This window comes from Phoenix dactylifera, chromosome 8 (genome assembly GCF_009389715.1).
Source record: "Phoenix dactylifera cultivar Barhee BC4 chromosome 8, palm_55x_up_171113_PBpolish2nd_filt_p, whole genome shotgun sequence".
Taxonomy (NCBI): domain Eukaryota; kingdom Viridiplantae; phylum Streptophyta; class Magnoliopsida; order Arecales; family Arecaceae; genus Phoenix; species Phoenix dactylifera.
Genome location: NC_052399.1, coordinates 10,273,828 through 10,345,601, shown reverse-complemented (window position 1 = coordinate 10,345,601; position 71,774 = coordinate 10,273,828). Strand labels below are relative to the sequence as shown.

At 42.9% G+C, this 71,774-nt stretch overlaps 4 protein-coding genes and 1 pseudogene across 5 annotated transcripts; all 5 read right to left on the bottom strand.

Annotated features, from left to right (window-relative positions):
- Positions 1-19,480: 19,480 nt before the first annotated feature.
- On the bottom strand, positions 19,481-19,578 carry LOC120111807 (annotated as a pseudogene).
- A 3,899-nt stretch (positions 19,579-23,477) lies between these two features.
- On the bottom strand, positions 23,478-26,758 carry LOC120111566 (translocon-associated protein subunit alpha-like). Of its 2 annotated transcripts, XM_039128912.1 has the most exons (5): positions 26,266-26,758; positions 25,208-25,285; positions 24,816-25,019; positions 24,069-24,140; positions 23,478-23,817 (listed from the first exon to the last, which is right to left on the bottom strand). In XM_039128912.1, exons 1-5 carry the CDS (start codon positions 26,392-26,394, stop codon positions 23,767-23,769), a joined length of 534 nt encoding a protein of 177 aa, XP_038984840.1. In that variant the 5' UTR covers positions 26,395-26,758; the 3' UTR covers positions 23,478-23,766. The 2 variants fall into 2 exon arrangements, with proteins under 2 accessions (XP_038984840.1, XP_038984841.1); XM_039128913.1 differs by lacking the exon at positions 25,208-25,285.
- A 6,607-nt stretch (positions 26,759-33,365) lies between these two features.
- On the bottom strand, positions 33,366-35,192 carry LOC103699677 (7-deoxyloganetin glucosyltransferase-like). Its single transcript, XM_008781683.4, has 2 exons — positions 34,565-35,192; positions 33,366-34,474 (listed from the first exon to the last, which is right to left on the bottom strand). Exons 1-2 carry the CDS (start codon positions 35,073-35,075, stop codon positions 33,552-33,554), a joined length of 1,434 nt encoding a protein of 477 aa, XP_008779905.2. The 5' UTR covers positions 35,076-35,192; the 3' UTR covers positions 33,366-33,551.
- A 3,032-nt stretch (positions 35,193-38,224) lies between these two features.
- On the bottom strand, positions 38,225-38,674 carry LOC120111707 (4-hydroxy-2-oxovalerate aldolase-like). Its single transcript, XM_039129566.1, has one exon. The coding sequence runs from the start codon at positions 38,672-38,674 to the stop codon at positions 38,225-38,227; it is 450 nt and encodes a 149-aa protein (XP_038985494.1).
- Positions 38,675-52,838: 14,164 nt separating this feature from the next.
- LOC103706868 (7-deoxyloganetin glucosyltransferase-like) lies at positions 52,839-54,611 on the bottom strand. The gene is made up of 2 exons (XM_008791126.4): positions 54,002-54,611; positions 52,839-53,903 (listed from the first exon to the last, which is right to left on the bottom strand). The coding sequence occupies exons 1-2, from the start codon at positions 54,510-54,512 to the stop codon at positions 52,981-52,983; spliced, it is 1,434 nt and encodes a 477-aa protein (XP_008789348.2). The 5' UTR covers positions 54,513-54,611; the 3' UTR covers positions 52,839-52,980.
- Positions 54,612-71,774: the final 17,163 nt, after the last annotated feature.

The window sequence follows — 71,774 nt, the reverse complement described above, 5'->3', positions numbered from 1 at the left end:
CTATTGTTATGGACAGAAGTTCACCTCAATCAATTGTGATCAGGCACATTTCAACCATGCATCCCTTCTTTTTGCACCACTCTCACTTCATCACAAAAGAAAAGACCTTTTTAGCATCCAATCCCATGAACAATGGCTGAAATTACTATTCATTGCTGAAATTATGGTTCATTGCTGAAATTACTGTTCATTGCTGAAATTACTGTTCATATGAACAGTGTTCGTGATGAAACTGTTCATATGAACAGTGTTCGTGATGAAACTGTTTAAATGAACAGTGTTACGATACAAATTTTTTTTCCCACTGTTCTTCTTCCTCCCGCGCTCCCAGGTTTTCCAACTTCAGCAGCAGCCCTGCATCACCCTCCCGCGGATCAGCATCCAACGTTCCAGCTTCCTCCGCATCTCTTCCGCACATCCCACGCGCGTCCCGGGCCCCGCGATCCATCCATCTGTCCGACCTCATCCTCGTGATCCAACCATCCTCTTCTTCAACCTTCCACGAAGCACCCAGCGTCCGCCTCTTCTTCCGTCCGCGTTCACAACGCATCCACGTGCACCCTCCATCCCGGCGTTCTTAGCGTAATCCCCACATCCCGAGATGCATCCAAAGATTGCACCCCAGCCTCCCACGTCCGCTCCGTGTCCCAGCGATCAGATCCTCTAGGCACCGCGCATGATCATTCGTGACGGATCTTCTTCCGTGATCAACTCCCTCCCAGCGATCCCACGGCCAGCCGGGATGGGCATTCCGGATTAGCCTCCTCCCCTAGTCTTCCTGCATCCCGCGTCCGCCCTCTTCTTCCGCCCATCTCACGCACGGCCAGCTCGTCCGTGAGCGATCCCGCGGCCAGCTTTCGGAGATCGAATCCCATCAATCCAGTCGTTCGCGTGCATTCCTCCCAGCGATCACGCGTCCGTTCCCCTTCCTCTCCATGTGAAATCATAGGATCTATCGCCGGCTTCCAGGGGTGGGGGCGATCTATATAAAGGGAAGGTGCTCGGCTGGGCAGGGAGAGCTCTGATTCAAAAAAAAAAAAAGAGAGAGGAAACAGAGGAGCTCTATTTTCCAAAAAAGAGAGAGGAAGAAAGTCATTTCTCTTGGGAGTCCCACCGAGGGAGAGAAACAACGCGATTGCTATTTTTTTTACATTTTATTTTGCAGAACGGAAGAAACATTAGGCTTCTAATCTTCATTTTACTTTTGTAATTGTCCTTTTATGCAATCTATTATTTTTTTATGCAATCCGTGTTTTAAGTTTCAGTTTAATTTCTGCAATTTATTTTATGCGTTCTGGAAATCTTATTTTAAAATAACTCTAAAATGTTTTTCTTTGCTGTTCGATTTGTGGTTTTCATTTACTTTCTGTCTTCAGGAGTCGACTCACACGTTGAGGAATCGACCCCTACTCTGCATTAGAATTCAATTGCAAAGCTTTCTTTCTTTTCTTGTTTTATTTTTGAATAAAAAACTAGCTCTGGTTAGTTAGAGATTAATCGAATATCCTCAAGAAGTTATTTTTTTTAAATAAAAAAATATATATCGCCATGAATCTTAATGGAGTTTCTATAAGGTCCATAAAGGCTGTAGATGCATTTGTCAATTCAAAGAGCATGACCAAGAACTCATAGTGTCCATATCTAGTTTTGAAAGCTGCTTTCGATATGTCTTTAGCCTTTATTTATAAATGATGATAACTGGAGCGAAGATCAATTTTTGAAAGGATTTGTGCCCCTTGGAACTGATCAATCCTCAGTAAAGGTATTTGTTCTGCACTATTACTTTATTTATTTCTCGGACATCTATATAAAGCTGGAAATTGCCATCTTTCTTTTTCACGAACAATACAGGAGAAACCGAAGGAGATACACTAGGCCTGACGAAACCTTTGTCCAATAGCTCCTGCAGTTGTTCCTTTAGCTCCCTTAACACAACTAGAGCCATATGGTATAGGGCCTTAGAAATTGGTCCGATGCTAGAGGTCAAGTCAATGGAGAACCTAATCTCTTTATTAGAAGGTAGTCCCGACAAATCTTTTGGAAAGATATTAGAAAATTTCTTCATAATAGGAATATGCTCTAGCTTGAGAACTTTCCACTGGGTGCCCATTACTACGACTAATACTCTTTCGCTACCTTTTTGAAGGAGTCACTTGGCTTGTATGGCTGAGACCATTTTTGGTGGAGAAAACATCCTATTATCACTAAAACTAAACTCTGGTTGGCCAAAAATTTGAAACTTCACTATTTTTTTTTTTGCTGAAAACGGGTTCTCATACAGTACGTGTACGAATACACCCAATAAAATCAAAAAACACTAGCTCACGGAGAGCCAGTGGCAACTCTCCCTCCCCAAACCAAAAGGTGTACCCTGAATGATGAGCCGCGAAGGCAGCCACCCAGTCAGCTGCCCCATTGGCTTTTCTGAATACATGCTTGGCCTGGATGGCCACCCCAACCCCACACATCATCCCAATATCCCGAACCAAGGGGTGGTCTAAGCCCTCACCCCTCAGCCCCGCCCGGATCCAGCTGATGACTGTAGCCGAGTCGCCCTCCAAGACAATCGATCCAGCCTGCAGTACCTGCCTCGCACATCGAATACCTGCCCAGGCAGCTCGTAGCTCTGCCCCGGGAACTGATGTGCCGAACAACTGACAGCCACCTGCTGCCACCACTCTGGAGTGCGGGTCCCGTATCACAAAACCCGCACCACCTCGCGAACCTCCATCCAGGACCGATCCGTCGAAGTTGACCTTGAGGAAACTCGGGGGTGGGGGCTCCCAGGTGAAGAACACCAGCTGAGGAGCTGCCGAAGCAGGAAAGGAACCCCAGGTGTCCCGAGCTGTCAGAGGTCTATCTGAAGAGGGGCTGAACTCCAATGCCTGTACTCGCGCGAGCTCTGCAACGAACCTCGGTGACACCCTGCGCTCACCAAGGGTGCAGGCGTTCCTCGCCAGCCAGATCTGATGTGCTGTGCAGGTCGCTCGAATATCCTCCTGACATATCTGCGGCCGGGCCAGCCACTGCTGCATCATCCGTAAAAACTGAAGCCTCCCACACCAAACCCCCTGCGGGAACCCTGCCCACAACCACGCCGACCTCGCCCACGTACACTGGAAGAGCACGTGGTCGACCGACTCCTCCACGCTGCATGTCCCGCACTCCGCAGGGATCCCCCAACCGTGCCTACTCAGCACTGCCCTCGTCGGAAGGCGATCCCATGCCACCTTCCAAAGGAAGAGTGCCGCCCTCAGGTGAAGCCCGGACCTCCAGATCCAAGTGTAATCCTGGCCCGACTCATGCTCCTGCTGGATAACCCTGGCAAGGTCTCCCAGTCTGACACTGGACCGGCAAGAGGTACCCCAAACCCTGACATCAGCCCCCCCACAACCTGGCACTGGAAGGGACCGGATCCTCTCAGCTAGGTGTCCTCCGAACAACTGTCGCAGCCTATCATCATCCCATGCTGAGTCTCCTGGGGCAAGAAGATCGAAGACCCGCAATCCCTCCACTGCCTCAACATCGATCATGGTCGGCCAACACCTCAGTGGGATGGTGTCCACCCATGGGTCCGCAGTCACATCAATACTCCGCCCATCGCCAATCAGCCACCTGGTGTTCGCCGACACCAACGGCAAGTACCTCCCAATCTCACGCCACATGAAGGAGACTCGCCGCCTTCTCCATGCCGCCTCTGAGACCTCACGGCCATATCTGGCCGCCATCACCTAACTCCACAGCCCGTGTGGCTCTAGCAGGAAACGAGCTGCATGCCGAGCAATGAGAACCTCGCGCCGCTCCAGTAGGGACTGCACTCCGAGACCGCCCATGCTAGTGGGCCGGCAGACATGCTCCCAAGCCACCAAGTGCACTCCGCGGCCTCCACCGTAAGACCCCCACAGGAAACATCGCAGCAGTCGCTCGACCCTTAGCAGGGTCGTCTTCGGAACCACGGTGTTGGCCATGAGGTATACTGGCATGGACCCCAACACCGATCTGATCAAGGTCAGTCTCCCCATCATGGACAGGGAAGCCGCTCTCCATCCCTCCAACCTGCTCTCCACCCGCTGCACCAGGTGGGAGCACTCTGCCACTCGCAGTCTGCGGCCTGTGATCGGAACACCCAGGTAGGTCAGTGGCTCCTCCTGCTCCGATATCTGCAGAATCCCTCTGATCTCCTGTCTAACCCTGCTCTCCATGCTCGGGCTGAAGTGGACCGCTGACTTCTGGAAGTTAACTCTCTGACCCGACGCCACGCAGTAGTCCGCCACCACCCGCCGGAGGACTCGTGCATCAGAAACCCGCGCCCTGGCCAAAAGAAGACAATCGTCAGCGAAAAGTAAATGGGACAAAGGACTAGCCCCTGGGGCAGGGACGTAGGCCTCCAACTCCCTGCGGGCACACACCCTATGCAAATCACGAGACAAAATGTCAGCACACAGGATAAACAAATAAGAAGAAAGAGGACATCCCTGGCGCAGCCCCATGGTGGACTCAAAGAAAGGTGAAGGTGTGCCGTTGACCAAGATAGAAAACTTTGGCCCCCTGACACACCCCATGACCTAGCCAACCCACTGCCTGTGGAAACCGTACGCCTCGAGTGCCTGCTGAAGAAAACTCCATCTGATCCTGTCATAAGCTCTCTCCATATCCAGCTTGATAGCCATCAAGCAACGTCGCTTCGATGCTCGCTGCAGGTCCCACATCATCTCCTGAGCCAGCAAAACATTATGGGAGATGTTTCTGCCAGCTATAAACGCCCCCTGTTCCTGACTGATGATGCCAGGCAATAGAGGCTTCATCCTTCGGACCATTATTCTGGCCACAACCTTATACAAGGTAGTGCACAGACTAATGGGTCTGAAATGGCCTGGCTCCACCGCCTCCTGACGCTTCGGAATGAGCGTGATGAAGGTGGCTTTCCAATCTTCAGGCATCCGCGCCTGAGAGAAAAAGCACTGAATAGCCTCTACCACTGCTACCCGAATGATACCCCAGTACTGTCGGAAGAAGAACGGGGGGAATCCATCCGATCCCGGGGCCTTGTCTGGAGCCAAAGCCCAGACTGCCTCCTGAACCTCCTGTGCCGACACTGGTCGGACCAGGGCTGCATTCTCCGAATCCTCGACTCTCGCGTCCATCCGCATGGGATGGTCTCGGTCGCCGGAGACCTCATCCTCCGTCCATCTGTCACGGAAGAAGTCCAGCAGGGCCTGACTAATGGCAGGCTCCCCTTCCACCTGAAGTCCAGACCCATCTCGTAGCGAGTGTATCGTACTCCGCTGTCTCCGGATGATCGTGGTCCGGTGGAAGAAGCTAGTATTACGGTCCCCCTCACGTACCCACTGAACTCGAGATTTCTGTCGCCAGAAGATCTCGTGCTGCCGTAGTAGTGAGTGGTGGGTCGCTAGGAGCCCCCGAAGGTCGCCCATGTCATCCGCCGAGAGCGCACCTTTTAGGTCTTCTTTCCGCTGCAACTCAGAGATCGCAGACTCTACCCCCTCTACTCTCCGGAAGATATCGCCCACAACCTCACGGTTCCACCGCCGAAGACGCCTCTTGGCCAATTCTAGTTTGCGCGACACCCGGTGCATTGCATCTCCACGCACCGGGATGCACCATGCCTCACGAACAATGTCCCAGGACTGTGGGTACGATAGCCAAACCTTCTCAAAGCGGAAGGGGCTGTGGTGACTAGGTCCCGAGGATGTGGAGATCAGCAGGGGCAGTGGTCTGAAGCGATCCGAGGTAAGTGACTAACTCTGCATGTAGGAAAACGGAGGATCCAGTCCGGGGACACAAATGCCCTATCTAGACGCTCCCATACCCTAGCACTGCCGAGCTGATTATTGCACCATGTAAACTTCGGTCCAGAGAACCCTAAGTCCACCAGGCCAGTGCGCGACACAAAATCGTGAAACTCCCTCCTATCCGCTCTGTCCATAAAGGCTGCCCCACCCCTCTTGTCACCCAAACTCAATATGCAGTTAAAGTCACCAACAACAATAGTCGGGAGACCCTGGGCGGTAAGGCTGGTAATCTCCTGCCAGAGGACTCTCCTGGTCCTATAATCCGTGCTCGCATACACCCCACACAAAACCCATGGAGCAGCATCCGGTGCCGAGACAACCATAACTACCTGCTGGGGGCAGTTGTGGAAGACATCAAAGGTCGCCACCCCTCGCCTCCATAGTAGCAGGATACCTCCCGACAGCCCCCGAGAATCGACTGCGTATGACTCCCAGTCCCTCCCCAAGCGCCGTCTCAAACGTACAAGCCCCTCGCCAGATAGCCGGGTCTCACTAATGAAGCAGATCTCCGGATCATGGACTTGCACTAACCGTTTGAAGGAAGACATGAAGGACGGCTTGGCCGCCCCCTACAATTCCAGGCTAGGACCCTCATGGATCACAGTCCACGTAGTCGGCCTCCGACCCATCTTCCCCCTGGAGCACGGAATCAACTTCAAACGCGCTACCTGGGCCCTCCCGCTGCTCGGTGGATACGGCCTGCATGACTGCCGCCCTGATGCGCTGCACAGCAGTCGAGTGATCCGTACCCCCCCTGTCATCAGCGATACCGCCTGAGACCCCCCCAGAAGCGGCACGAGGTGGTCCCCGGCCCCACTCCCGCTAGGCGCAGCCACCCCCAGCTCATCCCCAGCCGGAGGCCGAGAGCCAAGCTCGGCCGTGCTCCTCACCAAGTGCGAGACAGGGTGATCCCCGTCCTCGCACCCTCCTGGGGCAGTCATCTCCGGCATATCTAAGATCGGTGGCGGAGGGCCGAACCGAAAGACCCCATCTGGGCTACTCCCAAGGCCCTCATGAATATTCCATAACCCCGGCTCGCTCGGCCCGCCCCTGGGCCTAGCCTGGCCAGTAACCATAGAGGTCCCCAACCCAGACTCCTGCACCTGGCAGGGTGGGCAGTACTGGAAAGGCCCTGCAGGTGCCCCATGGGGTCCGGCCAGGGTCCGTTCTTCCTGGGCCAGGAGATCCGGCTCCGTCAGAGCCCCCTGTCCCTGTGACTGTGTGCCCCCCAGAACCAGGGCCTGTGGGCCCGTAGCTGCCCGCGAGCCAGCCCCAGGCTCGGCCTGGGTCGTCCCGTCCACGGGCCGCGCGTCAGTGGCAGGGGCAGCCCGCTGCTCCCCTTGCGGACGCGCGCCCTGATCGCGAGGCGCGTTCGCTACGCAGGACTTCCCCTCGGTGTGGGGCGCGCCCCCGGTGCGGGGCACGCCCTGGTCCACTGTAGCCTGCCCACGAGCCCGGCGCCCGGCTTGCTGGGCCCGGGCGCGCTGGGCCGGCACCCGGGCAGGCCTCGCCGCCTGCTGGGCCGCCGGCCCAAGGCCCCCGAGCAGGCCAAGGCCCGCTTGTGGCCGGGGCCTCTTCTGATTGTGGACCCGGGCCGCCGTCGACCCACTAGGCCCCGGGTCGGCCCGTCGAGTGACTGGGTCGACCCGCTTGGCTGGCCCCGAGTTCCCCAACCCGGCCGGGTTGACTCCTGGCTCACCGACCGGGTCGACTCCTGGCTCACAGGCCAGGTCGACTCGAAGGGGCTTGAAGGAAGGAACCGGGCATAGCCCGTCACCCCCTCCGGCCAGCGGCGACCGCCGGCGCGCCACCTTTGTTGGCTTTTGCCAGCCGTCGGTGTCCGCCGGCGAGTTCGGGTTGGGCGATTGAGGCGGCTGGCGGGCCAGCGCCTGCCCCGAACCCGGGTCGGGCGCGCTCGTCTCTCCCGACTGCGGCGGGCGGTTCTCCCGCTGGAGTCTCCGCCGCGTCGCCACCATCCAAGGGCCGTAGACCGGCCCTTGGTTCTCCTCACCAGCAGCCGGAGGCGGCTGATCCGAGCCACCACCCGGGTCCGCCACCCCCGAGTTCGACCCCCCCTTTTCATGGTCTGTCGCCGGGAAGCGGCAAGCCGCCACCCCATGTCCCATACGACCACACCGGGGGCAGATCGCCGGAGCATTTTCGAAGACGAAGGGCTGCCATCGCACCTTCGTCTTCCCTTGGATCAAAACCCCCGGTAACAGAGGTTTGGAGGCGTCGACCACCACCTTCACGCGGGCGAAGCCCATCGCTGCCTGCTGCTCGGTAACCTCGTCCACCGCAATCGGCCGGCCCGCCCGAGCGGCGATGTGGAGAATGGTCGATGTCGACCAGTACTCCGGCGGAAGGCGGGGGAGGCGGAGCCAAATCAGAGCCGTTTTCACGGCGTCTTCCTCGGGCTCGAAGTCCGGTACCCAAGGGGACATGGCGAGGAGCTGCCCCGCCACCACCCACGGGCCCTTACCGAGGGCCCGATCCCGGTCCTCCGTCGACCGGAACTTCAAGGCAAGGTAGTCGTCCGCGAGTGGGACGGCCACCACCTCCTGAAGCTTCGCTCGGGCGGCCACGTCCTTGGCCACCCAATCCACCGGAACGCGGCGGCCGAAGGTGCGTGCCACCGCCGCCCGCCCTTCCCATGCTAGCCGAGCCGCCGCGATCGGTTCCTCCGGGAGTACCAGGACCTCCGGGAAGCGGCGGCTCAGCCGCTCCACCTCAGCAGCCGTGGGCCACTGAGTCACCCACGGCCCCGGCTTAGACCAGGCACCGGAGTACGTACCTTTGCCTTTCGCCGGTCCCTCCGCTGGCTGGGCCCCTTTTCCTCTCGCCGGTCCCTCCGCAGGCTGCTTCCCCTTCCGCTCCTCCGCTGGCCGCTTCCCCTGCCGCTCCATGGAAATGGCCACCTGCAAGGAAGACAACCAGAAAGCACACCCAATGCAGAAGCGATCGTGCGGGAACAGCCCGGCGCCCTTGTCACCACCACGGCAGCCGTTGAGCCCCTGCGCGGCCGCCGGAAACTAGCCGTTAGGCTACGGATCAGCCAGAGAAAGTAGCCGTTGGCTTCTCTCTCTAGAACCAGTGTTTCTCACTCTAAAACCTGTCACAGCCGTTTCTTTACTTCACTATTTTTTAAAAATAGTAAATTGTGGTATAATACACTGCCAACCAGTCCAACCTAAGGATGAAATCAAAATCCTTCATCTCTAGGATCGGTAAATTTGTTTTCATTCTTCTGCATCCAATCTCAAGATACAATCTTTTCTGATAGAGCTAACCAAATAACATCTCCACTGGGATGGAGACACAAAGTTCAACCTCTAATGGCATAGGAATCATTGCATTATTTTTTCTAACAAAACTGACAGATATGAAAGAATGAGTAGCTCCAGGATCAAACAAAATATAGGCATGGATGGATGAGACTCTAATTGTACCTGTCACATATCACAACTCTTAGCTATAAATCTATCTCAAACTTAGTTTGGCAAACCAATCTCTTACTATCATTAGGCATATATCAAAAATAATATCATAAGGGTTTGACCCGTAAGGGGGTAGACACCCCTTTGAGTTCTAGAATTTTGTTGCCCTCCTTGTTATTGTTGTCCATCCTGAGATGCTCAGTTTGCTGGAGCTCCTTGGATAGGTTGAGTTGCCTGTTGTGTTTGTTGCTAACTACTATTAGGACAGATGGCTGCCTTGTGGCCCTATTGACCACACAAAAAGCAGTTCCCATTCAACCATTTGCACTCTCTGTAATAGTGGGGTTCAAGCGGGAGAAATTGGAACAGAAATATCATTTGATTCGTACTATAGCATTCTACAACATCCTTGCATTGAGTTTTATCACTTGTGGTAGTTTGTTCCTTGGGCCTTAATTCTGTATTCTTGCTATATTGATTTGGAGAACCATTTTGTCTATTACTCTTTTTAATAATTATTTTCTTGTCTTCTTGAGTATCATTTACGCCCCTTTCGACTACTAAAGCTTTATTAACCACATCCTTGTAAGTAGACAACTCAAAAGTGGATAGTAGTTTTCTAATTCGGGCTCTAAGTCCACTTTAAAACTTGTCAGCTCATTCACTGCCATGTTCCATCTATCCTGGAGCATACTTAGCTAGCTCCTCAAAATTTGTAGCATATTCAGCAATTGTCATGTTTTCTTACTCTAATCGGGTAAATTCTCAAAACTTCTATGGCCTCAAGCTTTGGGAACATACTTGTCACGAAAAACCTCCTTAAATCCTTTCCAAGTTAAAGGTAAAGCATATTGTCCAATCTTCCCTCTTTCCACATTCCATCAAGTATCCGCTTCTCCTAGCAGCTTACATGTAGCAAATGTGACCTTGTCCTCATCAAGGCATCTCATGGCATCAAAAACATTTTCCATCTTGTTCAGCTTGGTCTCAGCCTCTAAAGGGTCATAAGTTTCTTAAAAGCTGATGGTGCAAACATCTTAAATTTTGTGAAACAAAAACGATGCTTCTGCTGACCTCCAGGCCCATGCTGCTACTGAGGAAACACCCACCGCTTATGCTGCAACTGCTGCTGGTGCATCAACTGTTGTTGTTGCAATTGTTGCTGCATAAATTGTTCCTGTTGCAGTTGCTGCTGCTCCATGAATGCTGTTGTTGCATCTCTGTCATTCTTATCATGTCTGATCTGGAAGTAGTTTGTTGTTGCATCATTGCTTGCATCAGTTGAAAAGTGTAGAGTAGTTCCCCAGGCTAAATTCAAGGTTCACCCAAGATTCCCATCCCCAGGGATTATGTCCCCAGAGTTTCCATCTCCAGAGTACTACCAGTAGGGTCTTTAGGGTGTTCCTGCTGATGTGTACCCCTAGTCGGGAGGGTGGAGCATCTTCTTGTTGTTCAGAGGGCACTCAACAAATGGAACCATCAGCAAAGTGGGTCGGCCTCCTATTATGCCCACGTCCACTCCCTCGCACCATATCAATCTATACGAATTATTTTCAGCATCTTAAAATTGCTTCAATATCTAGAGTGTATTTAACAAGTCATAGCCTTTGTTTTTATTTTTTTTAATTTTTTATGCGCAATTTAGAGATTTTTCTACTCACGTTCCCTTTGAACCTAAACTCTAGAATTCCTAAATCTTAAGCTTCGATGCCACTTCTGTTTCCTCCCAAACTCGTCATTTAAGTTGACCCCATGAACCCTAGAGCGATGTCCTAAAGTTCATGCAAGGCCTAGATGAACAATTTTTTAATGGATTCCATAAATTTAAATCAGCAGATTATTGCCCAAAGGATCGAACTACTAATTCCATCATAATGAAATAATTCAATTTATTCAAATACAAAATTTTAACTATCTATTGGCATCATAATATAAACTAGCTAACTAGCAAGGGTTGTTCAAGGGGGAATGCCAGATACTCTGGTTCATCTGATCAAGACAAATTTTATTTGATCATGGTTGAACTAGAGTGCAGATAATTCGACAGAAATCGAGGATGACCAAATCCAACATTATACGACAAGGGCCAAGGTGGAGGCTGTAACACCAGTCGACGACCATGGATCGAAATCCTTCGCCAGGGTAGATTCAAAGTCACTGAGAGGAGTCCTTATCGGATCCAAAAATCCTAGAGAAAAAGTAAAGAGATAATGTCAAGATAGAGAGAGAGAGAAATAAGAGAGAGAAAGAATGGGAAAGAGAGAGAAAGGTAAGAGAAGGAGAGAACAAGATTTTCTCTCTATCTAACCAAGGAAGAGGAGGAGAGGGTGGCTGCTGGTGGGGTACTGGAGGTTTGGGGATTCAATGCCAACTAACTGGAGGTTGGCGGCTGGTGCAACAAGCGATCAGTGATGCAAAACCCACCTATAAAAAGGGGTTTCAATTCCTTAAACCATGGAACCAAAGAATCTTGATGGTGATTAGCTGCAGTCTAAGCATTGATGGCAACTAGTGTTCATTAGGGAAGATTGAAGGAATCTGGCGACGAGCTTCGATCGGGTCTTGGGTTCTCCGATGGGTGCAAAAGAGGGGACGGGGGGGGGGGGGGGGGGGAGAGGCTGTAAATAGGGCGGAAGTGGAGGCCAGCGGACTTCTCGTTGTTAGAGTTTGAGGAGGACATAGAGTGTGCTTCCGTCTTCTCTTCGAACTTCTTTTTATTTTTGTTGTTAGGGCTACTCTTGCATCCAGGTCGGTTACATGGACCAGTTTCTATTCCTTATGAGGCTCAATATTACTTGTTTTGAATAATAAAGCTCGACGACATGGTCGAAGAGGTGGACATGGAATTACATGGTGGTATGGCGGAGGAGCCAGTTGTTCTGGTTATATCTGATAGAAGGATCACGGTTCTATCCTTGCACGACAGAAGGATCCACCTTCCTTGGCAGCCATCCACCATTGGATCACGCATGGCTCTAAAAGTGCTATGAAGTCTCTAATTCGTCTGCCTGCATAGATCTCAAAGCAAGCAATGGATGATCCAAAGGTCAATGGTGCGAAGGAAGGTTTATTGATGAGAGCACAAAAGTGCGATCTACACATCACTTAAATTAGCATTATTGCTAACAAATAATGATAACAGTGCTGCATTAATATTTTATTTTTTTTGGGGTGCAGGTGATCGTAAATCAAGTTGAAATGCCCATCGGGTCCAAAAATATGCATCACCGCAGGTGACCAGCCAACCGCATGGGTCGACCCCAGTTGCACACTAGGAGGAGGTCAAGTTCAGCCGTCCACTTCGTTGCAGCTTCAGTCTTTTGCAAGCCGGCATCTATTCAACGTCTCCGCCTGTGTGGAAGAAATGAGCATTCTCTTCTTTCCCCCATTTCAAAGGCTTTTGGAGTTCATTCATCCCAGCCGTCACCCCCGCATCAGCTGCCACGTCCGAAGACCCTTTCTCCCAGCTCTTGGAACCCGCAATCAGGTCTTTCTCCTGTGCGTCCACGAAGCATCCAGCAACCCGAGTCCAAAGCCATGCATCCCAGCTCCCGTCCGAGTTCATCTCCTGGCCTCCCAAGCTTCAAGCTCCAGCTCCCATCCCATGTTCGTGTGATCAGTCCAAGCTTCCTTCAGCATCTTCCTCGCAGTCCACGCGCCCCAGCTCTTCTCGGATCTCCTTTCTCTCCAGGTCATCCCAGTTCACAGCGCCAGCGTGGAAGAGCGCGATCCATCCGGGCGTCTTCCGAATTTGCGACCCCAAGGAACTGTTTTCCGTCTTCTCTGCGCCAGCAACCCACAGCACATCATCCGAATCCATGCATTCATCCCCGCGAAGCTTCCCAGCGTCCGCATGCAGCTCATCAACTCGCGATCAGTCCACGCGTCCCAGCATCCCTGCTGTCCATTGCGCTTCTCCCATCTGAGTCCGAAGATTCCAGCATCCCATGATCTTCAGCTTCTCCCTGATCCCGCATGCGTCCGCATCTCAAGCAACGCGTCCCAGCATGCAACTCCTCACCTTACGCGTCCGATCCTTCCGGAGGGAGCATCCCGTGGGATCAGGGATTCATCTCAGCTGGTCGTCATCGCGTGCGAGAAAGTGGGGAAATGAGCTGGTTATTTTGGTAGGCCATTCGGAAGAAAGAGGGTCTGTCATCCCTCATTTGGAAGGAAGTCCCCATTCAAAGAAAAAAACAGAGAGAGGAAACAGGGGAGGCCCTGTTTCCGAAAAGAAAAGAGAAAAAAAAAATAAAGAAAATGAAAGGGGGATTAATGTGTGAAATGGAAGGCTAATTTCTTAGGGAGGGAGATGGATGAACCTTTGATGTATTGCTCTTTGAAGTAAACTCTAAACTTTTGCCTTGAATGAATTATATTTACTGATATGTTTTTGATCCATGCATAGTTATTTCGTAGATAGTTCTTAAATGGATTATGATTATTGATATATGGATTGTTTTAGTATTTGATTCGTCGTAGTTAGAAAGCACGACGAATGCTTAGAAATTGAGTTCATATGTTCATGAAACATATACCATGATTAGATCTATCCTACCACTCATTTTTAATCAAGAACCATAGAGTTTATTTCTTGGATGCAATATCGTCAAGGGGGATTCCAGATCCCTACCATCTTTATTTTATTGAACTTTGTTTATTGCTATATTGTTCTCCGATTTTAATTTCTGAAAATCAAAACATAATTTTAATCCACAAATTTATTGAATTAATTAATCTAAAATTATATTAAATAATCTCATATATATTTCGTTTCCTGAGGATTCGACCTCGGACTTCCGAGAATTTACTACTTGTGCGATTCTCCTGCACTTGGGAGACCAATTTTATTTTTGCATCAAGTTTTTGGCGCCGTTGCCGGGGATTGGTAGCATAGTTGTTTTTCTTTTTATTAAAAAAAATTTTCAAAAAAAAAAAATTCGAAAAGTAAAAAAAATAAAATAAAAATAGTTTCTATTTTTACTTTCCTTATCTCCTTCTCCTCTCTTACTAATTTTTGATTTTTCTTGGTATCATTTGATCAGGAACCAAAGAGGAAGTTTGGGACATTCAGAAAGGGAATTATTGGCAAAGGAATGCTGTAAAGGTTTGCTTTAAAAATTGCTGGAAAAATTCCTCTTGGTAACATCTGAACATTTCTTATTTAAATTTCCTTGTGTGGTGATTGTTTGATTTTAAATTCAGCAAAAGTGTGAATGCATGCTTGATACACATACACCAATTAATCCGCACATAGTAAGGGCAATCACCCCAACAAGATAAGAACTGGATTTCATCACCAGATTCTTGCCCAAATTAGGTGAATCAATTCTCACATAGCTATCACATTAATTAAAATCAATTAGACATTGGCCCCTAGGGACATTCGAGCTCAATAGGACGAAGATCACCGAAAGTTGCACCAATTTCGCTCTGTGGCTCAGTTGATGTCTAGGCAAGCTTTGTCCCTTTAAGGAAGACAGTTCATCTGTTCGAGGCAAATGGTTTTTAAGTGGGACCTTTGCAACGCATCGTGACCCCCCCACTTACCTGGGAGCTTACCTGGTCAACTAAGTTCATTAGACCAGATTGGAGGCTTAGGTGCCCTCTTCAAATCAGTTAGGAGCTGTCTAGTGATTTTAGGGCAAATACAAGGATTTGACGTGTTTTCTTTTAGTGCATGCTTGACTTGACTGATCAGAAGAGTATAACTCTGTGCCCGACAATCAGTCTTCCACAAATTTTCTTCCTTGGAGAACCCCGCATAAACTCGGTATGATTTGATAAGGATGCACTGCGTCTGGCTGAAGACGTTAAACTTAGCGCTTATTGGGAGGCAACCCAATTCTCGTAGGTTATTTTTGCATATTTTCTTGTCGTATTTTTTTTATTTTCTTAACAGAATCCCTCATATTACTGATGCAACTACGGTAAAATGCTTATATCCTCCATATGCATCATATTTTCGTCCAAAATAAAAAAAATATATTAAACAATAAAAATAATAATATAATATTCAAAAAAAAAACATTGAGGACAATGTCTGATCTAGGTTGGGGGGTAATAGGATTTGAATTTTTGAAGGAATTTTTCGCATTTTCACATTTTTAAGTGAATTTCAAAAAAAAAATGAATTTCAAAAAAAAAAACCTAATTTCTATGCCTTAGTGCTGAAATGATAATCACACAAAGTATATAAAATCTAAAAAGCCCAATAACTAGTCAGGAGTAAGTCAATTTGAATTCTTTTTATTAAATATTCTTTTAGCGAGTTGTAAGATAATTTTTACTTTAGAATTTCACAACACACATAGCCTGCACTTCTAAGGATTAGGTTCAACATTATGTTGCTAAGTCTAGTAGCAACCTTGAGTCCTGATGAATCATTCCTATCTAATTCACTATTATCCCATATTTATTGTTTAAAAAAAAAAAAAGTGAATTTAGTCAGGTACATCGAAAAGGGCTACCTATCGTCAAAGGTCAGCGGGCTTGTAATGAGGAACCCGAGCATAGGTCCGTAGGGGAGTCTTGATGCCTAACACCTTATGCCATCTGGTGTGGGAGTGTTGACTGAATGCTCGTTACATGGAGGAATCATTACAAGAGTAAAAGTGCGTAATAAATATAAAATAAAAAAAATATAATAATAAAAAAAAGAGAAAAAGAGAAATAATATTGACCTTGAAAAAGACGATAGTGTGAAAGCCGTCGTTGTAAAAATTCGAGTAAACTGGAATATTACAGATAAAGCCCATGAGGTATTAAAGTAAACATCCACAACTCTCGAAATCCTGCAAGGTAGGATGATTTTGAATCAGTGATTAGGTCTTATCTGACCAATTTTTGGAAACTACTAGTTTTAGCAGTATTTTGGAAAATCTAAAGCCTTAGCTTGTGTATGGTCCAGACATCACCGAGCACCCAAGTATAAATTAGCCTTACAACTCTCTAACAGAAACTTAATAACTTCAACTTAAGTTGCATACTGACCTAAGATTTGGGCTGACTTAGTAATTAAAACTTTGTGTACTTTTGAAATTATTGGCACTTATGCATTTGAAATTAGATTTTATGTAACGATAAAATAAATTGGAAAGAGATCACAGTTTGTGGGTATCTGAGCCGGAAACCCTCACGAGACAAAACTCGTCCACTAGGGCCACCTAGGGGTTTAAAGCCTTGTTGCATATGGTAAATGCAATCGCGATTCCTGCGAAAGTGAGTTAGTTTTTTTATTTTGCTCGAGGACTAGCAAAAAGTAGGTTGGGGGGTGTGATAAGTACTAAATAGTGCATAAATTAATATCTTATTCATAGCACTTATCATTATTTTAATTCACATATTTCGTAAATTCAACTTAAAAAATGTGTTACCTTCATCATTGCATGTTAATAAATTATCAAAGATAATTCAAGTTTGATTTGATTATTTATTGATTAAGCTTAATGCATGCAGGTCGAGTCGAGCTCAATTAGGTAAAGCCTAAACGGACACTACATTCTCCGGAGTCGACTCCAAGAACTCTTCTCCAAAATTCAGTGCTTTCCAAGTTCACCTAAATTTCTTCTCACTCATTCCAATTCTCCTGTTTTAACATTAAAAATAATACAATCCGTTCGATCAATTGTCTCACAGATCTCAAAATATATCATCTTTAGCCGCACGGATCCTAAAGAATTCTAGCATTGGCCTCTTCCGGTTCCCAGCCAAATGAAGCATGCTCTTATCTCTTCACGAATCTAGCTTTACCCCTTCTTCGGAATAGAATCCCATCTTGATCTCATGAACTCCCCAACGTCCCAGCATCTTCCCCTGTTCTGGAATAGAGTCGCATGATCCGTGGGATAAAATCAAAACCCAGCCCGCACAACCTCAAACAAACCACGTATCCTCTGCGTTGAAGCCGTCCCAACATCCTTCTCATCCGAATGCCCATCCCGCTCCACGTCCTTTTCCAACGTTCCTCCCAGCGTTCTAGATTGATTCCATAGATTATCTTCGGATCTCATGCTTCCGTGATACCTCCCAACTTATCATCCCGTTCACATTTCAGTCATTCCACAAAATCCTAGCAACCCCTCGATTCGTCTTCATCTCCTCTGCTTTCGGATTACCTCTCAACCATCCAGCCGAGATCTACTCCTTTCATCCCGAGATCCCAACTTCCTCCCAACCTCCGAATCCGAACTCCACCCCATCCTGTTTCTTCCACGCCGTTCCATCCTTATCCGAATCTCCCAACATCTTTCTTCTTTCGCTCAACTCCCCTATTCTGCATCCAAAAAAAATCCTCTGCTTCCTTCTCATATCCAGCATCCACCAGCTGCATCAAATCTTATCCACGGATTCATCCCAGCATCCCTTGCATTTTGCTCCACGTCCTCGTCACCCCCTGCAGCCGAAGATCAATCTCTCGGAGGCAAGTCCCACGGGAAGAAGAAGAGGAAACAGGGGAGGGAGTGAGCCACGGGAACATGAGAGAATAAAAAAATAAGAGGAGAGAGAAGAGTTTTGTTATTTTGGGAATATTTCAAAGAAAGAAATCATGAAGGAAGAGATGGGAGCCTGCTGCTGTGCTGCTGCTGCCGTCTCCAACTCCATGCAGGGCTGATCTCTTCTCCAGGGCCGGATGTAGCCCTAACAAAGGGCCAAGGATTTTTATATTTTTAATTTCTATTCTTGGAATTGTATAAACCTTATTCTGCTTCTAATGAATATTTTATTTCATCTCATATTTAATTTCTGTGATTTTAAATATGAAGTTTATACAACTGCTCTTCATGATCATTGAAGTAAAAATAAGATAGTTCATGCTTAAGGAAGATGCGATGTGCTACCACCTTAGATTAGGGTAGACATTTCATGCTAAACTAAAGATGGATTATGCCTAAATTACTTCTGTGAAATTTTATTCGAATGTCTATTAGGCTTGTAGCCAATTTGCATGTTTATCCAAGAATAAATTAAAATATAAATAACCCTTGTCTCGATGTTAGTGGTGAATTCCTTGCCCTAGGTTTCTCCCAAACTGATATCCTTTTAATTGCATTTTGCTTTATTAAAATTCCTTAGTTTAATTTTCTTCACCAGCTCTTTCTTTTTAAATATTTTTTTTTAAAAAAAAAAACAACTGTACCCCAATCCCTGTGGATCGATACCCGTAATCACTATCCTACTAGATACGTGCTATTGCGTGGTCTTTAAAGTTGACTATCAATTTTTGCATCAAGTTTTTGGCGCCGTTGCCGGGGAACGGCTGATTTATTAGTATAATTTTTAGATTTAATTAGTACTTTAGTAGTTAGTCTTTTTGTTTCGAAAAAGAAAAAGAAAAAAAATCTTTATTGCTGTTTTTTTATTCCCTGCACAGTCTGCATCAAACTCTGATATCTGAGTAATCCACCGTCTGATTGCACTCAAATTTCGTCGGCTGCTGTAGAACACATGTTTCTTTCATCTGAACGGTCTGATTGATATTCTGATACTTTTACGACCATTAAATTAATATAAACTTTGCTGTTGTCTGCTTTGAATTTTCTGTGTTTAATTTTTTTGTTTAGAATCAGAATTTTATTATCATCATATCTCATTAACCCTTGTTGCTACTTGAAAATTGATAAGAACTTTAAGAAAAGATCAAGGGTAATCATTAAAAAAAAAACAAAAAAAAAACAAACAAATAAATAAACTCTGAAATTTTGTATGCTAGGTTGGAATAGGGACAACACTGGACGTCTGAGTCGACAACCTTTTGACAATTCCTTAGATCACATTATTGAAACTTTTTCGCAAAATCTCAGATCTGGTGAGATGGCTGATGATGATGTAGGAAGTCACCATGGTAATGAAGGTAGACCCCCAGTTATGACACTTCGACAATACTTACATCCCACTAGGACTAGTCAACCTTCATGCATGATTATTCCTGAAAATGTAGGACACTTTGAAATCAAACCAGGAGTAATTCAATTGCTGCCAAAGTATCATGGAATGGAATCCGAGAACCCTTATCTTCACCTTAAGGATTTTGAGGAAATTAGCATCACATTTAGAGTGCCAAATGTATCGGAAGATGTCCTTAAATTAACCTTGTTTTCTTTTTCCTTGAAGGATAAAGCCAAAATATGGCTGAACTCCTTGAGACCAAGATCGTTAGGAACATGGCATGATATGCAAAGAGAATTCTTAAAAAAATTCTTTCCCGCACAAAGGACTAACTTTTTGAAAAGGCACATTAGTAATTTCCAGCAAAAAGACCATGAAACATTTTATGAATGCTGGGAGAGATTTAAAGATTTGCTACTCTCTTGTCCTCATCATGGGTTTGAAACATGGAGAACCATTAGTTTCTTTTACGAGGGATTGTCTCCACAATTAAAATAATTTATAGAGACTATGTGCAATGGTCTATTTTTGGAAAAGCAACCCGATGAGGCATGGGACTATTTAGACTCTCTCGCAGAGACTGCACAATTATGGGATACAGGGGATAGAGTGAATAAACCTTTGCCTAAGCCTACTAACATTGGACATGGGGGCCTTTATAACCTTAGTACTCAAGATGATATTCAGGCTAAAATGGCAGCCCTTACTAGGAAGGTAGAGGAAATTGAACTTAGAAGGATTGAACCCGTCAAGACCGTAGAGCATAACAACGAGTGTTGTAGGATTTGCGAGATGCCTGGCCATCTCACCACTGATTGCCCCACAATACCCGCATTCAAGGAAGTCTTGCATGATCAGGCCAATGTTATGAATACCTATCAAAAATCTTTCAATAATCCTTTTTCAGGTACTTACAACCCTGGATGGAAGAACCATCCAAATTTCAGGTGGAGGAATGACCTACCTCAACAAGTATATAACCCAACTCCTCCACCTCCGCACCCTCATTATGCACATGCACCCCCTCAAAAATCCAGTCTCGAAGAAACTTTGCAATCTTTCATGCAAGGTCAAGCTAAAATCAATGATAAATTAAGAAATCAACTGACAACGCTGACCACTGCTTTAAGTGCTCAAGAGAAGGGTAAGCTACCAGCTCAACCACAACCTAACCCTCAAGTCTACGGCGGTAGCAATGCATCATCTTCAACTTCGCATAAAGAGCAAGCAAAGTGTATAATAACATTGCGAAGTGGAAAGATTATTGACCGACCAGTCCCAGAACAAACACAAGTCATACCTGATTCTGACCCTCCCAAGACAAAAGAAAAGGATAATGAAGAAACCGAAGCACCAACATCTACTGAAAAAATTAAATGTCCTTTTCCTGCACCATTTCCACAAAGATTAAAGCCCTTGCAAAAGCTTGAACCAAACTCTGAAATTCTTGAGCTTTTTAAGCAAGTAAAAATCAATGTACCTCTTCTTGATGCAATCAAACAAGTGCCTTCATATGCAAAATTTTTGAAAGATTTGTGCACTGTCAAGCGTCGATTAAATGTCAAGCGTCGATTAAATGTCAGATGCTGGTTTCGCTAGAAAATTACAATTAAGTGAATTGAATGAAATTCGTTGGGATGCGTATGACAATACTAGACTTTGTAAAGAACGAATGAAAATTAGGCATGATAACTCAATTCTAAGAAAATCTTTTGAGCCTGCACAAAAAGTTCTTTTGTATGACTCTCGCTTACATCTGTTTCCTGGAAAGTTACGATCAAGATGGACAGGTCCTTTCATTGTAAAAACTGTTTTTCCACACGGGGCAATTGAAATTGAGAATCCACAGGATGGCAAAATTTTTAAGGTTAATGGACACAGATTAAAACCTTTTCTTGAAAATTTTGCAGATGAAGAGGACTCCTTTTCCTTGGGGGAGCCTTCTTATGACTGAACATGAAGGCCAAGGTATGTGTATATTAGTTAGAATTATTATTTTTTTTCTTTTATTTCTAGTTTTCTTCTTATTTTGTAGGTCTTCTTTTCTGGAAATCAACAGCTCAAGGTATTCTTCTTCTCTCTATTATTTTCTCTATTGTCTCTCATATATAGTTTTCTTGCATTTTTTTACATTGAGGACAATGCAATGTTTAAGTTGGGGGGAGGGAAATATTTTGATCAAAAAAAAAAAAAACTTGTTTTTGCATTTGATTTATTCTATTACTTTCTTTTCTGAGCAAATGCACATGTATTTTCATATTGAGTGTGTACAACTATTAAGGCAAGGAACACATGCATACTATGACTAATCAGAGACCTATTATTAGATCCCCACACGTGTACTTAATGACAATAGGAAGGCCTCAGGAGTTCATATTTGTTAACTGCATTTTTGTTAGCCTTATCCATAAAAGAAGTATGAGTATCCTTGTTCGTACCATAAGGTTCAGGATTTGGTTTTCACATAAAGATAGAGGTTGAATATCCCGACTAGATTACTTAGGTGCCTTATGATCCGACTTTGGTTGACCTATAGTCACGATGCAGTCACATATATAATAAAAATATTTATATGGTTCAGTCTATCATTTCTTTTCTTGCATAATTATTATTCAAAAAAAAAAAAAAATACTTATGATGACAAGTCTGGCCTCGTGGCGTAGTCTGGTTCGAGTAATTAAGTCCGAGGGGTGTTTCACCTAATGTCTTGAGCCAACTGGATCGGGGGTCATTGACTGAAAGCTCGCTACATGGACCTTACTAGAGCCTAATGGGGTTGGATAGCTGTAGTTGTCATGTGTATTGAAAAAAAAAAATGAAATAAAAATAAGCATGAATGAGTTGGTTAGGCTGAACCTAGTCACATGTGGTAATGGCTGGTTTGACTCCATTGTATTGGACCTCTGTGTACCCGGGTTGTTTAGTTGAGATTGATAGCTCTTTCTTTACATGCGAACCATTCTTGACAAATTTAGACAACATGTGATATTCTGAAAATTTGATGGATCAGGTTCTAATAAATTGTAGAAAACATTTGTGGACTTGAGTAGTGCACCTAAAACTCAGGCGGTGCTCTGTTGTGGTGGAGGTATTAGTACTCTGAGAAAGTCATATGATTTGATGCACACTACACTTTTATATTCCTTGCTTTGACAGTTGCCATACTTGAAAATATATATCGATTAATTACATGTGTATTAGCTTAGAATTTATTTCACCTTTTTTTTATTATGATCTCATGTCATGTTATATCATGTATGATGTTTGTGGGTACACTACAAGAAAACTCATCTTTCCCGGCGCTTTTTATAACCTTTTCCGACGCTTATAAGCGTCGGCTAAAGTCCCCGCAACGCAAATAGAAGCGTCGCAAAAACGTTGGCGATACCGGAGTGGCAAAAGTTTTTGCCGACGCTAGGAGAAAGCGTCAGCAAAAAAGGGGCTTTCCCGACGCTAATGAAAGCGTCGGCAAAAACTACATTCGCCGACGCTTTAAAGCGTCAGGAAAGCCCAAAGAATGCCCAGTTTACAGAAATCAAAAGGTTTTCACCGACGTTTTAAAGCGTCGGTAAATCTATTTTTGCCGATGCATTTTAGCGTCGGCGTAGGCATATAGTTTACCGACGCTTTAAAGCGTCGGCGAAGGCGTGCAACCACTTTTTTTACCAACGCTTTAAAGCGTCGGGATTTCCATTTTTTTAAAAAAAATAAAAATACGAAAAAACAGAGCTAAAGCCATGTTCCCAGATCCATTCGCAGCACGCACAAAGATACCAAAAAACATGCATTATAGATTCATGGACGCCCTGCATCACGAGCAGAGTCGGATAAAAGCAGCTGGGAATTGCCAAATACAAGAGCAAAAATACTGGGGAAAATTTTTGCAAGTCGAGAAACAACAGTGAACATCCAAAATCATCTATTTCACTTGGATATGTTGAAACAGATAAACCTCATCTATTTCACTTGGATATGTTGAATTGCCAAATACAATTGCGAGTTTCTGATACCAAATCTCCAAGCGAATGAGCCACCAATAAGATGCTACGGGCTCTTATACATCTGCCAGGTAAAAGCATGTTTCTTTCGTCATCACCTCTATCCCAATTTCCATAAATTCTCTGTGGATGGTAATCTTTTCCTAATTTACTCTTCAGTATTTTCCTGCTAAGCAAAATACAAAGAGATACATGATAACTTCTGTAACTAGCAGATTTGGCAATTAGGAGCTCACTATATTCTGGTGGACAGAACTTTTTCATTGATCATGAGACAACCAAGAATTAGTCCGGTGTGCATATACAGCATTTCCCAAACAGACACATCACCGTTATGCAGCTGAAGAAAGTAACGTTAATTCATTTTTACCATTAAGAATGCATAATGCATAAACAACAGTTTTCACCAAAATTGAATTTTCCCAAAATATTTTTTCCTTGTAGTACACACAAAAAAATCAGTTTACTAAACACACTAGATGCTGACATTAAAGCTACATGGACATAACATTTGTGTCCAAGTTTCTCACCTACAGCCTTGAAAACTACCATGTTGTCAGAATCTCTCTCATCTTCCTGCTCTATAAAACTGGATTAAAGGATAGAAACCACCCTGAAGAACATGGAAATCTACTTCTTCTTCTTCGACTTGTTTGAAAGTGACTGAGCATATGCAGTTCCCTGGACAACAAATATAAACACACACAAAAAAGAGAAAAGGTTTCATTTCTCTCGGGATGTAGTGGATCTGATCAGGCTTAAAACCAAAGAGTATGGAGCAAACAGCAAACATGAACCATTAATACCAATATTCTGTCAGAAAAGTAGCAGGTGTTGATATGTGTGAGGAAGAGAAAAAAAATGATAAGCTAAGCACAAGATGGTCACAAAAAAGGAATGTTGATTTGATACTGCAGCAGCTAATAACTCACCTGCAACCATTCATCCATGTTAGCATCAGCCGCTCGAGTACCTACTTCCACCTTAGGCATGCTCTTGGTTTTCTAAGAAGAATTATACATGAACATAAGAACAATTTAATTGTATGCGACTACACTAAATGAGCAAGAACTCAATTTTCGCAAGTCGATATCTTTATCCATTATTAAATTTTTGAAAAAAAAAGACGTGTACTAACAGTAATTAAACAGTCAACAAGTCTGTCATTAGCAATTGTTTAATACAAGTAGATTTAGTTTGTTTTTAAATACAAGTTAATAGCTCAAGTCTGACTTATACTGAAAATATGGTTTCTTAAGCCTCCTGCAGGAATTTTTGAGACCTGTACCACATCTTGACTCTGATAAGGTTCACACCAAAGAACAACAATAATGACATGAAAAACACCAGAAGCAAAATATGGATACTAATTTTGACAAATATATAGCACATGCACCAAAGGTTCAACAATGTCGCAGCTCATACATCAGTCTAAAAGCACAGGCTTCAGCCAATAATGATCAAGTGGTAAACAGCAACTAATACCATCTGGCAGAGATTTTGACTTGTAGAACTAATATATATCAAGTACACCAAAATGAATAACAAATTTGCCTATCTGAAATCCTTGTCAACATCTACTCTTGAGGAGCATAAAGTATATGATTCCTTTATTCAAACAGTCTGAGATCACAACCAATATTTTATAGAATATGAAGGAATTCATTAAAGTAGCTTACCTTTGAAAATCGTTGTATTTGACCATATGCCCACAATCCAAAAAGGCCAATGAAGGCAGCTCCAAGAGTAACAAGGAAGACAGACTCTATGCTGAGGAAACCTCCGGTCTCCACAACTTCAATGGTACCGTTATAAAACACACTCTGATATCGTCGATGATCAATCTCATAAACTATGGTACCCACTAAATCAAATAAGCCAGGCTGCAGTACGAACACATTAGTAGAGTCTCAAAACTATAGCATAATCTCTTACTATATGAATATATATGCAACTTAACTGAATATAGCCATGCTCGTTCAAAAAAAGACTAGTTGCCAATCCAAAGGAGGATGTTTCCACAGGGCAAGATATCATGAGAAAAATGCAGGTGCTATATACAGGCAGCTACCTGCAAGAATTTGCTGGCAGCAAATTTATGAGGGAATGTCGCTTGAGCAGAAAACGGCACCGATGCATTGAAAAACTCCTGTGATAGGCAATGGATAGAAATGCTTGATATTAATAATGTTAACAAATAAAGGCATAGCATTAAGGAAAATTAAGACTTACAACAACTGAACTAGGGATACACTTTGCACAAAACAGATACCAATATCATATATGAATTTATCTGTTTCAACATATCTTAAAATCATCTATTTCACTTGGTTGGTAGTCTGGATAATGCTTATAGATCATTGCTCAGTCAACTTTCTCATGGTTTTCATATGATCCTTTCGCTCCAACAGTTTGCTAACAAGTTATAAGTATGAGCTTATAGGTTATTGTTATTGCTAATATTTTTGTTTTTATTATTACTATTATGGGTATTAGACACAAACCAGAACAAACTGATACAACATATGACCACTCTACTTCAAAGTACCAGTTAATACCCAAGGAGACTATATATCATAAACACGGTACCAGTAGCTCTGTGTAGAGCCTCCATGTTTCGGAGTCACAATCTTGGCCTCTGTCAACCCATATCAGATTGGTCATTGGCACAGATACAGACAGTGCTTATATATTTCTGAATCAAACCTATCCGAAACTCATTTATTGTCATCCCATAGGTTTAGAACACCCAATAACAGTGCTCGCAAGAATATTGAAACAGGGCAAGAATTTGATCAAGATCCCAGAGCCAAACCCATAATCTAGAAAGAAGTTTCGGATAATTAATCTACCGACAGTTTATAATTTCTGGAACACTTCATCCACAGTTACTTAGGCTAACATCTTCTTTCTAAGAGGAAGCTTTTCCACACCTAATTCCAGGAATGACTCTAGGTCAAGAATGCTGACTTGAAAATATAAAATTTCAAGATATTGTCACCAAGAATGCAATCAAGATTTCGTGTATTCCAATCAAGAACTTACAAGACATTCTTACCAAGAAGCCAACCAGAATTCCAAAAACTTGAGAACTACAACAAAGGAGAGAAGGAAAGGAGGAGGGGATACCTGGATCATGGGATTGCCGAGGAAGAGGCGAAGCGAACGGGGATGATCACCACCACCCGGCTCCGGAACTTCACCAACCGCTGCCGCGGCGACTGTGGAGCCGACCAACAGCCCTTGGCCTTGGACCATCCACGCCCTGGAGCCCGTCCCGGGTATTTCCGGCCACGACGAAGAGAACCACCACGAGGGCGGTGGGAGAGACCGAAACGAGAAGTATGGATCAAGGAAGGCATTTTATTTGAATCGTCGGGGAAGCCTGGTGCCTTCCATCGTCTCGCCTCCCTGGTTCGGGGCTCGGTCGCTCGGCGCCGGAGACGAGAGAGGAGGATGCGGACGGTCGCTCGGCGCCGGAGAGGAGAGAGGACGAGAGGAGCTTGGCGTCGGACGTCGCTCGGCGCCGGAGAGGACAAGGGTCGGTCGGTCGCTCGTCGTCGGAGAGGAGGAAGGAGAAGCCAGAGGAGCTAGGATTTGATCGATTGGGATGCTAAAGGAGGGGGGGGGGGGAGCCGCTCGTTTTGATGTGAATTTGATTTTTGACGATGCTTATAAGCGTGGTTTTAGGCCCGATGGTCGTCTACTCCTAAGAATTTCCGACGCCAAATCAAAGCGTCGGCAAATGTATGAGCGGTGAAATTTTTTCCGACGCTTCCTCCTAGCGTCGGTAAAAATGCGTCGGGAAAGGCCCATTTTTCTGTAGTGGTAGCATCCCTGAAAACCCTCACGAGACAACACTCGTCCACTAGGGTAACCTAGGGGTTTAACGGCTTGTTGCACGTGCTAAGTGCAATCGTGATTCCTACGAAAGTGAGTACTTATTTTAATTTTATGCAATTAGTTCTAATAAAATATCAAAGGTTAAACCACACCTTTTGTACTCTCATTTTATTATTTGCTCGTTAATTGCTAGAGACTAGCAATAAGCTAGTTGGAGGGTGTGATGAGAGCACAAAAGTGCGATCTACACATCACTTAAATTAGCATTATTGCTAACAAATAATGATAACAGTGCTGCATTAATATTTTATTTTTTTTGGGGTGCAGGTGATCGTAAATCAAGTTGAAATGCGCATCGGGTCCAAAAATATGCATCACCGCAGGTGACCAGCCAACCGCATGGGTCGACCCCAGTTGCACACTAGGAGGAGGTCAAGTTCAGCTGTCTACTTCGTTGCAGCTTCAGTCTTTTGCAAGCCGGCATCTATTCAACGTCTCCGCCTGCGTGGAAGAAATGAGCATTCTCTTCTTTCCCCCATTTCAAAGGCTTTTGGAGTTCATTCATCCCAGCCGTCACCCCCGCATCAGCTGCCACGTCCGAAGACCCTTTCTCCCAGCTCTTGGAACCCGCAATCAGGTCTTTCTCCTGTGCGTCCACGAAGCATCCAGCAACCCGAGTCCAAAGCCATGCATCCCAGCTCCCGTCCGAGTTCATCTCCTGGCCTCCCAAGCTTCAAGCTCCAGCTCCCATCCCGTGTTCGTGTGATCAGTCCAAGCTTCCTTCAGCATCTTCCTCGCAGTCCACGCGTCCCAGCTCCTCTCGGATCTCCTTTCTCTCCAGGTCATCCCAGTTCACAGCGCCAGCGTGGAAGAGCGCGATCCATCCGGGCGTCTTCCGAATTTGCGACCCCAAGGAACTGTTTTCCGTCTTCTCTGCGCCAGCAACCCACAGCACATCATCCGAATCCATGCATTCATCCCCGCGAAGCTTCGCAGCGTCCGCATGCGGCTCATCAACTCGCGATCAGTCCACGCGTCCCAGCATCCCTGCTGTCCGTTGCGCTTCTCCCGTCTGAGTCCGAAGATTCCAGCATCCCATGATCTTCAGCTTCTCCCTGATCCCGCACGCGTCCGCATCTCAAGCAACGCGTCCCAGCATGCAACTCCTCACCTTACGCGTCCGATCCTTCCGGAGGGAGCATCCCGTGGGATCAGGGATTCATCTCAGCTGGTCGTCATCGCGTGCGAGAAAGTGGGGAAATGAGCTGGTTATTTTGGTAGGCCATTCGGAAGAAAGAGGGTCTGTCATCCCTCATTTGGAAGGAAGTCCCCATTCAAAGAAAAAAACAGAGAGAGGAAACAGGGGAGGCCCTGTTTCCGAAAAGAAAAGAGAAAAAAAAAATAAAGAAAATGAAAGGGGGATTAATGTGTGAAATGGAAGGCTAATTTCTTAGGGAGGGAGATGGATGAACCTTTGATGTATTGCTCTTTGAAGTAAACTCTAAACTTTTGCCTTGAATGAATTATATTTACTGATATGTTTTTGATCCATGCATAGTTATTTCGTAGATAGTTCTTAAATGGATTATGATTATTAATATATGGATTGCTTTAGTATTTGATTCGTCGTAGACGTAGAAAGCACGACGAATGCTTAGAAATTGAGTTCATATGTTCATGAAACATATACCATGATTAGATCTATCCTACCACTCATTTTTAATCAAGAATCATAGAGTTTATTTCTTGGATGCAATATCGTCAAGGGGGATTCCAGATCCCTACCATCTTTATTTTATTGAACTTTGTTTATTGCTATATTGTTCTCCGATTTTAATTTCTGAAAATCAAAACATAATTTTAATCCACAAATTTATTGAATTAATTAATCTAAAATTATATTAAATAATCTCATATATATTTCGTTCCCTGAGGATTCAACCTCGGACTCCCGAGAATTTACTACTTGTGCGATTCTCCTGCACTTGGGAGACCAATTTTATTTTTGCATCATTTATCGTTCTTTACTTTTGCCAACTATGATCCAAGTCCTTTTGCTAAGGGTCATCTTGATGGAGACCAGTTGGGTGTCACTGGGGCTTCTAAATTTGAATTATATAAGCTAGTTGGGTTGGGACTTATTTAGGCTGGCTAGGGCTGTTGGGCCAATGAGATTTGTCGGGCTAAGGCTACTCACTATTGCATGGGCTAGCTGGGCTTGTTCGTTCTCCGGCATTTATTTATTTTTTATTTTCTTTTTCTGTTGTACTTTTTATTTTTTTTAATGAATTTGGGTGGTCTTCTAGACATCCTTTTTTTTTAGAAAACCCTAATAAGCTATTAGCGGCATTCTAATACTTATTGTTGAATTTTTCATTCCCTTCATCAATTAGACAGCTGAAAAGGTTTAATTTAATCACCAATCATTTGTTTATTTGCTATTTTACATTTAACATTTTTTGTTTAATCTCTATGCATGGTTTGTTTTTGTTTTTTTTTGCTTTAGTTGTTTCTATTTCGCCTAATAATCCTATATCTATTGCTGTCAATACAACAGTTATACTCTTAGTAAGGGCAATTGTTATGGCAATAAATGATCGAAGCCATATGATACAACTCATCCTCCATGTGATGACTCGGGCGCCCAAAGAAATTCTCCAAGGAATTTTGGTTGGGCCTCTGGAGCTGACCTAGAGGCTGGAATGAGCAGCGGCTAACCTACAAAGCCGAAGTCGCTCAGCTTAGCCTGGTGACCTTAGTGATCAATCCAAGCCAAGCGAAACTACTTCATGGTAGAGGCAACTTGATCTCTTCACCTAGGTGCGCACGTGATTTTAGCAATTCTATGACGCATGAGGTATTTGCAGCACATCCTTGGTTATTATCCCACACCAACAGTTTGTTATAACAAGATCTCAAGTTTGCTCGAATATGATTTGATGATGCGGAATCCCTGCTATAAAAGGCCCAAAAGGCTTTTGATAGAAGATGAATGCTCCACGGCTCGAGTACCAGCATTATCATTTCTTTTAATCCTTTTGCCACCGAGAAACTCTTTTGAACTTAAATATTGGAGAGCCCGGCCAGAGTCGATCAGGTGAGGTTTCGATCCTTATCTATGGCCTTGTAGATCCATGAAGATGGTTCACGTCGGTATCTAGGACTCGGGGGCAACACAGACGGAGAACCATCAATCACAGTTGGCCCTCATCATGTTGCCATCATATTGCGCTGGTCGATGATGGCGAGCCAAATCCACTCATTTATTTTGCTTGGTTGTTTCTTAAGTCGTCCAATTTTCCTTGACACGAGGCGTAGACTTTTCCCGGATCAGCCCTAGCTTTGCGTTTGGCTCCACCCCACGAGGTGTTGGATCTGGCCAGTCGTTTAACGTCACATGCCGGGCCAAACGAGTCACTGCTTGCTTTCTTGCTAGTCCTGGTTCATAGCAGCCACTCCGAAAGAGGACCTGGATACATACTGGCTGCTAGAGAAAAAACTATTGAGGCATTACTAGGCAGCAACTACATGGAGGCTAGATGCAAGGACGTCAATAGTTCTATGCTAGTCGAAATTGGGATATGTTTGATCTCATCAAAATTCCTCATTTTCTCCACCTATGCAGCAAGCATATATATATATTCCCATTTTGTGACATATCACACGGATGCGAAGTGGCCAGTAAGATCCTTGTACTAGGATCTAGGTGATAGTAGCATAATAACAAAAATTTAGAAAATAAGACTAGGTGAAGTTTTTCTGGTCCAGTACACGATGCTTTCAAATTACATATAGAGCCATGGCTAACATAATAGCTTCATGAACTGCGTCTCGGATTACGTTGGATTGCAGATTGATTAACTCAGCGCTTTCGATTCTTGACTGAGTCTCCGGGTCAAGACCGTCAAACCACAAGTAATGCTTGATTACGGAATCTATGGTGGCTGCTTTGTCATGGTCTATGCATGCATGCGCCTCGACGCTATGGACCGACAAAAGACCAGTTAATAAAATATTTACTTGAATCGGAAGGTTGCTTGAGATAGCCTTGGAGACCCATCTCTTGTAGTCTCTTTCTTGCTTCCTAAGCACGACAAGGATCATTGGATTTTATGTTGTCGACAAAGGCTGGCATTTTTTTTTGTTGAACTTTCCCGAATAATGGGGAAGGGCAATGGAACCATTACCTCGGAACCATAATCTTGACCTTAGCCTCCGTAACATACTGTATCTCTATATATTATTGCTTGGATCGAGCCATGATGTTGACCTAGCCTCCGTAAGATACTGTATCTCTATTATTGCTTGGAGAAATCCTAAATGAGTTGCATCATCGCTTGCATCCCCCACTTGCCTTCTTGTTATCTCCTCGTTGAATCCAATAATATTTTATCTATAAACTTCGAATATTCATAGTAACATAGTTTATTATAGTGATCGACAAGCCGAATAGGTCAAAAATGACAGCCACGTTCACATTTTTTTGACTTTTGTACTGGCCAGCCATGGCAGGATCTTAGAGCCCCCATTTTATCCTTATTTTTTTATTTTATCTCTTTGCGAGAGTGAGATCCATCGATGCTGGTCGAGGAGTAGGATTAAATTGACGCGTTCAAGGGTAGCTGGCAGATGTAGTAAACTGTACGTATACTTTGGAAACTAATGGCGAAAAATTTGAAGTTGGTGCAAGAAGCTTGAAATGGAGCTAGAAGTCCCTAGACTCTACGAGGGAAAGTGAAGAGATGAGATGATATTGGTTAAATAAAGGTGCAGCGGCACCTAAGAAAGCGGATGGAGTACCTTTTGATCAAGTCAGCGTTGCAAGCTAGTGATAAAATAAATCGTGCACTATGTATAAGACAATAACGTGCGAAACGGCCGTGCATTTCTGCCGCTCGGCAAGTTGGACCATTAGTAGAGAGCTTTGAAGAATGCCGAAAGGCGGTGATGGTCCACAATTGCAACGCTTATCTGAGGACTGTTGCAGGAAATAAAGGTCTAACTCGGCTCGTAAAAGGACACGTTTTGCCCATTTTACTTGTGGCCAGACAATGAGGTCAGACTTTGCACATGTGAACCCATCTGGTGCTTGGTGTCGCGCAGGAGCAGAAGAGATGGCTCGATCTGATGCCATGCTCATGTGAATCCATCTAGTGCTTGGCCTCACACGGGAGCTGTAACAACCCAGGATCTCACCCAAAATGGCAAGCCAGAAGTTATTGTTTGGGTTCTTTGATCCTGTATAAGTACCCAAGATCTACCCAACGAATAACCGATGTGGGACTAAACACATGCTTGCACGGGTCCTCACATACTCCCCCCGTTCAAGCTCTGACGTCCTCGTCAGGCTAAGAGTTCAAATCCATTCAAATCTAATCACAAACACCACGATCAATCCGTGGTCAGTCCCAATGGATCCGTAATGCAGTGTCCCCTAGTCCACATAAGTTATGGGCTGGGTCCGCTCTGATACCATTTGTAACAACTCAGGACCTCACCCAAAATGGCTAGCCGGAAGGTATTGTTTGGATTCCTTGATCCTGTATAAGTACCCAAGATCTACCCAGCGAATAACCGATGTGGGACTAAACACACGCCCGCACGGATCCTCACATACTCCCCCCGTTCAAGCCCTGACGTTCTCGTTAGGCTAAGGGTTCAAATCCATTCAAATCTAATCACAAACACCATGATCGGTCCGTGGTCAACCCCAATGGATCCATGCTGCAGTGTCCCCTAGTCCACATAGGTTATGGGCCAGGTCTGCTCTGATACCATTTGTAACAACCCAGGATCTCACCCAAAATGACTAGCCAGAAGTTACTATTTGGGTTCCTTGATCCTGTATAAATACCCAAGATCTATCCAGCGAATAACCGATGTGGGACTAAATACACGCCCGCACGGATCCTCACAGAGCAAGAGAGATGCTAATCGAATGTCGTTCCAACTTTGTTTGAAAGACAAATCTGTTTAAAGATCCCGTAAGAATCTGAAGCAGATTGTATTGCATTTGCTGCGAAAGGAGATGAACCTTGCGGCGTCCACCGAGTCATGGGCCATTCCTTGTCGGCCGCCCCTTGTCCCGTCGACAGACCTTGTAAATTTACAATGGCGATCGCCATCCTTATTCATCACAGCTACTCTTTCAATGAACGTGCCAGTTTTCTGTCAAATTATTAATGTACCTGATGTGACCTGACCAACTAAGTTTTTCAAATATATATATATATATAAATATCGTGTACGATATGGCACTAACAGGTTTAAACAGTGGACCCTAGTTTTGGAAAAGTTACTGATATCAATCAGTTAAACTATAATATAATCTTAAAACTAGAACCCCGCCGCTAGGATTTTTTTTCTTGGCCCAAGGAAATAAACTGTTTTTCCCGAGAAAATTAAGTCAAAATTCTAAAACAAAGAATTTTAGAATTACAAGGAGTAAGATAATTTTACCGCTCGAAAGCCATAGAAGGATCATAACACATATTACAACCATAGAGAATAAACTGTTCGATAAATCCTAGTTCCATGCATCTGATTACAATATCAATATGAACGCATTTTCTTCAAAGCAGCGCCTCGTTGACCAACCTGTCGAAATTCTGAAAAGAAGAGCCACCTGGTTGCGTTGCGCTGATTGCACTCCCCTTCCACTCCACCGCCCTCCTCCTCATCTCCTTTCCCTTCTCCCCTTCCATCAGTTCCCTCACCAACCTCTCCACCTCCTCTCTCTTTACGTTGCTGTCAATCTCCATCCCGATGCCCCACTCCGTGCAGGCATACCTACAATTAGTCTGCTGCTCGGCAAAGAATGGCCAACTTATCGTCGGCACTCCACCGCATATGCTCTCCAACGTCGAATTCCATCCGCTATGAGTCAGGAACCCTCCGATGGAGGGGTGCGATAGCACCGCCTCCTGTGGGCACCAACTCGCCAGCAGACCCCTCTCCTTGGTCTCGCTCAAGAACTCTTGTGGAAGCACAGTTGAGTCTCCTTTCACAAGGTCAGGCCTGATCACCCACAAGAAATCATGCTTGCTGTTAGCCAGCCCCCACGCGAACTCGATCAGCTGCTCGTTCGTCATCATCGTAATGCTACCGTAGTTCACGTACACGACCGACCCGGGCTCTCTCCCTTGGAGCCACTCCAAGCAAGCTGGGTCCTCCTTCCACAGGTTCGAGCTTATCGACGTTGTTGGGCTCGTGGTGATTTGGCGAGAGAGCAAGGATAAAGGGCCTATGGTATAGATAGGAGGGAGTATCGATGCCATCGCATCCAATACAGGACGTTCGAGTTCGTCGAAGGTGTTTAATATGATCGCCGACGCCATGGATGATCTCTGGGCCTCACGGTTACAGAAATGGAACATGATGTCCTTGGAGTCTAGCGTACGAAGAAAGGTTGGCAAGTCCCTCAGCCGGACATTCTTCATCCCTGATATCCAATCGATGGGTGTCTCGAGATATCCGTTAGTGAGATCACTGGCATCTGCGCACCAATTAAGAGAGAAGAACTGTAAGTATTGATGAATCGATATTGTGGCGGTATCTATTGATTTAACTTAAGAAAGTTAGTAACCTTTGAGAGGAAAGATGCCTCTTTCAATGAGATGTTGGTAGTGGAGGTAGCCCATGACGCCGCACGCACTAGGGGTCCAGAACAAGACCTCGGGGATTCGGAGCTCCTTGGCAACATCGAGTGTGAAGCTCATGGCCCCGTCGGAAACTATGCATGACACCGCAGGTGTAGGAGAGGAAGGGTCATTGAGCTCTGTGATGAGGTCACGGAAGGGGGGAATGCAATTTTTTGGGATGGAATCGCAAAGGGAGGGGATGTCTTGGGTGGCATCCTTGTCGGTCGGAGGGAGGCCGTCCGGGATGGACTGGAAGCGGAATTCCGAGAGGCTGTCGAGGGAGGAGATGGCTCCGGACCTGAGGAGGCGGTTTTGGTTGAAGTGGGTGTTGACAAAGGTGATGTAGAAGCCACGGGAATGGAGGAGCTTGGCTAGCTTTAGCATAGGGGTTACGTGGCCTTGGGCTGGGAAGGGGATGAGCACTGCATGAGGCCTCTCTGGAACCATGGAACCCATATTTCCTTCTTCTCGCTCCCTCTCCCCGCGCGCGCGCGTAGAAGGCTTTTTTTTCTTTATTTTGGTTGAAGAATGTAAAGGGCTTGGCTGTTTATGTGGTAGATGTAAAGGGCTTGGTTGCCGAGCTTTATATAGCCATTCGGAAGGAGCGTCAGCGTCACCTCTTTTGGTGGGTCACCAGCGAGCGGCAATTTAAATTGATCAGCACCTGTCCATAAAAAAATATCAGAAAGATATCGTGAGGAAAAGTATGAAACGTACCGAGGACCAGTTTGACGAGAAGATGGCATCATCTTACGTCTGAATTCCAGCCCTGGGTCGGGCTGCAGTGCGTGTATGGCCAGAAACATTTACAGAAAAAATAATCGAATGGCCAACTGGATTGCCTACTTTCATGTAGTTCGGCATTCGGCCGAATTTCTATAAATTGATTTGTTATTCATTCTGAATCTGTTTTGGATATTTTACTTTCTGTTTTTTTAGGATATATTTATATTTATAAGTATGTATGATCGATCTATTTTATATACATATAACTTTTTTTTGCACGTCAAACCATGACCGTTGGATTGAGATTAGGAAGTTCTTGATAACCATGTGGAGACGGAGAAGGTACGTTAGTTTGGACTCGAGGCCTCCTTTCGCGGTATTGGAAAATTAATTTCACATCCGTTTATCTTTTCCTTGAGCAAGATAAAGAGAGAGGAAGAGAGGGCTCCTCTCTCTCTATTGACCTGCTCCTTCGGCCAGCTCCTGTCCCCAAGCTCTCCTCAATCCTTTCCATAGATTGTACATCTTATTTTTTTTTATCATCAATAAAAGTAAAGGGGATTTAAGCTTTATTTTTGCAATTCTTCCATCTTCTTTTTTGGGGAGTTAGAGTTGAGCGAATTGTGAAAAATCTTCCTACTTTCTAATTGGATTACATATATAGCATACACTATCCATCTCTTGACGATGCCCTTGCAGGCTGTACAACCATCAAACACAGCAAGTCCATGAATATGTATCGTATCAAACACAATGCCTATCTTGTAATGATTGCCACCAAGGGCTACATAGCCTTATGGTGTAGCTCGCACATTGCAGAAAATCCTAGTTGAAGATAGGACTTTTGGGTACCTTTTAGTGGAAGTATTTTAGACCCAGCAAATGTTAGCTAGAAAGCAATTTACTCAATAATAGAGAAGTACCAAACACCTCTCCATTTATGGCCATCCATAGATATCAACGGAATATTGAAAACATGTTTCTCATTAGAGTTTCTTTCTATTCACCATTAGGTAGTAACAACTAGTTGTTTCTTGTGTAGATCAATATCCTCAGCATCCATAGGACAGGCCATTCTAGAAGCTCGCTTGAAAACCAAGGATCTTTCCACACACATGGAGCTTCCATCACCAATCGTCCATCGGAATGACCCAATCAATCCTTTGCTACTTTTACACAACCTTCCAACAAGTCGAACTTCTTAGAGGAAGATTTTAGATGGTCCAGTCATTATGAAAATTATATTTCTACATTATAAGTCCCCTCCAAATGTTGTGGGGCATGAAAGTTAGAGACCCCAACACCATCTTAAGTCTATTAGCTAGTGATCTTACTATCGGTTTATAAATAGTATTACATAATCTATACGTCAGAATGCTTACGCTTGGTAGGGTTCGGAAACCTAGACCACATGAGTTGCCTCCCAAGCATCTGGCATGTGAGTGAATAGAGAAGAAATGACATACAACTTTATACACATCCTGTTTTCCATTAGACCATGAACATTTGTCCAATCCCAATGACTCTAGTTCTATCTCAATCTTTGTGAGGACCCGTGTGGTCCTGTGTTTAGTTTTACATCGATTATTCGCCGAGGAGATGTTGGGTACTTATAGAGAGCTAAGAAACCAAAAAAAAAAAAACTTTCGGCTAGCCTTTTTGGGTGAGACACTGGGTAGTTATAATCTCATCCATACTGACTTCCCTACGTGGATAGTATTGTCCATAAGCTGAGAGAATAGTGGTGTTAGATCCTTGGAGGAAGCCCACCTTTTGTTTCAAAAAATGCAGAAAGGCAACAACAATAGAATCCTCCTTCTTCACTACTCTCCGAGTTCATAACCTGCAAAATTCTGTTCCTCCTCTTTCTAACACTATAAGAAAAATAAGATTTGGCAACGCTTTTTTAGGCTTTTACCGATACTTATAAGCGTCAGTCAGTTTTCTTTTGATGCTTTTAAAAGCGTCGCCAAAGGATCGGCTATGTCAGAGTGGAAAAAAGAATTGTCGACGCTTCTGGAAAGCGTCGCTAAGGCGGTTTTTAGCGACGTGTTTTAGCGACGCTTTTAAATGTCGCTAAAAACCAATTTAACAACACTTTAAAGCGTGTGTTAAAAAATTTTTTTAAAAAAAAATATTTTGATTCAGAGCCTCGTTTCCTCAATTTCTCCCCAATGTCCACCTCCGTGCTCCTCCACCGCCGCACGTCCTCCACCGCCGCCTGCCGGAAAATCCCCACATCCACTGCCCCCAGCACCCTTCTTCCAGATGATGGTCTAAGTCAACTTGGAAACCCCCAACCCCAAGCATCCTCCGCTCACCAAGCCCTCACCGTTTACAATCTCCTGCGCAAATCTATCCGTGGAGTGTTCAGCGATGGCAGAAGCAACAGCAATAGCAGTTGCCTCGCCCATTCTGAAAGTCGTGATCGGGAAGCTGGGTTCTAGATTTTGGGAAGAGCTGGGATTGGCACGGAGAGTCAACTCTGACATCGAGAGGCTGCAGAGCGTGCTGTCAACGATCGGTGATGTACTCGATGATGCCGAGAGGAGATCCATCCGCGACAAAGCTCTGGCTGGTTGGCTGAGGAAGCTCAAGGATGCAGCTTTCGATGCCGACGACGTGGTGGATGAGTTCCGGTACGAAGCCCTGCGACGAAGGATCCAGAGACATAACCAGCTGATCGGAATGGTTAGCGACTTCTTCTCTCCTGACAACCAAATTGCTTTTTGCTGTAAGATGGCTCAAAAGATAAAAACGATCAATAAGAGATTGGGCGAGATCACGGAAGAGAGGGCAAAATTCCATCTGGCAGAGGGGTCCACCTCAGGAAGGACTCCCGATCGAGAGACCTTCTCAGTTGTTATTGAGTCTGAGGTTTATGGACGAGGTGAAGACAAAGAGAAGATCGCAAATTTCTTGGCGAGTGCAGATAATAGGAGTGATGTCTCGGCGGCGTCGGGGGACTCGATCATGGGGAACATGAGGCCCTGGGGGCCGAGATCGAGGGCCTTCTTGGCCCAGGCGGCGGAGAGCTTCGGAAGGCGGAGGATGGCCGGGGTGCGGGTGGCGGCGAGGGCGCGGAGGCAGGGGAGGGCCTCCACGATGCCGCCAGAGCCGTGCTCCATGTCGACGACCACGTAGTTGTAGCCGGCGAGGCCGGTGATCTCGGCGAGGGTCGGGGAGGAGCACAAGAGGAAGAGGCCGTAGAGGGTCTCGCCGGCGACGAGGCGGGACTTGAGGATCCGTGGTTCGGGGGAGAGAGGGGCGGAGTCGGGATCCAAGGGAGGCGGCGAAGAGGCGGGCGAAGACATCATCGCCGGAGCCATTCTGCTTCTTGAATCCAGAGGGGGTTAGGGAGGGGCGGCGATGATGATGAGAAGGCACCTTTGATGGGTTAGAGAGAGAGAGAAGACGAGGAATGGGCGAGAAAGATGTGGGTAATACTACTGGTTAAATAGAGAGAGGAGGGCGGTGGCCGGGAAAACGGAAACCTGGAGAGAGGAGGGAGGAGGGATGAGAGAGATGAGGCTCGAGGGTAGAGAGAGAGACTGGTGTGTGAGGGTGGCTTCCGACGGGGGTGGTCAGAAGAGGGTTGGGATTTAACCTGGTGCGTTGGCTTCCGACGACGCTTTTTAGCGTCGTCTTAGGCCGGAGACTAAACCGACGCTTATTACCGTCGTCTTTTGCCGTCGGCAAATTTTGACGTTAGACCGAAAATTGCTTACAAGCGTCGGCAAAAAAGCGTCGGTAAAACCGACTTTTCCTGTAGTGTAAAAACAATTGATTGGGGATAGAACCTAATATTCCCATCTCCATTTTGTAGCCATTGAGGTCTTGATTTTTGTAGCTACAAAGTTTCTTTCATTCTCAGCAATTTTGTGACATTCACTAGGGTGGCACCTAAGTATCTGTAATTCATCCTCCCCAATTCTCTGCTTTGCCTCAATTTGCCAAGTTTGCTCTCTGAATATTGCCGATTGTCTTTTCCTAGTTGCAAGAACAACTCTGGTGGCACTCTGAATTCTCTCTTTTGTAACTTCTTTTGTTCCTTTCTTAGCAGTTGTCTTATTCTACGAGGAAGCCATACTTCTTATTAATCCTTTCAGTCTTCTTTGTCGTTTGGCTCAATCAATAAAAGATGGATGGTCCATAACAACCATTTCCATCACAACAACAAAAAAGAAAAATCCCCAGGGGCGCTTAACTTTTGAGAGACATTATATGTGGGAGACTGAGTAGCATGAATTTGCCATGTATCGTGGACAACCTGTTAGGACTCTTGCATGAACAATCAGAAGTTCTCAAAGCAAAAAGTATGTCGAAATCTCTTAGAGCCTACATGAAGGCTTCCAATCATTTGAAATCAAAGAGCAGGAGGTGCTTTTATGACATGAAAGATTCATGTTATTCTAAGTAGTCGGGAAATTATTTGATGTACCAGATCTGGTGGGCCAATCCAAATCCCGAGGCATGTATGCAGCTGATTATAGAATGAATTCTTTCTATGTTTTGATCTTGAATAGTTTATATAGAAGGAGTGTAATGTGGCGAGCGAGTATTGGATTGGTCCATTGGACCTAGTCCTATAAGCCCATGCGTAATAGTTTGGGAACAAGGGGATGTCAACAAAGACTTACCTCCGACGAGTTCTTCTGGCTGGATCAACAGCGAAATGCTCGAGATCCTTTGCAGTAATAAACTCAAAGTCACTCTCTAATTGAGGGATTCCAAAGACAAATCCTAGAGAGAGGGAAGAGCCCCTTTTATAGATGAAATTCAAGGATTAATCATGGAAGGATCGGCTCCTCAGTCTCCTCCTTCCGGCAAGATTGAAGGAGGAAGTTGGACTCTAAATAGGAGTCCTCTTCTCCCTCTTCCGTCTACAGGCCACATGAGCCATTACCCATGATAGGCTTGTGGCCCAAATCATGTGCAGGCTGGTCAATGGACCGAGCCCTCACATTGTTGCCTCCTTTAAATAATTTCACCTTTGAAATTAACATACCTCAAGTTTCAAAAAGTTGTGGATGCTAAACCTTTATCTTTTCTTTGAGCTCTCAAGTAGCCTCTCTTTCCGAATGATTGTTCCATTATCTTTTCATAAAACAAATTTGATACCGTAATACCTGATCCTTTCTGTCCACAATTCGTATCGAAAACTCCTTGTAAATCAAACCCTCATGAAGATCAATGGCTCATTATGCAACTATATGACTAGGGTATGGAATATATATCTTCAACATTGACACATCAAATATGCTGTGCATACTAGATAAAGCCGGTGGCAAAGCCATTCGATATGCCACCTCTCCAACATTGTCCAAAATATCAAAAAGGACCAACATACCTAGGGCTCAATTTGCTACGAACCCCATATCCCATCACACCTTTAGTCGGTGAACTCTCAGAAAAATATGATCTCCAATTAAAATTTTAACTCTTCCTTTCTCTTATCAGCATAACTCTTTTGTCGTCTCTGAGCTATACAGAGTCATTATTTGATCACTTGAATCTTGACTATAGTCTATTGCACTATCTCTAGGCCTAATAATTTTCTCTCGCCAACATCATCCCAACAAATAGGAGATCCACACTTCTAGCCATGCAATGTCTCAAAAGGAGCTATTTATATGCTTGCTTGATAACTATTATTGCACGCAAACTCTACTAGTGACAAGTGACTATCTTATGCACCTTCTAAATCCATGATGCAGGCTCTCGTCTACATCTTTCGAGCAAATAAGAGATCGGCACTTCCAGCCATATAACATCTCAAAAGGAGACATTTGTATACTTGCTTGATAGCTATTATTGTAGGCAAACTCTACTAGTGACAGGTGACTATCCAATGCACCTATTAAATCCATAACATAGGCTCTTAGTATATCTTCTAAAATTTGGATGGTCCTTTCTGACTGCCTATCAGTTTTGGGGTGGAAAGTTGGGTCGAAGCTCAATTTGGTTCCAAGGGCTTTATGAAAACCTCTCCAAAACTTTGAAACAAATCTATTCTTTCTATATGACAAAATGGTAATTGGAACTCCTTGCAACCTTACAATCTGCTTATATATAAACCCACTAATCTCTCTAAGGAGGAACCAAATTTAAATAGTAAGAAGTGTGCTGACTTAGTTAGCCGATCAACAATCACCCACACTGCATCATTATCCTATGAGGTTTTTGGCAAGCTAGTCACAAATTCTATAGTGATATGCTGCCACTTTCTTTGAGGAATGAGAATAGACTGCAATGGTCCAGCAGGTCTCTGATGCTCTGCTTTTACCAGCTGATACACTAAATACTGAGCTACTAACTAAATAATATTCTTTTTCATACCACTCCACCAAAATTATTTCCTTAGGTCCCGGTACATCTTAGTGGCTCTTGGATGCACCATATAAGCTGAATTATGAGCCTCCTCTAAAATTTCATTCTTTAATTTTGAAAGTTTAGGAATACACAATCTGCCACCGAACCTTAAGGAGCCATCCTCATATACATAAAGTTTGGATTGGACACCACACTCTACTACTTCTCTTATCTTCTGCAATTTTGAATCCTCTTTTTGGAATGACTTAATTCTCTCAATTTGGGTGGGATGCATTGTAAGATTAGTAAATCGAACTTAAGGATCATGGAATCACTCCTCAATCTCGTATCTCTCTAAATATAACAAAATGTTTCTTTGTGTAGTGATTAGCGCCACTAATTCATTCGAAAATTTTCTACTCAAAGCATTAGCTCTGAAATGATAATTGATAATTAGATCATAATCTTTTAATAGATCCAACCATCTTCTTTGCCTCAAATTCAACTACTTTTGAGTAAAGATATACTTTAGACTCTTATGATCCATAAAAATTTTGCAATGTTCACCATATAAACAATACCTCCATATTTTTAAAGCAAAGATCACAACCGCTAAGTCCAAATCATGAGTAGGGTAGTTCAACTCATAGGCTATTAAATTCTCATTCTGCAACAAAATACAATAAGGCTCTTACAAGATGCATCGCTATAGATGGTGAAACCTTCCATCCCAGATGGAATAGCCAACACCAGAGTTGTCACCAATCATCTTTTTAACTTTTAAAAACTCTATTCACAATCTTCCATTTATTCAAATTTTTCTTACTTCTGAGTTAGATGAGATAGTGGTATGGCATTATAAGAGCATCCCTCAACGAATCTCTGATAAGATCCTGCCATTCCCAAAAAGTTGTGCACCTCGGACACATGAGCAGGTCTACTTTACTCAACTACTGCCTTTGCTTTCTTTGGATCGATAGAGTTAGTATCTTTGGAGATCACGTGTCCAAAAAAGATGACACTATTTGATCAGAACTCACATTTCTACAACTTACCGTAAATCTTTTCTGTAAGAGTTTATAATATTGTCCTCAAATGTTCTTCATGCTCTTGTAGGCTCTTTAAATAGATTCAAATGTCATCGATAAATACTACCACAAACCGATCCAAGCAAGGCTTGAACATCCAATTCATAATGTCCATAAAGGTTGCAGGTGCATTTGTCAACCCGAATGGCATGACCAAGAACTTATAGTGTCCATATCTAGTTCTGAAAGCTATCTTCGGTACGTCTTTAGCCCTTATTTTCAACTAATGATGACCGTAGGGAAGATCAATTTTTGAAAGGATTTGTGCCTCTTGCAACTGATCAATCCTCGATAAAGGGTATTTTTCTTTACTATTACTATATTTATTTTTCGGTAATTTGTACAAAGCTGGAAATTGTCATCTTCTTTTTTGATGAACAATGCAGAGAGATACACTAGGCCTGATGAAATTTGTCCAATAGCTCTTGCAATTATTACTTTAGCACCCTTAACACAACTAGAGCCATCTGGTATGGGGCCTTAGAAATTGGTCTGGAGCTAGGGATCAAAGCAATGAAGAACTCAATCTCTCTATCAAGAGATAGTCCCGACAAATCCTCTGGAAAGATATCAAAAAATTTCTTCCCAATAGAAATATCCTCTAGCTTGAGCACTTTCCGCTGGGTGCCCATTACTATGAATAAGTGTCATTCACCACCTTTTCAAAGGAGTCGCCTAGCTTGTATGGCTTAGATTATTTTTGGCAAAGGAAACATCCTATTTCATTTTCCGACCTCCAATACTCAAGATATAATCTTTTCAGATAGAGCTAACTAAAATAGCATCTCCACTGGGATGGAGACACAAAGTTCAACCTCTAATGGCATAGGAATCATTGCATTATTTTCTCTAACAAAATGATACAAAAGAATGAGTAGCTCTATGATCAAACAAAATACAGGCATGGGTGGATGAGACTCTAGTCGTACCTGTCACATATCATAACCCATAGCTGCAAATCTATCTCAAACTTAGATAGGCAATCCAATCTCCTACGATCACTAGGCATATATCAAAAATAATAACTTAAGGGTCAGATCCAAATGCTTGTGACCATAGAGTTAGAAGCACTGGCATCCTTTTCCGTAAGGGAGTAGACTCGCCCTTGAGTTCTAGGCTTTCGTTGCCCTCCTCATTGTTGTTGTCCATCCTGAGATGCTCGATTTGGTGGAGCTTCTTGAACAAGTTGAGATACATGTCGTCTGTCGCTTGCTACTATTAGGGCAGATGACTACCTTGTGGAACACAAAAAACAATTCTCATTCAGCCATATCTATAGCATTTTACAACATCCTTGCATTGAGTTTATCACTCGTAGTAGTTTGTTTCTTGGGCCTTGATTCAGTATTCTTGTCATGTTGATTTGGAGAACCATTTTATCTATTCCTCTTTTTCATAATTCTTTTCCTCTCTTCTTGAGTATCATTCATGCCCCTTTTAACCACTAAAGCTTTATTAACCACATTCTTGTAAGTAGACAACTCAAAAGTGGATACTTGTTTTCTGATTCGGGCTTTAAGTCCTCTTTCAAACTTCTCAGCTTATTCACCTTAATGTTCCACATGTTCTGAAGCATACTTAGCTAGCTCTTCAAACTTTGCAGCAGATAAAGCGACCATCATGTTCTCCTACTTTAATTGGGTAAATTCTCGAAACTTCTATCATCTCATCTCTAAAGAATATACTTGTCACGAAAAATTTTCTTAAATCCTTTCCAAGTTAAAGGTGCAACATTTTGCCCCATCTTTCCTCTTTGCACATTGCACCAAGTATCTGCTTCTCCTAGCAGCATAAATGTAGCAAATGTGACCTTGTCCTCCTCAGGGAATGCATCCACTACAGGAAAAGTCGGTTTTACCGACGCTTTTTTGCCGACGCTTTTTACAAGCGTCGGCAATTTTCGGTCTATCATCTAAATGTGGCGACGCTTGTAAAAAGCGTCGGCAAAAAACGACGCTAATTCATGTCGGTGTAATCGCAGGCCTAAGACGACGCTAAAAAGCGTCGTCAATCCCTTTTCAGAAGCCATCCTCACGCTGTCGTAAAATATTTCGGGATCGCAGGCCTAAGACGACGCTAAAAAGCGTCGTCATTCCCTTGTCAGACCCCGTTGTAAAATATTTCGGGATCGGACCCCCATGGGGCTCCTTTTCCTTGCCATGACCTTCTCCCCCCTCTCCCCCCTCTCCACCCACCCCTTGAAAAACTACTCTCCATCGCCTCTTCTCCCCTCCACGGGCCGCTCAAAACCCCTCCCCCTCGCCGCCCTCCCGCTCCAGCCACGAGAAAGCCAGCTCCGCCCCGGCTCGGTCGCCGGATCCGGCAGCGGAAGCAGGGAGGGGAGGTGCGGAGGGTCTGGTGGCCGGATCCGGTGGTATTGGTTGCGGATCTGGCGGCGGACTCCTCTCGTTTGGTTGCGCATCTTTGTTCGGGTTCTTGTTGATGGAGAACTGCTGGAGCGCGAGGATCAAGGCGGAGAGCCCCTGCCACAGCGCTTCAGCTTCAGGCATGATGATGAACTGGTGAGGCTTTTTGGTTTTCGAGGCCTCTTGATGCTTGGCTATGGTTTTTTGGATGACTTTATCCATTTTTGGGGGGTCTTTAAGTTGAGATTGTTGCGCTTTGATCTGTTTAGAGAGTTATACTTCAATTTAAAAAGATTTGTTGCTTGCTATCAGCCAGCTAGTTTAATTAGAAAGTTTCATGATCATTTATTTTGCCTGCGTGCTTGAGTTGTTTGGGTCTTTCGATTTTCTTGGGCTATAGATTTGGGCGGTGATCTTGCGAAAGGTTGCTCTGACTTCTCGTAGCGAGGATGAGATCTTGCAATCTTCCAAGCTGAGGTGCTTCAACTTCAGTTCCACCATCCGGCCATCCGGCCCCTAGGGCCTCATGTTCCCCATGATCGAGTCCCCCGGCGCCACCGAGCTCGCCGTTCTGCTGTTTCCCGCCGCGCGGCGTCCGCGGGTCCGCCGACACAGTGGTGCGCGCCTCCGCCTACGGCATCGACGATGGCTACCTGGCGCGGGTTGACGAGGAGCTGCTGGTGATGTGCCAGGTGGAGACGGCGGCGGGGCTGGCGGAGATCGAGGCAATCACCGGCGTCGAGGGGGTCGACGTGGTGCAGATGGATCTGAGCGCGAGCATGGGGCATCTGTGGGATCTGAGGGATGCGATGAAGGAGGCGGAGAGGAAATTGGGAGGAATCGAGGCTCTGATTCAAAATATTTTTTAAAATATTTTTTTTTAAAAAAAATATTTATAACGACGCTTTAAAGCGTCGGCGAAAACCCAAAACTGGTTTGGGCTTTCCTGACACTTTAAAGCGTCGGCAGATGTCGTTTTTGCCGACGCTTTTATTAGCGTAGGAAAATCCCTGTTTTTACCGACGCTTTCCCTTAGCGTCGGCAAAAACCGGACCCACGCCCACCTGCCCGACGTCTGACCCACGCTTTGGGATGCGTGGGCTGAAAATTCGCCGACGCTTAAAAGCATCGGTAGAGACCAAAAAAACCGTCGGGAGATATCCTTTCTTTTGTAGTGATCTCATGGCATTAAAATATTTTTTTCATCTCATTCAGCTAGGTCTTAGCCTCAAAAGGGACAGAAGTGCCTTTAAAAGCTGATGGTGCAAATTTCTTAAATTCTGTCAAACTAAAATGATGCTCTTGCTGAACTCTAACCCCCTACTGCTACTAAGGAAACACCTACTCCTAATGCTGCAACTGCTGCTGGTGCACCAATTGTTGCTACAGCAACTGCTGTTGCATAAATTATTATTGCTGCTGCATAAATGGTTGCTGCTACTCCATGAAACTCTGCTGCGGCTGTTGCTGCATCTCCATCATTCTTACCATATCTAATTTGAAAGCAGTTTGTTGCTGCATCATTGCTTGCATCAGCTGAGAAGCATAGAGTGTTTTCCCAGGCTGAATTTAAGGTTCACACGAGGTTCCCATCTCTGGAGTTTCTGTCTCTGAAATACTTCTAGTGGGGTCGTTGGAGTGTTCCTACTAATGCGTACCCCTGGTCGGCAAGGGTGGAGCACCTTCTTGTTGTTCAGAGGATGCTCAAGCAATGAAGCCATCAGCAAATTAGGTCAGCTTTCTATTATGCCCATGTCCACTCCCTCACCCCATGTCAACCTACACGAGTTATTTTCATCATGTTAAGATTGCTTCAATATCCGGAGTGTATTTAACAAGTCATAACTTGTGTTTTTATTTTTTTATTTTTTATGCACAATTTAAAGATTTTCCCATTCACACCCACTTTGAACCTAAACTCTAGAATTCCTAAATCTTAAGCTCCAATGCCACTTTTGTCACGCCCAGAACTTGTCATCTAGATTGACCACATGACATGGCCGCGTGAACCCTATAGCGGTGCCCTAAAGTTCATACAAGGCCTAGATGAACAATTTTCTAATGAACTCCATAAATTAAAATTAACAGATTATAGCTAAAAGGATCCACCTACTAACTCCATCATGATCAAATAATTCAAATATTCAAATACAAAATTTTAACTGTCCATTGACATCAGAATATAAACTAGCTAACTAGCTTGGGCTGATCAAGCAAGAGTGCCAGATACTCTGGTTGGTCTGATCAAAACGAATATCATCTAATCATGGTTGAACTAGAGTGCAGATGATTCAATAAAAATTGGGGGTGACCAAATGCAACAATGTACGACAAAGGCCAAGGTGGAGGTTGTAACACCGGTCGACGACCATGGATCAAAATTCTTCACCAAGGTAGATTCAAAGTCACCGTGAGGAGTCCTTATCGAATCCAACAATCCTAGAGAAAAAGTAGACAGATAAAGTCCAGATAAAGAGAGAGAAACAAGAGAGAGAAAGGAGAGAGAAGGAGAGAATAAACTTTTTTCTTTATCTAACTAATGAAGAGAAAGAGAGTGTGGCTGCTGGTGGGGTACTGGAGGTTAGGAGATTCACGGCTGGCTAACTGGTGATCGGCGGCCAGTGGCAACAAGTCATCAGTGATGCAAAACCCACCCAGAAAAAGGGGTTTCAATCTCTTAAACCAAGGAACCAAGGAATCCTGATGGCAATTAGTTCCGGTCTAAGCATTGGTGGCGGCTGTGTTCATAGAGGAAGATCGAAGGAATTTGACAACGTGCTTCGATTGGGGCTTGGGTTCTCTAATGGTGGAAGGGAGAGAGGTGGAGAGGCTCTAAATAAGGTTGAAGCGGAGGCCGAAGAACTTCTCATTGTCGGAGTTTGAGGAGGAGATAGAGTCTGCTTTCGTCTTCTCTTCGAACTTCTACTTCTTCTTTTGTCTGGGCTACTCTTGGATCTAGGCTGGCTAAATGGTCTAGTTCCAGTTCCTTATCAGGCTCAATATACTTGTTTTGAATTATAAAGCTCGACGACAAGGTCGAAGAGGTGGACATGGAATTATATGGTGGTATGGTGGAGGAGCCACTTGTCATGGTTATATCTGACGGAAGGATCACGATTGTATCCTTGCGCGACGGAAGGATCCGCCTTCCTTGGCGGCCATCCACCATTGGTTCATGCACGCCTCTAAAAGTGCTACGAAGTCCTTCATTCGTCTACCATCATAGATCTCAAAGTGAGTAATGGATGATCCAATGGTCAATAGTGCAAAGGTAGATTTATCCTGCTTTACTTTTCCTCGAAGGATATGGCTATGATCAAAGTCCTTCTATAGAGGGTCATCTCGATGGAGACTAGCTGGATGTCACTAGGACTTTTGAATTTAAATTAGATAAGATAGTTGGGCTGGTACTTATTTAGGCTAGCTAGGGTTGTTGGGGCGATGGGATTTGTCGGGCTGGGGCTACTCAATATTGCACGGACTAGCTGGGCTTGTTAGTTCTCCAGTATTTATTTTTTTTATTTTCTTTTTTTGTTGTACTTTTTCTTTCTTTTAATGAATTTGGGTGATCTTCCGGACATCCTTTCATTTTTTTTCGAAAACCCTAATAAGCTATTAGCGGCATTCTAATACTAATTGTTGGATTTTTCATTTCCTTCATCAATCAGACAGCTGAAAGGGTTTAATTTAATTTCCAATCATTTGTTTATTTGCTATTTTATATTTAACTTTTTATGTCTAGTCTCCATTCCTGGTTTTTTTTTTTTGTGCTTTAGTTGTTTCTATTAAGCCTAATAATCCTATATCTTTTGTTGTCAATACAACCGTTATAATCTTAGTAAGGGCAATTGTTATGGCAAGAAATGATCAGAGTGATATGATACAACTCATCCTCCATGTGGTGACTCAGGCACCCAAAGAAATTCTTGAAGGTGAGTCAATTTGGGAGGTTTCCAATCTTGGCCTCGTAGATCCATGAAGACAGTTCATGTCAGTATCTAGGAATTGGGGCAACACGTTCATCATGAAGGGGGGCCAACATCACAGTAGTGGGGTCGTCGCGTTGGTCAGTCGCCTCCCACACCAATAACGTCCCTTTTGCTCCTTGGTGTTGGCCTTGGGATGTTGTGCCGCCTTGACCGATGATAGATAACGCCGGGCTAATGTGGAAATTTGGCACTTTTGATTCCTTCTAACTCTAAGCTTGACTTGGCTAAGAATGGAGGATGATTTTCTTTTCGGAACCTTTGGCAAATAAGGCCAATTGTGGACTACTCAAATAGATACTTAAGGCAACAAGTGGCTGCTTTGATTCCAATTGAAGAAAGAAAATACAATGACTCTAAGGAGGGATTGATGTCCCAACCTTAGCCTAATTTAAGGAGGGTTGATTTACCCTACCTTAGCCCAAGTGCCTAAGGACTGAAATCAGGCACTATGCCTACCCAAGCCTTGCAGCCAAACACACTCTATGGTGGCTAAAAAATATTCCAAAAGTCCCCCAACACTCCTCCCTTAGGCCTTTATATAGGCCTTTACAATTCATGAAAGGGTGCCATGTGTTTCTGCAGTTCTAACTCCTTCATGGCTGGATAACTTGATGGCAACTGCTGCAAACCTTGCATTGGTGTTGGCTGATGAGATGGTATGGTTGTTGTCCAGTTGCTGAGTGGTTTGACCAGTTGTTCCTTACGGTTTGCTGGTTGTGGTGCTGCAGCAGGCCCTTTGGGTGGTTCCGTGAGGTTGGCTGGTTGTGGCGCTGCTGTTGGCTGTGGCCTTGGCAGTTGGCTGGCGCTGCAGTTGCTGTGGCCATGCGGTTTGGCTGTGGCCTGCAGTTGGCTGCTTTCGGTTTGGCTATGGCATGGCGCTGCAGTTGGTTGTGGCCCTGCGGTTGGCTGCAGCATGCAGTTGGTTGTGGCCCTGCGGTTTGGCCATGGTTCTGCAGTTGGCTGTGGCATGGCGTTCTGGCCTGGCCCTTGGCACATGCAATCTAGTGGTCCGCGCGTGGGCATGGGCAGGCCAGGGGCCGCCTGCTATCTCCTGCGGTTCTTGGTTGGTTGGCTTGGTCTGGCCACTGTGCTGATGGTCTTGGGCGCCCTTGCGTCCGCGGGACCTGACTTGGGCGCGCAAGGATAGCCGCGCCCCGCGTGCGGACATGGGTCGTGCGCGCGGGGCCGCTTGCCAGCGCCCGTGTCCTGCGTGCACGTGTGCTAGCCCAGGCCTAAGGCGCCCGGGCCTGAGGCGCGCAGGCCACACGCGCGCGGGGCTGCTGGCAATGCTCCCTCTTCGCGCACACGCATTCTGCCGGCCTCGCGCCTACTCCTTGTGTGTCCGTGCAGTCTGGCCGCGCGCCTGCTCCTTGCGCACGTGCGCGCCAGCCAAGGCCTGAATGACCAAGGTTGCGCACGCCGCGCAGTATCCAGTGGTGCCCGAGTGGGTCGGTCGCCTATTGCGCAAGGCTGAGGCCGCGCGCGCAGGGCCAACGCGTGCTGTGCCCAGTGCTAAGAGAAACAAGTTATCCTCGTCAGGCGTAACATGAGGTTCGGCTTGGCGTGGCAATAATGAAAAATGGCTGACCTCCAAAGTCATCAAGTGGGCATTTGGGGAGGTTGGGCTTGGCTTGGCCTCCGCCTTAGTTTCTTGTCGTTGCTTGTCCTCCTTGGTTTGGCCACCTTCAAGGGTCAAAGTTGAGGGAACCTCACCACAGAGTTTGCTCTCACCATGTTGCCATCGTTGCGCTGGTCAGCGATGGCGAGCTAAATCCACTCATTTGTTTTGCTTGGATGTTTCTTAAGTCGGTCCAATTTTCCTTGACGCCAGGCGCAAACTTTTCCTGGATCAGCCCTGGCTTTTTGTTTGGGTCCACCCCAAGGGGGGATGGACCTGGCCAGCCGTTTAACGTCACATGTCGGGCCAAACAGTCCCTACTTGCTTTCTTGCTCGTCCTGGTTCATGGCAACCACTCCGGAAAAGGAACTACGAGAAATCAACTGAGGCATTATTTCGCAGCTACAACATGGAGGTTAGATTCAAGGACGGCAATAGTTCTATGCTAGTCGAAATTGTGATATGTTTGATCTCATCAAAATTCCTCATTTTCTCCTCCTATGCAGCAAACATATTCCCATCACTTTGTGACATCACACGGATGCGAAGTGGCCAATAAGATCCTTGTAGAAAACAGGAGAAAGTAACATAATAACAAAATTTAGATAATAATTATAGGTGAAGGTTTCCTGGTCCAGTACACGATGCTTTCAAGTTACATATAGAGCCATGGCTGACATAATAGCTTCATGAACTGCGTCTCCGATTACGTTGGATTGCAGATTAATTAACTCAGCGTTTTCGATTCTTGACTGAGTCTCCAGCTCAAGATCGTCAAATCTCAAGCAGTGCTTGATTACGGAATTAATCTATGGGTGGCTGCTTTGTCATGGTCTATGCTTGTGCCAGGAGGCTAGGGACCGACAAGAGACTAGTTGATAAACTAACTACGGGAATCGGAATCATGCTGAAGATAGCCTTGGAGACCCATCTCTTGTAGTTTCTTTCTTGCTCACGACAAGGATCATTGGATTTTATGTTACCGACCAAAGCCGGCATCCTTTTTTTTAGTCTTTCCCGATTGATGGGAAAGGGCAATGGATCCATTACCTGGGAACCATAGTGTTGACCTTAGCCTCCGTAACATACTGTATCTCTATATTTTATTGCTAGGAGAAATCCTAAATGAGTTGCATCATCCCTTGCATCCCCCACTTGCCTTCTTGTTATCTGCTCGTTGAATCCAATAATTGTTGACCTTAGCCTCCGTCGACAAGCAGAATAGGTCAACAATGGCAGCCACGTTCACATTTTTTTGACTTGTGTATTCATCACGGCTACTCTCTCAATGCACATGCAATTTTTCTGTCACATTATTAATGTAACTGATGTGACCTGATCAAACTATTTAAGTTTTTCAAAGATATCATGTACAATATGGCATCAACAGGGTTTAAACATTGGACTTTTCTAAAAGTTTAGAATAGTTAGTAATACCAATCAGTTGAACCAGCCCCATCGACCGACAAAGATGTAATCTTAAAACTAGAACCCCGCCGCCGGAACTTTTTTCTTGACACACGAAAATAAACCATTTCGCTCTCGAAAATCAAATCTGGAGAAAATTCTGCAGATAGACTTAGGCTAAGCCAGGCCTTTTCCACTTGACTTGCATAAATATTCTTTGCAATTTTGCACATATTTTATTTTCTGATTTCCACTTATCTGTATATAGTTGTTGGTGTGTTCCTCCTCATATGGGACCTATATTATTAAAAAAAAATAAATAAAGAAAAGCAAAATGTTAAGGATGAAACCCCCATGGCTTGGAAGAAAAGTGTTGTTTTGTAGAATCATCGGATGGTCGTTTTTATCCAGATTTGACTAAAATTTTATATATTGTTTCCAGCATTGAAAACTACTACTACAAAAAAACAAAGCCTTTTTCAGTGCTTTTTTAGAGCTATAATAAATCTTATTTACTTATATAAAAAAATGTATACTCCCAGCAGAGCACGCGTGGGATTTTTTATTGGTGTGATTCAAATCTTCAAAAAGATGTCATAACTACTGCAAATTAACTTTTACGTGAGAAACTATATATCAATTGGCACCCATATGATAATTTACGATTCTCATATATTTTGATCAAGGTACGTTTATCAGTAGAGCTAGTGTCATTCGTGACATTGCAGGGAACAAGATAATTTATTGCTCGAAAGAAATAGCAGGATCAAAACACATTACAACCATAGGGAATAAACTGTTACATAAGTCCTAGTTCCATGCATCTGATTACACATCAATATGAACGCATTTTCTTCATAGCAGCGCGTCCTTGACCAACCTGTCGAAATTCTGAAAAGAAGAACCACCTGGTTGCGTTGCTCTGATTGCACTCTCCTTCCACTCCACCGCCCTCCTCCTCATCTCCTTTCCCTTCTCCCCTTCCATCAGTTCCCTCACCAACCTCTCCACCTCTTCTCTCTTTACGTTGCTGTCAATCTCCATCCCGATGCCCCACTCCGTGCAGGCATACCTACAATTAGTCTGCTGCTCGGCAAAGAATGGCCAACTTATCGTCGGCACTCCACCGCATATGCTCTCCAACGTCGAATTCCATCCGCTATGAGTCAGGAACCCTCCGATGGAGGGGTGCGATAGCACCGCCTCCTGCGGGCACCAGCTCGCCAGCAGACCCCTCTCCTTGGTCTCGCTCAAGAACTCTTGTGGAAGCACAGCTGAGTCACCTTTCACAAGGTCAGGCCTGATCACCCAAAAGAAATCATGCTTGCTGTTAGCCAGCCCCCACGCGAACTCGATCAGCTGCTCGTTCGTCATCACCGTAATGCTTCCGTAGTTCACGTACACGACCGACCCGGGCTCTCTCCCTTGGAGCCACTCCAAGCAAGCTGGGTCCTCCTTCCACAGGTTCGAGCTTATCGACGTTAATGGGCTCGTGGTGATTTGGCGAGAGAGCAAGGATAAAGGGCCTATGGTATAGATCGGAGGGAGCATCGATGCCATCGCATCCAATACAGGACGTTCGAGTTCGTCGAAGGTGTTTAATATGATCGCCGACGCCATGGATGATCTCTGGGCCGCACGGTTACAGAAATGGAACATGATGTCCTTGGAGTCTACCGTACGAAGAAAGGTTGGCAAGTCCCTTAGCCGGACATTCTTCATCCCCGATATCCAATCGATGGGGGTCTCGAGATATCCGTTAGTGAGATCACTGGCATCTGCGCACCAATTAAGAGAGGAGAACTGTAAATATTGATGACTCGATATTGTGGTTGTATCTATTGATTTAACCTGGCTAGGAAAGTTATCTAGCAACCTTTGAGAGGAAAGATGCCTCTTTCAATGAGATGCTGGTAGTGGAGGTAGCCCATGACGCCGCATGCACTAGGGGTCCAGAACAAGACCTCGGGGATTCGGAGCTCCTTGGCAACATCGAGTGTGAAGCTCATGACCCCGTCGGAAACTATGCATGACACCGTGGGTGTAGGAGAGGAAGGGTCATTGAGCTCCGTGATGAGGTCACGGAAGGGGGCAATGCAATATTTTGGGATGGAATCGCAGAGGGAGGGGACGTCCTGGGTGGCATCCTCGTCGCTAGGAGGGAGGCCGTCCGGGATGGACTCGAAGCGGAATTCCGGGAGGCTGTCGAGGGAGGAGATGGCTCCGGACCTGAGGAGGCGGTTTTGGTTGAAGTGGGTGTTGACAAAGGTGATGTAGAAGCCACGGGAATGGAGGAGCTTGGCTAGCTTTAGCATAGGGGTTACGTGGCCTTGGGCTGGGATGGGGATGAGCACTGCATGAGGCCTCTCTGGAACTGTGGAAGCCATTTTTCCGCTCTCCCTCTCTCTCTCCCCGTGCGCGCGCGTAGAAGGCGGTTTTTTCCTTATTTTGGTTGAAGAACGTAAAGGACTTGGCTGTTTATTTGGTAGATGTAAAGGGCTTGGTTGCCGAGCTTTATATGGCCATTAGGAAGGAGTGTCAGCGTCACCTCTTTTGGAGGGTTACCAGCGAGCGACAATTTAAATTGATCACAACCTGTCCATAAGAAAATATCAGAAAGATATCGTGAGGAAAAGTATGAAACGTACCGAGGACGGGTTTGACGAAAAGTTGGCATGATCTTACGTCTGGATTCCAGCCCTGGGGTCGGGTTGCAGTGCGTGTATGGTTAGAAACATTTACAGAAAAATAAATAGAAGGGCCAACTGGATTGCCTACTTTTATGTAGTTCAGCATTCGGCCGAATTTCTATGGATTGATTTGTTGTTCATTCCGAATCTGTTTTGAATATTTTATTTTCTATTTTTTAGGATATATTAATATTAGGTATGGATGATCGATCTATTCTATATACATATAATTTTTTTTTTGCACGCCAAACCATGACCGTCGGATTGAGATTAGGACGTGCTTGATAACCATGCGGAGATGGAGAAGTTTCGTTAGTTTGGACTCGAGGCCTCCCTTCGCCATATTGGAAAATTATTTTCACGTACGTCTATCTTTTTCCTGAGCAAGATAAAGAGAGCAAGATAGAGGGAGAGAGAGAGAAGCTATGCTCCTCTCCCTCTATTGACATGCTCCTCAGGCCAGCTACTGTCCCGAGCTCTCCTCAATCCTCTCCATAGATTGTATATTGTTTTTTTTTATCATCAATAAAAGTAAAGAGGATTAAGCTTTATTTTTGCAATTCTTCCATCTTCTTCAAATTTTTTTTTGGGGAAGATTGAGTTGAGCGAATTGAGAAAAATCTTCCTACTTTCTAATTGGATTACATATATAGCATGCACTATCCATCTCTTGACGGTGCCCATCGTAGGCTGTACAACCGTCAAACATAGCGGGTCCATGAGTATGTATCGTATCATACACAATACCTATCTTGTAATGATTGCCACCGAGGGCTATATAGCCTTATGGTGCAGCTCGCACACAGCAGAAAATCCTAGTTGAAGATACGACTTTTGGGCACCTATTAGTGGAAGTATTTTAGACCCAGCAAATGTTAGCTAGAAAGCAATGTACTCAATAATAGAGAAGTACCTAACACCTCTCCATTTATGGCCATCCATAGATATCAACAGAATATTGGAAACATGTTTCTCATTAGAGTTTCTTTCCATTAACCATTAGGTAGTAACAACTAGTTGTTTCTTGTGTAGATCAATATCCTTAGCATCCAAAGGACAGGCCATTCTAGAAGCTAGCTTGAAAACCAAGGATCTTTCCACACACATATGGAGCTTCCATCACCAATCGTCCATCCGAATGACCCAATCAATCCTTTGCTACTTTTATACACAACCTTCCAACAAGTCGAACTTCTTAGAGGAAGATTTTAGATGGTCCAGTCATTATGAAAATTATATTTCGACATTATAAGTCCACTCCAAACGTTGTGGGGCATGGAAGTTAGAGAACCCAAGACCATCTTAAGTCTATTAGCTAATGATCTTACTATCGGTTTATAAATAGTATTACATAATCTATATGTTAGAATGCTTCGGCTTGGTAGGGTTCGAAAACCTAGACCACATGATTTGCCTCCCAAGCATCAAGCATGTGAGTGAATAGAGAAGAAATGACATACAACTTTATACACATCCTGTTTTCCAATAGACCATGAACATTTGTCCAATCTCAATGACTCTAGTTCTATCTCAATCTTTGTGAGAACCTGTGCGGTCCTGTGTTTAGTTTTATATTAATTATTCGCCGAGGAGATTTTGGGTACTTATAGAGAACTAAGAAACCAAAAAAAAAACTTTCGGCTAGTCTTTTTGGGTGAAGTGCTGGGTAGTTATAATCTCATCCATACTGACTTCCCTACATGGATAGTATTGTCCATGAGCTGAGAGCATGGTTGTGTTAGATCCTAGGAGGAAGTCCACCTTTTGTTTCAAAAAATGCAGAAAGGCAACAACAATAGAATCCTCCTTCTTCACTACTCTTTGAGTTCATAACCTGCAAAATTATGTTCCTCCTCCTCCTAAAAACAATTGATTGGGCATAGAACCTAATATTGCCATCTCCATTTTGTAGCCATTGAGGTCTTGATTTTTGTAGCCACAAAGTTTCTTTCATTCTTAGCAATTTTGTGACATTCACTAGGGTGGCGCCTAAGTATCTGTAATTCATCCTCTCCAATTCCCTGCTTTGCGTCAATTTGCCATGTTTGCTCTCTGAATATTGCCGATTATCTTTTCGTAGTTGCAAGAACAACACTAGAAGCACTCTGAATTCTCTCTTTTGTAACTTCTTTTGTTCCTTTCTTAGCAGTTGTCTTATTCTACGAGGAAGCCATACTTCTTATTAATCCTTTCAGTCTTCTTTGTCGTTTGGCTCAACCAATAAAAGATGTGTTGTGGGAATAAGGAGTCTCGGACTTAGTCCCACATCGACTAGATAGCGGAGAGGTCTGTTCCTTAAATAGAGGGGGGCAACCCCTTTCTCTTCAGAGGTGCCTTTTAAAGAGCAAAACCATGAGGAAGGCTTCGACTTGCTCTAAAGCGGACAATACCTCTGAAGAGAAGCAGTCGCCTCCGTTGTCTGAGACTGGTGGGGACGAGGTCGGAAGGCGGCAGATCCTCCCGTAGCGCTGGACGCGCGGGCCAGAGGCCGACCTCACCTTGACCTCAACAATGGTGCTTTCGTTGAGAGCTCTTGACCCCGGCACAGACCCCTCCGCTGGGGGGGCTATGTTGTGGGAATAAGGGATCTCGGACTTAGTCCCACATCGACTAGATAGCGGAGAGGTCTGTTAAGAAAAATCTCTAGGGGTGTTCGACTTTTGAGAGAAGTTCTCAAAGTGAAAAGTATGGCGGAACCCCTTATCCAATCATTTGAAATCAAAGAGCACGAGGTGCTTTTATGGCATGAAAGATTCATGTTATTCTAAGTAGTCAAGAAATTATTTGATGGACCAGATCTAGTGGGCCAGTCCAAATCCCGAGGCATGTATGCAGCTGATTATATAATGAATTCTTTCTATGTTTTGATCTTGAATAGTTTATATACAAGGAGGGTAATGTGGCGAGCGACTATTGGATAGGTCCACTGGACCTAGTCCTATAAGCCCATGCGTAATAGTTTGGGAACGAGGGGATGTCAACAAAGAATTACCTCCGAAGAGTTCTTCTGGCTGGATCAACGGCGAAATCCTCGAGATCCTCTGCAGTAATAAACTCAAAACCACTCTCTAAATGAGGGATTCCAAAGATAAATCCTAGAGGAAAGGGAAGAGCCCCTTTTATAGATGAAATTCAAGGCTTAATCATGGAAGGATCGTCTCCTTAGTCTCCTCCTTCCGACGGGATTGGAGGAGGAAGTCGGACTCTAAATAGGCGTCCTCTTCTCCCTCTTCCGTCTGCAGGCCACATGAGCCATTACCCATGCTAGGCTTGCGGCCCAAATTATGTGCGGCTGGTCAATGGACTGAGCCCTCACATTCTTGCCTCCTTTAAATAATTTAATCTGTGAAATTAATATATCTCAAGTTTCAAAAAGCTGTGGATGCTAAACCTTCATCTTTTCTTTGAGCTCTCAAGTGGCCTCTCTTTCCGAATGATCGTTTTAATAAAAAGAATTTGATACCGTAATACCTGATCCTTTCTGCCCACAATTCGTATCGGAAACTCCTCATAAGTCAAACCCTCATGAAGATCAACGGCTCATTATGCAACTATATGACTTGGGTATAGAACATATTTCTTCAACATTAACACATCGAATATGTTGTGCACACTAGATAAAGCCGGTGGCAAAGCCATTCGATATGCCACCTCTCTAACATTGTCCAGAATATCAAAAAGAATTAACATACCTAGGGCTCAATTTGCCACGAACCCCAAATCTCATCACACCTTTAGTCGGTGAACTCTCAGAAAAATATGATCTCCAATTAAAATTTTAGTTCTCCCTTTTTATTATCAGCATAACTCTTTTGTCTCCTCTGAGCTATGCGGAGTCATTCTTTGATCACTTGAATCTTGACCATAGTCTATTGCACTATCTCTAAGCCTAATAATTTTCTCTCGCCAACATCATCCCAATAAATAGGAGATCGACATTTCCAGCCATGCAATATCTCAAAAGGAGCTATTTGTATGCTTGCTTGATAACTATTATCGCACACAAACTCTACTAGCGACAAGTGACTATCTTATGCACCTTCTAAATTCATGACACAGGCTCTCGTCTACATCTTCCGAACAAATAAGAGATCGGCACTTTCAGCCATATAACATCTCAAAAGGAGCCATTTGTATACTTGCTTGATAACTATTATTGTAGGCAAATTCTACTAGTGACAAGTGACTATCCCATGCACCTCTTAAATCCATAACATACGCTCTTAGTCTATCTTCTAAAATTTGGATGGTCCTTTCTGACTGCCTATCAGTTTTGGGGTGGAAGGTTGTGTTGATGCTCAATTTGGTTCGAAGGCCTTTTTGAAAACTTAACTTTGAAACAAATCTATTCTCTCTATTTGACAAAATGGTAATTGGAGCTCCATGCAACCTTACAATCTGCTTTATATATAAACCCGCTAATCTTTCTAAGGAGAAACCAAATTTGAACAGTAAGGAGCGTGCTGACTTAGTTAGCCGATGAACAATCACCCATACTGCATCATTATTCTGTGAGATTTTTATCAAGCTAGTCACAAATTCTATAGTGATATGCTCCCACTTTCTTTGTGTTGCCCAGTAGATACAACCCAAGAGGGGGGTGAATTGGGTGTTTTAAAAACTTTTTGTCTGATTAAAAGAAAACACACAAGTGTATGTGCAAAAGTGAAACTAAAGTTGTAACCACAGTCAATCGCAAACACAAAAGTTTATAGTGGTTCGGAGCTTCCACTGCTCCTACATCCACTCCCCAAACACCTTTGGGAATTTTCACTATAATCAGCGATTACAGTCCGGTAGTTTTGCGAGTGCACTACCCAACTCGTTGTTTTACACCGGGCTAACAACGAACCCTACAATCCGGTAGTTTTTCGAGTGAACTACCCAACTCGTTGTTTTACCCCGGGCTAACAACGAACCCTACAATCCGATAGTTTTTCGAGTGAACTACCCAACTCGTTGTTTTACCCCGGGCTAACAACGAACCCTACAATCCCCCAATTTTAACTTAGGCTTGGGACGCCTATCCCTTGTTCCAAGTCCCTTGACTGAAACAAGCTCAATATTCAAACGTTTTACAAAGATTTAAAAGCTCTTATGAAAGCAAATATAGCAATGAGAAACAATAAAATTGGAAGAACCCTTTTTGCCGTTGGAAGCGTGGATGATGGTGGTTCTTCCGATGTGGATCACGTTGGCTTGAATGCGAGCTTTGATTGCCAAGTGGGAGTAAGTAGATGAGCACGAAATCAGATGGAAAAGCTTGAATGCACTTGATTTCTCCTCTTGAAAGCACTAACTCCCTTGAACCTCTTTCTCTTTCTTCTCTCTTGAATGATCTTGTGTTTGGTTGGTGAGAAGTTGTTGGAAGGCACTTAGGAGCTCCCTTTTATAGCCCAAAAAGCAATAGATCCGTTAGACACAAAAATATAGCCGTTTGAAATTCAAACAAACCTGCAAAAGTGTGTCAGTCGCGTCCCAGGCACTCCGGAGACGTCTCCGCTTCAACGCGAGACGTCTCGGCTGTATAAAATTTCTTTTGACGTTGTTTGGAGTCGACTCGGCGCTTTACGGGGATGTCTCGAGATGTTTGCGCTTTTTGCATGGGGACGACTCCGCGACGTCGGGGACGACTTCGCAGTTTTATCACCGAAAAACAAGTCCTCTGGAATCCCCTGAGAGAGTCGACTCCGCGCTTTCTGGGGACGTCTCGGAAAGTTTGCAGTTTTTATGCGTGGGGACGACTCCGCGTCCTTCGAAGACGACTCGGGCGCATCCCTTGAAATCGGTCTTTCTGCCGCTTCTGAGAGAGTCGACTCCGCAGAGTCAGGAGTCGACTCCAACCCTGCGAGACGCCTCGCCAGGTGCCGGGGACGTCTCCAGACGTGCCAATTCTTCCTGTTCGTGCCAGAGACGTCTCTGTGACAAACCGGAGACGTCTCGGCTGTCCCTGATCTGTTTTCTTCATCTCAAAAATTCTTCAATAAATTATTGAAAAATATGGGAACTTGCCTAGACATTTCTTAACAATATTCTTAATTAAACACCTAAAATTCTCAAATAAATTATTAAGATAAAGGGAATTATACTCTAGTGTTTTGTGTTCATCAAAATCCATTAGGGGGTCAACAATCTCCCCCTTTTTGATGATGACAAAACACTGAGTATATGCAAAATTCGAAATTTAAACATATACACAGTATTTGATCAGATGTACAAGTATTGTGTTTTGGTTAGAGCTAGATACAGTGTGCATAATTCAAAATAGTCAACTTTCAGTTCTATCCTTATGCATAAGTATTGATCTTAGTAGCTCTTGAGCAATTTTAGCATATCAACTGAATTTGAATCAAGTTAAGATGTAAATTAATGAAATATTGATGCTAACAACAATTAAAAACCAAATACTTTTGACTCCCCCTTTCTTTTTCAGAAGGACAATTGTCTTAAAGCCAATATTCTTCAATTTTATCTTTTCATTTTGTTGATTCTAATTAAAATTTCAAGTATGAGTTTAAATTTTGCATTTTGCATTTCATATTGGTTCTACTCCCCCTTTTTGACAAAACTTGGAGTAAATGCAACACATAAAGCATTATGAGCATATACTCAGATATTTCTCCCCCTTTTTGACAACATCAAAAAGATAGTGAAACATTAAGCACAAAGATAAGAATGCTCAAGGCAATAATGTTAGAAAAAGATAAATGAGCATAGATCAGAGCCATTTCGGATAATTTCAGAGCAAATTATGATGAGAGCACATCTAATGTGATTCCAAGGATAGTTTTCAACTCAAGTATAGATGGAATCTTTCTTAAGTTAATTCAAGAAGTACCATAAATGATATTCAAGGAAAGTACGAATGGAAATTTAACCTCTCTTCAATAATAAGTATGAAAGCTTGTTCATTTAAGATCTTTTGCCCAATATATTAAGTATTTTATCAACATGAGAGCAATTTAATTAATTTTCAGAGTATAAGATCAAAACTTATATACTTGAAAAACATATCATCATGTTGGATCATTAATTCTTAATGACTTCAAAGTTCTTTTATGCATAAGATATATTATCCAATTAACAAGCCTCAAGGTGTATCATAAAGATTTTCAGATTTAAATTTCAGATGATACATATTGGAGAGTATTAGGATCACTTTTCATTTAGTATTCTTTCTCTCTCCTTTAGTTATGGATTTATGCGATTAAGTTCCATAAGATCTCTCCTTCTGAGATTTTCTTTCTCCCCCTCAATTGATCATTCCATTTAAGTGTTTAGAATTTGAAGATAATGTTCAATAAAATTGTCAATCTCAAAACAAATATATTTTCTATAAGTTTCAGCTTATTTTCATAAGACTCAATGTTTGAGATAAGACAACCTTTATAGAACTCATCTCAAGGTATAAACTTATTATATAATTAAAGCAAGTCTTGCAATATAAGGAGGTTCATCAAAATCAATCCATAAAAATCAAGGTATGAGATACTGAATATCTAAAGCTCCCCCTCAAAAAATGCATTCTTCTTTAATCATTCTTTTCTATTGTTGAATTTCAGATTTTAGTGATAAACGTGAATAAAACTGAGATTCTATAATATCGAGAATGTAGAGTAATCTAGTGTTATTCAAAATTTTGTAGCAATTACTCTTTCTAATCCTTCAAGAACAAGTTATGCTTTCTCTTAATCTTAGAGAAAATGTATAGAAATATTAATCAGAAAATGATTCATTGGAAGCTCAGTTTCTTTCAAAAGCATTTACATTTTCTTTCTTTTAGAATCATTTGAGTGAGCTGAAATATTTCTAGCTTTAAGATCATTCACTCTATATATATTCTGATGGAAGTCTTTAAGAGTGTAGGAGAGAAAAACATATAGATGATCATTGAGATATATATATTTATAGAACTCAAATTCTTAATCATAGTTTTTCAGCAATGTATACATGAAGCACAATAAATCTTTTAATATCAAAATAAAATCATATATTTAAATTTTTTTTTTTTTGTTTGCAATCAAGATCATTGAAAGATACATCATTTGGACCAATATTAGTACACTTTAAAGATAAGAAATGATATGTTTCAGATGCGTATCGGGGCAAACAATCAAGGCATCAGAATTTCTCTATTTTTCTTAAACTGTAGTTTTTATATAGAAATCATATTGAGTTTAAGCTTTTATACAAAATCAGATTCTGAATTTCATAAAAATTTTCAATAGAGGCTTTCAAAATCATAATTTGAGATATGTATCTTCCACATTGTAGCTCATCTTAAATCATTATTATTGAAAACACATATTTCAAACATATAAGAGCATATTCAGAATATTTGTATTTATGTTGAGTTTTGGTATGAATTAGAACATTATATACCAAGGTTAGGCAAGTTGAAAGATAAAACAAAATCAATTCATTTTGCCTAATTAGAGATATACTTCTCTTCTCCTTTTTACAAATTTATTCAACTTTCAGATTTTGACGATGATTGTGTATGACAAATCTGGAATTTCTTTTCAATATTACCAAACAAAAATTTTATGTAGTATTCCAAACATTCAATCAAATTGTCCAAGCATGGAGCATTACAAAATATTGAGAATCCATAATTCAGAACATCATGCCACATGCAAAATATATCATGTGTTAAGTCATGCATTAAAATATTAAGAAAAAGCATGTCAAGGATCAAAATCAATTCTTTTCAAATAAACTCCCCCTATTTAAATATAATTTTACACTGATTTCATCCTTAAAATGTGTTTTCAAGTGATTAAAAATTTGACTTGATTTTTCTTATATACTTTCATTTACTTTGTCTTTCATTTTTACTTTCTTATGCTCTATACTCTATTTGCTCCCTATCCGGTGGAGTTGGAAGGGGCACGAGGTACTACCACTAGCCTCCCTCTTATGCCGTCCCTAATATACCCTACACCGAATAGTTGGGTCAAATAGTGCCGGGTACTACCACTAGCCTCTCCATTGGCACCATCCCTATGATGAGCAATATAGAAAGGTTAAAATATTTACTTCAAATTCTCTCTATTTAAGTGTAATTCATTATGGATTTTATCCTTCCAAAAGAATACTCACACAAGTCTCACAAATGTGCCGAATATATTATGCTTGTTTAGTTTTTTTTCTTAAGATTGGAGTATTTGCCTTTACTTAGATTTTACTTCTCTTGAATAATGTCCAACTTCTTTTCTTTATCTCTCTCTCTTTTTATTATTCTCAAGTAATTTACATGAAAGAGCAGAATAAAGAAATAATCTTATGTATCATATAGATGTATATCATGCAAACAACATTTTTATTATGCTCAAGGATTCATAGCTTCTCACAAGTTATTTTAAATCAAAATTTTAAGCATAAACTTGTGTAATTCATGGTTATGATATAGGCAAAGATATATTTTAGTTTGGGCAAACCATGAACCAATTTCTAAAAGCATAAGTCAATCAATACATATATAGACATGATATCAAAAAATTAATAATTAAAGACTTTAATCATGCCATAGTAAGATTTAAGTTGATGACTTTGCTCAGCTAATTTACGAGAGAGGTATCTAAAATTAGCGAATCATTCTGCATTCTTCAAGTCAAATACCTACTAGATTTCTTATGTATAAACTTTTGGCTGAAGAAAGTCCTCTCTCTTGTTTGCATGCGAATGTTTGTCGTATCTTACATGGAGATATCCTTCAAGTTGAAATCTCTCATTTTCTTGCTCAAGGATCCTGCATTATTAGCAAAATTCTTTTCTTTCTAGAAGGAAAGTCATTAGTTTCTTCAAGATACAAAACATTCTTCCAATATATTTTTAACTAGATGACTCAATAGTTGAATATTGACAATAGTTGAATATTGAGTCACTTTACTCAAGAGATTGCCTAAATGTAAGCAAGCACATATCACTTGAATTAAAGAGATAGTTTCATTAACCAAGATGGTTCAAGGACAAGCATGTGAGGCAATAGAAAGATTTATCAAGTTCAAATCAATTTCTTATTTTCAAAAATAATTTAGTTTAGATTTTATTTGCTTAAGATAATTATCACTAAGACACGCTAGCTAAGTTTTAATCAACTTATCTTAAACAGTTGTTTCTATCAAAATTCAGATTATGATTTATTTGTTATCAATAAATTATGATTCATTAGAGTTAGATTGAGATCTTGCACATAATGAGCATACAATCTGGTCTACTAGCTGTATGATAAAATAAGTATTCTATCATGCTTCAATACAGCCTTTTAAAAACAATAGATCTACCTTGCTCATCCTTCTCTAATTCTACAAGATGAGGTCATAGAATACCTTCTTCATGCCAATCTTCTATAAGAGTTTTCTTGTGGACTAACTTTGGTCAATGAAGATCCTCTTTTTTGTTTCTCTTAATTTGGAGTTTGAGAGAAAATGTTAATTCATTCATCATACATATTTCAAACTCACCTTGCATGAGCTTAGTAAAATCTTCATATAAATTCTCGTTTGTAGAACCAAAGATGATGTCATCAATGTATACTTTGAGCAAATAAGATATCACAAATTCTTATTTTTGATGCATAGATTTATCACTATTACTTTCTATCAAAAAGTTACTCAAGCTTTTATGTCATGTATATTGGTGCACGTTCCAAATCACATATTGCTTTATCATATTTGTAATGAGTGTTTTCTACACATTCATTTGACAGACTATAAAGTTCATGAAGCAAGCAAATGATAATGGTGATCTTTACTTCTAATCATGCAAGAATTTCATCAAGATCTAATTCATCTTTTCTTGATTGAATCTTTTATTAGTCACCAATTTTTCTTCATTAAGTGCATTTCTGAAAACTCAATTTGGTTCTAATTATTAACAAGTTTTCAGATTTTATCGACAAGATTTCAAATTCTCTTTCTTTTAAAAATGATTTAGTTTAACTTGACCAATTCTAATCTTGTTCATTCATCTTAAGGTGTTTTAGTTTTAGATTGTTATATGTAAGAAAAAAGATTAACATATACATATATAATCTGATTTTAGTGACTTGATGAAAGATCATTAGTCTCATAAAATGAATTGATATTTCTACAACTAGGATCTTTTCATTGAATATTCTATATGCATTGCTTGATGAATGATACCCAAAGATAGAAGTATCTTTATCAGATTTGGCATTATTTTCATAAGAACATGTCCAGCATAACATGTACGACTGAAAAATATGAAAGATATGCAATAGCTCATTTTCTATTTTTCAGAAGATCAAATGGAGTTTTCATCAAAAATACACCTAATAGAAACCATATATATGACAAGCAATGATGATAGCTTTTAAAAAAAAATAGATGACTATCATACAACATTGCCTTTTTCATTTCTTCAAGGATTCTATTAATCCTATTTTACTTATGGTGTTCTTGGTGCAGAAATAATTGTATTCTATTATTTTCTATACACAACTTAATACAAAATTGGTTTTCAAAACTATGCCATGATACTTCGTTATTTTCATAGTTTGCAAACCTTTTTCATTTGAATCCTTTTTGTGAGTTTGTGCCAATGTAGAAAATATTTCAATTTGAGTGCCAAGAACAAAGCCAATGTAAGCTTTTGAAAAACTTAGTGTTGGAAACAACTTCTTTAGATTTAGAGATTGGTTTTTGTTTGTTTTCTTAGTTAATGTGCATAGCAAACTTTGACCTTGCAGAAGATAATCTAAGTAAACCAATGACAAGATCTTTTGAGATTAAGTACATACTAGCATGAGTTGGTTTTATATCCCAAGGATGGTTTCTTTAATCTTGGTATTCATAGTGCATATATTCAAAGGCATACCAAGTGCACATTTTCATATCTATGATCGACAAACAATAATACCATGGATAAAAACTCTCAATCAAGCATATAGAGAATTCATAGAGTTATTCTTAGCAACTTATCCAATAGTGAGTAAAACATACTATAAAATGAAGTGATTTGATTATATTTCCAAAAGTATTTTCCATATCACAAAATTGATCAATACTTGCAATTCATATTTTAATCAAATACTAAAGCAAAAATAATGATGAGATACAAGGGTTACTGATTTCATTATTATTATTTTTAATCACTTTTCATAAGTATATTTTAAGTTTCAATTTTTTTTGACGTGTGTCTAGAACACCCATTTGTATGAGAGTTCTATTTGTTCCATGGGTATCTTGGCACACCTACATCTATATCCTCATATTTTCATTTTGGGTACCCAAGCTTGCTTGGGCCCTTGAGAGTTAGGACATATGGTTTCTTTTGGAACCCAAATTTGTTTAATTGTAATAACTTTACCATTTGATTTAATTATGTTAGAACGATAGGTAAAGTTGTTATGTTCATTCTTTTCATGTTTGAAATAAGATATCTTATTTAATGGTTTGCTTGATGCATTGATAACCTTTTTCTCTAGAGATTTATTGTTAAGTAAAGGAGTCAAGCCAAGTTTTAGTTTATCATAAGCAACATATTGGCTTTCAAACATCATTTTTAATCGTTCTGAACTTACAGTAAATTTGTTAATAAAAGATTTTAATTGATTAATTTCTTTACTTAAGTTTTGATTTGTTTTGATTAAGCTATGATTTTTCTGAATCAATTCTTCTGAAATTAACCCTAAGTTTTTATATTCAGAATTTAGTTTGTCATGTATTTCAGCAATAGAATTTCTTTCTTTTGAAATTTCCAAATTAAGCTTTTTAAGATTTTTATTTTTCATAGCTAATTCTTTACCTTCACCATACAAATCATGAAAAGCATTTAAAAGTTCATCATAAGAAAATTCTTCTTGAAAATCATTTGATGTAAAAGTAGATTCAGATTTTACCTTATCTTCCTGTGCCATAAAGCAAAAGTTAGTCATCTCTTGTAGTTCTTTGGAGCTAAAATCATCGTTGTTGCTCCTAGCTTTCATTTTCTTGCTTGACTCTTCCTTGGTCAAAACTTTCTTCCTTTTTATCTCTTTCTTTCTTTCTTCTTGCTTCCTCTTCTTCTTTGTCTTTAGGAAGCTTTTGAATCTTTCGGTGTTTGGGAATGGATCCTTGTTTCTATTACCGAACTCTTTGTTTTTTGAACTGATCTGCCTTTCAAACTGTTCTTCTCTAGGAGTCGATTCGTACAAATTGGGAGTCGACTCGGCTAATGTGGAAGATTCTGCAATCTCATTGTTAGTACGCAATTGAAGCACATGTGAGCTAATCTGAGATTTATCATAAATAATTGTTAAAGTATCCCAGATTTCTTTAGCAGATAAGCATGCAGAAATCTTATGAAATATAGATTCATGGATAGCACAATATAGAAAGTTCATAGCGTTAGCATTCAATTGTGCTAACTCCTTTTCATTGACATTTTGAGAGAGTGTGTGAGGTCCATCTATAATGATATTCCATATTCTATAATTTTGTGATTGAACAAAAATTTTCATTCTAGCTTTCCATTGAATATAATATGTTCCATCAAACAGTGGAGGTCTGTTTATGGAAAGTCCCTCGGCAAATAATATGTTATGTGGGGTTGTCATAATCTTTAGCTCTAGTCGGTTAAGACTATAATTAATAGAAGAGCACCTGCTCTGATACCACTTGTTGCCCAGTAGATACAACCCAAGAGGGGGGTGAATTGGGTGTTTTAAAAACTTTTTGTCTGATTAAAAGAAAACACACAAGTGTATGTGCAAAAGTGAAACTAAAGTTGTAACCACAGTCAATCGCAAACACAAAAGTTTATAGTGGTTCGGAGCTTCCACTGCTCCTACATCCACTCCCCAAATACCTTTGGGAATTTCCACTATAATCAGCGATTACAGTCCGGTAGTTTTGCGAGTGCACTACCCAACTCGTTGTTTTACACCGGGCTAACAACGAACCCTACAATCCGATAGTTTTTCGAGTGAACTACCCAACTCGTTGTTTTACCCCGGGCTAACAACGAACCCTACAATCCGGTAGTTTTTCGAGTGAACTACCCAACTCGTTGTTTTACCCCGGGCTAACAACGAATCCTACAATCCCCCAATTTTAACTTAGGCTTGGGACGCCTATCCCTTGTTCCAAGTCCCTTGACTGAAACAAGCTCAATATTCAAACGTTTTACAAAGATTTAAAAGCTCTTATGAAAGCAAATATAGCAATGAGAAACAATAAAATCGGAAGAACCCTTTTTGCCGTTGGAAGCGTGGATGATGGTGGTTCTTCCGATGTGGATCACGTTGGCTTGAATGCGAGCTTTGATTGCCAAGTGGGAGTGAGTAGATGAGCACGAAATCAGATGGAAAAGCTTGAATGCACTTGATTTCTCCTCTTGAAAGCACTAACTCCCTTGAACCTCTTTCTCTTTCTTCTCTCTTGAATGATCTTGTGTTTGGTTGGTGAGAAGTTGTAGGAAGGCACTTAGGAGCTCCCTTTTATAGCCCAAAAAGCAATAGATCCGTTAGACACAAAAATATAGCCGTTTGAAATTCAAACAAACCTGCAAAAGTGTGTCAGTCGCGTCCCAGGCGCTCCGGAAACGTCTCCGCTTCAACGCGAGACGTCTCGGCTTCAACGCGAGACGTCTCGGATGTATAAAATTTTTTTTGACGTTGTTTGGAGTCGACTCGGCGCTTTACGGGGATGTCTCGGGATGTTTGCGCTTTTTGCATGGGGACAACTCCGCGACGTCGGGGACGACTCCGCAGTTTTATCACCGAAAAACAAGTCCTCTGGAATCCCCTGAGAGAGTCGACTCCGCGCTTTCTGGGGACGTCTCGGAAAGTTTGCTTTTTATGCGTGGGGACGACTCCGCGTCCTTCGGAGACGACTCGGGCGCATCCTTGAAATCGGTCTTTCTGCCGCCTCTGAGAGAGTCGACTCCGCAGAGTCAGGAGTCGACTCCGACCCTGCGAGACGCCTCGCCAGGTGCCGGGGACGTCTCCAGACGTGCCAATTCTTCCTATTCGTGCCAGAGACGTCTCTGTGACAAACCGGAGACGTCTCGGCTGTCCCTGATCTGTTTTCTTCATCTCAAAAATTCTTCAATAAATCATTGAAAAATATGGGAACTTGCCTAGACATTTCTTAACAATATTCTTAATTAAACACCTGAAATCCTCAAATAAATTGTTAAGATAAAGGAAATTATACTCTAGTGTTTTGTGTTCATCAAAATCCATTAGGGGGTCAACAATTTGAGGAATGAGAACAGAATGCAATGGTCCAGCAGGTCTCTGATGCTCTACTTTTACCTGCTGATATGCTAAATACTGAGCTACTAACTGAGCAATATCCTTTTTCAAACCACTCCACCAAAATTATTTCCTTAGGTCTCGATACATCTTAGGGGCTCCTGGATGCACCATATAAGCTGAATTATGAGCCTCCTCTAAAATTTCATTCTTTAGTTTTGAAAGTTTAGGAACACACAATCTGCCACCGAACTTTAAGGAACCATCCTCATATACATAAAATTTGGATTGGACACCACACTCTACTATTTCTCTTATCTTCTGCAATTTTGAATCCTCTTTTTGGAATGACTTAATTCTCTTAATCAGGGTGGGATGCATTGTAAGATTAGCAAGTAGAACTTAAGGATCATGCAATCACTCCTCAATCTCATATCTCTCTAAATGTAACAAAATGTTTCTTTGTGTAGTGATCAGTGAAAGTCAATCCTAGGTTCTTCAGTGTTAAGCATGCAGAATTTTTTTTTTTTTGAAAACCATGGCTGAACCTGATCGGGTTGCCTACGTACCCCTTCATAAGGGAGATCAAGCCATACGTAGTTCTTTTTAAGTTTCAAAAATGCAGCAAAAAAATCGAATCAAACAATTTAATACGAGCATGCTTACATGATCAAATCTAGAAATCAGCACTGTAAGAACACATAGGATTATGCCGAAATTGTTTAAACAATTATGCCAAAACTTTATGCATGATTAACTATCAGATTTGAAAGGTAAACACTCTATTCTGATTAATCTCCGAATATCCGTCGAATGGATTCTAGAGATAACTTCATAAGGAGCCCCAAAGGAGGGTAAAACTTCGAAAAATCGGACCTAGATCCTGACTCCAAAATAAAAGATTAATATAGAATTAATACCTTTTATGATGGAAGAAACTTGTAGATATGATCCTTGACTTCGCAGCTACGTACACGAATGGCTTCTACGAGAAGTACACGCGAAGCCCTGAAGGATCCTCTTCTGCAACAGTGCTAGCAGCTGCAGAACACATGAAGGCTGAAATCTGCTCACCCGGATTCAATCAACCCTTGATCAACGGTCTTGAAGCAGATGAAGGAGAGGTTTGTAGAAAGAGTAGAGGACTCAGATTTGATCTTGAATCTATCAAATATGCTCCCTAAAAACCCTAGCTAGAAGGGAGAAGGAAGAGTAGATGTGGCATGTGGAAGAAGAAGGCAGCATGCATTATTGTGGCCGGCCGCATGTTTGATCCCTTTTAATGCCAATCATCAAGGCATTCAAATTCGAAATTTAGGTCCACTAAATCTCATTTAGTTGGCGCATGATTAGGATAAGAACAACCTAAATCTGATCCTAACTAAAAGGGCTATTTGAATTTAAATTCAAATTCATGCGCAAGGGGGAGTGATGCTGAATTCCATGCGGCATGGCAAAAGACTTCATATTGTCGCACTCACCTCTTGAAATTCGAATTTAATCCATTCAAAAACTCATACACCACCTTGGCTGATGGTTTGAGTAATTAAAATCATTTAACATATTGCTTAATATTTGAATTTAAATTCAAACACCAAGCAATGTCGCCAAGTTTCAAGCAATGGGTTCATGCGCCATGCATTAATTTTGGGTTATTCAAAATTCATGAAATCCAATTCCATGTCACCACTAATTGCCCCATCATCTGAGCCTAATCTTCTTGGGTTGCACCTAATCGAATTAGATCAAATCCGGAT

Coding starts and splice junctions, on each gene's coding strand:
- LOC103699677 (XM_008781683.4), bottom strand. CDS start 35,075: ATGGGTTCCATGGTTCCAGAGAGGCCTCATGCAGTGCTCATCCCCTTC. Junction 34,475..34,564: donor AGGCATCTTTCCTCTCAAAG/GTTACTAACTTT, acceptor ATTGGTGCGCAG/ATGCCAGTGATCTCACTAAC.
- LOC120111566 (XM_039128912.1), bottom strand. CDS start 26,394: ATGGTCCAAGGCCAAGGGCTGTTGGTCGGCTCCACAGTCGCCGCGGCA. Junction 24,141..24,815: donor AAATACAACGATTTTCAAAG/GTAAGCTACTTT, acceptor AATTCTTCTTAG/AAAACCAAGAGCATGCCTAA. Junction 23,818..24,068: donor ACATGGATGAATGGTTGCAG/GTGAGTTATTAG, acceptor TTTGTTGTCCAG/GGAACTGCATATGCTCAGTC.
- LOC120111707 (XM_039129566.1), bottom strand. CDS start 38,674: ATGGCTCCGGCGATGATGTCTTCGCCCGCCTCTTCGCCGCCTCCCTTG.
- LOC103706868 (XM_008791126.4), bottom strand. CDS start 54,512: ATGGCTTCCACAGTTCCAGAGAGGCCTCATGCAGTGCTCATCCCCATC. Junction 53,904..54,001: donor AGGCATCTTTCCTCTCAAAG/GTTGCTAGATAA, acceptor ATTGGTGCGCAG/ATGCCAGTGATCTCACTAAC.